The 60,948-nt window shown below is 40.3% G+C and overlaps 1 protein-coding gene across 1 annotated transcript; it reads left to right on the forward strand.

Moving 5' to 3' along the window:
* The first annotated feature begins 6,185 nt into the window (after positions 1–6,185).
* On the forward strand, positions 6,186–60,470 carry CDC42 (cell division cycle 42). Its single transcript, XM_005905185.2, has 6 exons — positions 6,186–6,322; positions 39,530–39,684; positions 42,153–42,225; positions 53,856–53,965; positions 54,098–54,295; positions 58,949–60,470. The coding sequence occupies exons 2-6, from the start codon at positions 39,580–39,582 to the stop codon at positions 59,036–59,038; spliced, it is 576 nt and encodes a 191-aa protein (XP_005905247.1). The 5' UTR covers positions 6,186–6,322; positions 39,530–39,579; the 3' UTR covers positions 59,039–60,470.
* The last annotated feature ends 478 nt before the right edge of the window (positions 60,471–60,948 follow it).

The raw sequence follows: 60,948 nt of genomic DNA on the forward strand, positions 1-60,948 counted from the left end.
GCCCAGCACACCCCGATCCTTTCCAGATTACTATCTCAGTTAGAGGCAGCCAGTAGCTGGATTTTTGCAATAATCACTTCCTTGATTTTCCTAATAGTTTTATAACCTATGAATCACACGGAGAGTCTTAAATTAGGACTTTCTCACGTAAATCCTAAGGCTGAGGAATGCAAAGGAGAGCCTCTTTAATATAGATCCTTCTCCAGTGAATCTTGACAGGCTCTGGGGAGATGGTAGCGGATTGGAGGCTTCGGTATTTGTCAGGGAAAGTGGTGTTGAGGCTTCTCTCATTCAACCAGTGTTTGAGTGCTCACCACATCTGAAGCTCCTGAAGAGCACTCTCAGGGGCATAAGATGCACCCCAAACTGATCCTGCACCTGGGAGCTTACAGTCAGGCAGGGAAAGTGTGGATAAGCACGACAGAACAGGGTGAGGCCTGGGGAAATCCTCAGATAAGAGCTGCGGGAATTTAGAAGAGGCAGGGACCACTTTGGGTAGCAGGGGCCAGAGCAAGCCTCATGGAAGAGGTGGATGACGCTCATTCATGCATTGTTTATCAAACATTTCTGAAGGTCGGCAGAGTGCCAGGAAATTAGGTAAAAGGAAACAAAAATGAATACGTTAAGGTCCCTGCCTGCTCATGGCCGAATGGCATTTTAGCAGATACAAATATGGCATGCTTTAAATAGAGCATAATAGGAATAATTGGTTGTGTGGAGTTGTCAGGGAAGCATTCACAGCTGAGATCTAGGTTAGTCCTTGAAGAAAAGAACAAGAGTTTGCCAGACTAAGAAGGGAACCACTGAATCTGCCTAGTTACAGAAGTGGGAAAGGACACAAGGTCCATGTTGGCAAAAGGAGCAGTTCAGAATGGGAAGGAGAGTGGGACTTGAGAGGTAGGAGAGATGAACAGGATGGGTGTTGTTGGTAAGTGGAACAGCATTAGCAGGACATAGAGACCAGAAATCATGGTACCTGCGTGCACAGTACTAAGTAACTTACTCTAACTGCAGCATAAGGGGGTGGAATGAAAGCTGTGATGGTTAATTTTATATGTCAACTTGACTGGGCCGTGCGGTGCTGAGATATTTGGTCAAACATTATTTTGGATGTGTCTGTGAGAGTTTCTGGATGATATTAACATTTGAGTAAAGCAGATTGCCCTCCCTGATGTGGTGGGCCTCATCCAACCAGTTGAAGGTCTGAGCAAAAAGGCTAACCCTCCCTTGAGTAAGGAAGAAGTAAGTCCTGGCTTTGGACTCAAACTGAAATGTTGACTTTTCTTGGGTCTTGAGAGGCTGGCTATTGGACTGCAATGGAAACATTGGCTCTTCTGGTTCTCAGGCCATCAGACTTGGATGGGAACTGTACCAGTTCCTGCATCTCTACTTGCCAACTCACCTTGCAGATCTTGGGGCGTACCAGCCTCCATAATCGTGTGAATCAATTCCTTATAATAAATCTCTTTAGGTAGAATTGGAAATATAGATACATACAAATATATTAATAAATAGATGTAGATCCATCTATCCATCCATCAAATCTCCTATTGGTTCTGTTCCTCTGTAGAACTAATACAGAAGGGAAGGGGAAATAACTTTGGAAAGGCAAGTTGGTGCCTGATTATGGGGGACAGAGAATACCTGGCTAAAGGACTTAGAATTTTATTTTGAAGACAGAGAAGAAAGCACTGGGATTTCCTGAACTGGGCAGTGTCTTAATCAGAACTAACACCTAGGAAGATGAAGGCTGTGCTGTATAAAATGAATTCAAACAGAGCTTCTTTTTGATTTCTTAAATTTTTTAGCTGCACCACATGGCATGTGGGATCTTAGTTTCTTGACCAAGGATTGATCCAGCGCCCTTTGCAGTGGAAGCACAGAATCTTAACCACTGAACCATCAGGGAAGTCCTAAAAGAGAGATTCTTAAAGGAAACCTCTAGAAGCTGGGTATTAATTTGTGGGCATAGGATCTACAATGCAAAAAAGTTTGGGATCCCTGGATGTATGAAGGTTCAGGGACCCGAAGCCGATCTAGGCACTGCAGAACCTGAAGCACGGGGGAACTGGAAGATGATTTCTGTGGTGCTGATGAGATTTGTGAGTAGCTGGAAATTTGGAAAAGGGGGTGAGAAGGGGTTAGAGAGGGTAGAGATTTGGGAATCATCTACATAGAGGGTGGTGGCAAGTACCACAAGGGGCAGACACCGGGGTCAGGAGTGTCAGAGTGATGGTGCATCAAGAGCCTTGAAGTTGCAAGTAACAGAAACCTACTCCACCTGGCCCAGGCAGCAGAGGGAATTTATTGGCTAATGTGATTGCAAATTGAAGCAAGACTGGATCCAAGGGCTCAGTCATGCTCCTGAGACTTGGTTTCACTGTCCTGTCTCTCTGCTCTGTTCTCCCCTCTGTCTGGGTCTCATTCTCAGGCCGTCGCTCGCCTGACGGTGAGAAGAGGGCTGCCAGCAGTGCCGTGATTCCATGCTGCTCTCAGAAGATGGATTCATTCAACTGGAAAGTTCTGACCAAAGGCCCGGAATCAGCTCTCCTGGCTCTCATTGTGTCACGTGCCCACTGCTGGCATGCTGTGGCCAGAGGGCCCTCTAAAATGCTCTGATAGGCCAAGCATGGGCCACGTGTCTAGCCCTGCAACTTGAGGAGAGACTCATTTCCTCTCAAGCCACAGGGGTTGAGAACTGGGGGAAGAGCTGCCCAGGAGAAATGGAAATGCTGTTACTAGAGGAAGAAGGAATAGACACTGGGCTGGTAATCACAGGGGAAGGAGAAGTGGAAACCCACAGGCTGGCCCTCCTGCAAAGGTGAAGCAGCTGCCGCCAGTGAGGCAGTGGGGAGGGGCCACCAGGAGGTGGAGGTCTGGGCTGATAGCAAGGGAAGGGCTAGACTGGGTCAAATAGTAACACTGTTGCCTTTGCTGCTCCTGCTGCTAAATCGCTTCAGTCCTGTCCGACTCTGTGCCACCCCATAGATGGCAGCCCACCAGGCTCCCCCGTCCCTGGGATTCTCCAGGCTAGAACACTGGAGTGGGTTGCCATTTCCTTCTCCAATGCAGGAAAGTGATAAGTGAAGTCACTCAGTCTTGTCCGACTTAGTGACCCCATGGGCTGCAGCCCACCAGGCTCCTCCGTCCATGGGATTTTCCAGGCAAGAGTACTGGAGTGGGGTGCCATTGCCTTCTCCACTGTTGCCTTTGGGGCGATGTAAATGTTGGGAAGGTTCTTCTGACAAAGCCCTGACAACATAACAGACAAAGTGCTAAGTGAGTTCTTGTCCTCAGGATAAAGGCAGGAAAAATCGAGTGGGCTGGGTGACACCCCATCAGGATTTTGCTGCTGATGGAAAGGGCAGACATTGTCTGGGGACACTGATGGGAACTGTGAGACGGGATGGAGGAAAAGTCACTGCCAACTGGTCTTGGCGGAGGGAGAAAACAACCAGTTTTCCTTCCAGTTTAAGAAACTAAGCTCATGCATTTTTCCAACAGTCAAAAATTTACAGTAACCAAAAATAACCTAAATTCCAACAGTAGGCGATTGATTGGATAAATATAGAAATGCCTGAATAATGAAATGCAGCCTTTAAAAATGACGCGTGGGGACTTCCCTGGTTGTCTAGACCTCGGCCTTCCAGTGCAGGGGGTGTGGATTTGATCCCTGGTTGGGGGGTTGGTTTCCCTGGTGGCTCAGAGGGTAAAGCGTCTGCCTGCAATGAGGGAGACCCGGGTTCGATCACTGGGTCAGGAAGATCCCCTGGAGAAGGAAATGGCAACCCACTTCAGTATTTTTGCCTGGAAAATCCCATGGACTGAGGAGCCTGGTAGGCTACAGACCATTCGTTCGCAGAGTCGGACACAACTGAGCGACTTCATTTTCACTTTGGGGAGTTAAGATCCTACATACCTTGAGGCAGAAAAAAAAAATAAAACAAAACATAAAACAAGCAATATGGTAACCAACTCAATAAAGACTTTAAAAACGGTCCACATTAAAAAAATACTTTATATTTTTTAGTATATGATGCTTTACTTGACATGGAAAGATGTTTGCAATGTAGTTTTGAGAGAGAAATGCGGAGTACAATCTGTTTTTGTGCAATAAATGTGTATACAATATATTCATAGATATACATCAGATCAGATCAGATCAGATCAGTCGCTCAGTCGTGTCCGACTCTTTGCGACCCCATGAATCGCAGCACGCCAGGCCTCCCTGTCCATCACCAACTCCTGGAGTTCACTCAGACTCACGTCCATCGAGTCAATGATGCCATCCAGCCATCTCATCCTCTGTCGTCCTCTTCTCCTCTTGCCTCCAATCCCTCCCAGCATCAGAGTCTTTTCCAATGAGTCAACTCTTCGCATGAGGTAGCCAAAGTAATACACACATATATCTATGAATATCTGGAAAGGTGTACACCAAAATGTTAATAGTTGGTATCACTAGGGGTAGGACTAACAGCTAAAGCTTATCTTCTGATTTCATTTTAATAAATCTGCTAGGTAGTATGTAGGTACTACCTACTACCAACATACTACCTACAACTACCTATATACTATCTACAATTAGGTAGTATGTAGGTCAACTGGCCTCTTGGGTTTAAGTGCTAGTTCTGCCACTGCCTGGCTTGGTGACCTTGGGTAAGTCCCTTAACACATCTGAGCCTCTGTTCATGCATCAGTAAGTGGGGGTAAACTTTGTGCAGTGGCAGTATCCTAGCCTATGAAGTTTATCCCAGATGTGATTATGGCTGATTGAAAAAAAAAATAAGTGGGGGTAGTAGTTCTTAACTTCTAGGGTGGTTGTGAATTTTACATTAGCTACTATTACATGCAAACCTGTCCAGTTCAGTTCAGTCGCTTAATCGTGTCCAACTTTGCAACCCCATGAACCGCAGCACGCCAGGCCTCCTGTCCATCACCAACTCCCAGAGTTTACTCAAACTCAGGTCCATTGAGTCGGTGATGCCATCCAACCATCTCATCCTCTATTGTCCCCTTCTCCTCCTGCCACCTATAGTAAACACTCAAAAATGTATTTTTCTTGTGTAATTAAAAAGTCCAAAAGAAACTCTTAACTATTAAATATATTGGAAACAAATGTTTTTCTTGGCCAACTAACTGGTGGTCATCAACAAAGGAGCTATTACTAAGATAAGCTATTTTCCTGGAACACTGGGAAACATCTGAACAAGACGGAAGGTTCCTATTCTCCTGAAGTTTGCACACTAGCCAGGAAGACAGATGATAAACGGGTGCTGTGAGGATAGCAAGATCAGGAAGTCGGTGACATTGAAAGGCTGAGAGCCAGCAGAAGGGCTGAAGAGGAGGCAGTGAGCGCGGGTGGTGGGGAGGAAGTCTCTAAACCAAGAGATGTGGTTTGAGCGAGGGACAGAAGGGTCTAAACAGAGATGAGAAGCGACCTCAGCCCTTAAGCCAGTTCAGTTCAGTCACTCAGTCGTGTCCGACTCTTTGCGACCCCATGGACTGCAGCATGCCAGGCCTCTCTGTCCATCACCAACTCCCAGAGTTTACTCAAACTCATGTCCATTGAGTCAGTGATGCCATTCAACCTTCTCATCTTCTGTCGTCCCCTTCTCCTCCCGCCTTCAATCTATGGTCTTTTCCAGTGAGTCAGTTCTTCGCATCAGGTGGCCAAAGTATTGGAGTTTCAGCTTCAGCATCAGTCTTTCCAATGAATATTCAGGACTGATTTCAGGACTGGCATGGACTGGTTGGATCTCCTTGCAGTCCAAGGGACTCTCAAGAGTCTTCTCCAACACCACAGTTCAAAAGCATCAATTCTTAGGCGCTCAGTTTAAGGCGGACTGAACACAGGCCAGGGGGAGTCAGGAGGCCGTCCCACTTGTAGTGTGGTCTTGGGCAAGTCACTGTCCATTTGAGTAACCACTGTCTTCTCTCTGCAAAATCGGGATGCTAACGCTTTGTAAGGATGCAAGGATCAAAAGACATGTTAGGGGTAGCGCTTTGCAAGCGATCGTTTGTGGCATAAATTACAAATCCAGGAAAAGAACTGCAGAAAGAAGTGCAGAGAGCAGCCACCAACTAGCGACCGCGGTGACGCGCGTGCGCGTTAGGCGGCCCGAACCAGGGGCCTGGCGGGAGGCGGGGGAGGAGTTCAGGCCCCGCCCGGAACCGCTCGGCCTCTTTTCGCCTCCCGTCCCCTCCCATTTCCGCGGATAACCCAACCGTGCGTCGCCTGCGTGCTGACGTCAGGCGCGTGCCCCTGTCCGGCAGCCGAGGAGACCCCGCGCAGTGCTGCCAACGCCCCGGCGGAGGAGCTGAGGTGAGTGTGGGGCCCGAGGTTGCCCCGCGGGAGCGGCTCCCCCCTCACACTGTCCCCTTGCCCCCGCCGCGCCGCCCCTGGCGTCTCCCCGTCCGCGGGGACCTCCCGCTCTGGGACCCCCGGGGGGCGGGCGCGGGGCGCCGCGGGGGGAGGGGTGCCGGGCTCGCGCGTCGCGGGTCCGGGTTCTGTCAGGGGGCCTGAGGGGAGGGGGTCGCGGAGGGCCCGGCGGCCGCGGCGGCGGGGGGCGCGGGTTCGCCCCGGAGCGCGCGGCCGGGGCGTGAGGTGCCGGGGCGAGGGCGCGGCCAGGCTGTCACCGGGCAGCGGCGGAAGGAAAGGGTCACACCCATCCCGGCCGCCCGGCTCCCCTCCCCCGCGGCCCCGCGGACGCCCACCCCCCCATTCGCCGGGGCGGGCGGCTGGGCCGGGGCGGCGAGGGCCGCAGACCCTCTCCCAGACGCCCGCGGGCTGGCGGGGCCGGGGCTCCCCGGCTGGCCGGCAGGCCCCCAGCGCGCGCCCCGGCTTCGACTTCCTGCTTCGCCGCGGACATTTTGCGGCCGGCGGCGGGGGAGGGGAGCGGATCGCGAGCGCGGTCGGGGAAGCGGGCGGCCCGCAGGGGCTCGGCCCTGCCGCGCGCCTCCCTCGCTCTGCGGCGCGGCCGCCCGACGCCTCGTCCCGGGCCGGGAGGGTGGGCTGGGGGGCGGCTCGGTCGCCGCTTCTCTGGTCTCCTTGATTCCTGCCTTAGGTCGAGTTCCTCCCAATACCGTTTCCGTTTGGCTTCTCCCAACTCTTCTCCCTCCCCGCCTCTTCAGTTGAAGCTTCCCTTGCTGGGAGTTAACCTAAACACCTCCCGAAACTGTCGTTCTGCTTTTTGCCTGATTCCTCTCTTGAGGGGGAAATTTTTCTTTGTTCATTTGCTTCCCACCCTCCCCCCCTTTCCCTTTAAGTCCTAGAGAAATGCAGTGGGGAAGATTACGTCATTGCAATATAAGGGGTGAGAGTTTTTAACTCCTGCAAGTCAGGGCCTCGCTAAATTAAGACAGCATTTGGTAGCCTCTGTTGGGTCCACCCAGTGGCATATCCTGCCTGTTTCCCAACTACTGGTATTCAGAGATGATCTTTTGAAATCCTGGCTGTCTCATACACGTCTGAAAGCCAGGAGGTTTAAAATCTCAAGATGATCTTAATGCCAGGGGAATAAAACGTAAGACAACACTTTTCTTTAGCCACTTGGCGTGGGCAGTAACTTTAAAGATCCCTTTGACTGTATTGGAATGAAGTTAATTTATTTGTGGAAGCCTTTCTTTGTTCCAAAATAACATTCTTAGATTATTTAACTTTAATAAGTGTGTCTTATTGATTCAGAGTAGGTACCTGAGTCGACTCACGTGCTCTTTTGTGGCAAGGGTATGGTGAAAAGAGAATCAGGTCATTTTACACCTGTTCTTTGCTTACTGGTTAGTTTTGTTAAAATGAGTTTTGGATTTTTAACCAAAAAAAAAAAAAACCACCTTACGTGAATAACATTTTCAGACTTTGGAGATCACAGTATTCATTCTTCAGAATCTTAGGCACATCTTGAATTGTATATCCTTCACTGACTACAGGGTACAGTAGCACAGAAAAATATTAGCATTGTAAAGCGAATGAGACCCAATTGTGTAATGCATTGTTATAAGGGTAGTTCCTGTTGGAACAAGTACTTTCTCATTGTTTCTCGTTTCTATAGAGAGAACAGATTGCTTGTTAAACACTTAATAGAAGTGGTCGATTTAAAGCAGCTTTTGGGAGTTTGTAGGTGTTGGTAGATGATTATATAGGTGTGGAGCTTGGATCTTCTGAAATACATTTGCCATAATGTATCTCTTTTTAAGAATATAAAATTGAAGTACTTACCTGCCATATTTCTCGACTCTTCTGTACATAAGAGCTTTAAATACACACATATCAATTGTCTTCCCTTTTAAAAGTATGGCAGAATAGTTTGGATTTACAGCTTTTATGGGTCAGGAAGATCCCCTGGAGAAGGAAATGGCAACTCACTCCAGTATTCTTGCCTGGAGAATCCCATGGACCGAGGAGCCTGGTGTGGGCTACAGTCCACGGGGTGGCAAAGAGTCTGACACGACTGAGCGACTTCACTTTCATTTTCACAGCTTTTATACTGAGGCAAGGAGATTGGTGATTGAGTATTAAAAATGAGCTCTTTCTCAGTAATTTTTTCAAGACTCCAAAGGTATCACAACCTCTTAAAATGTTTGTATATAATAACACCTGTACTCAGTTGAACTTAATTTTGGGGGCACCCAAGGCAGGTATTACAGCCTAGGGTGGTGGTGGTTCAGTTGCTAAGTTGTGTCCCACTCTTTGTAACCCTGTGGCCAGGCTCCCCTGTCCTCCACTGTCTCCTAAGGTAGTCAGGGGCTGAAATGAAACATCAGTGAGATTCTTTTAAAGCCCACCAAACCCACATCTTGACTTTTTTGTAACTTAAAGATTTTTTTTATTCGGGTACTTTTTCCACTTTTAATTTTATGATTTATTAGAGAAGCATTTCTAGTTACTTTAAAAATGGTTCACTTACTGTGCCTGTCTGGGAGTAGTATTTATAGCCATTCTTGGAAATAAAAGTCAAATTGTACTTTTTATTTTAAATGCATTTATCGTTTTAGGGTCTGTTTTGAGAGGACAAGGAATGCTTAATGAGAAACACTTAAGGCCACAGAGCTTCCTCTGCTGGGGGAAGGGGGGTTGATATTTTGTTAACTTCTGTCCCATAAAGACCTATATATTTTCTATTAAAGGTTGCATTCTAGGTTTTCAATATTTGGTAGTCTCTTCCAAGTCTATTAATTTCACCCACTAGAATGTAAGTCTGTGAAGGCAGGACTTTTGACCTAGTATGGTCACCCTGATCCCTGGCACCTAGAATAGTAGCAAACCATGATGTATCTCAAGAAATGTTTGTCAAATGAATGAATGTGATGTCGGAGGGTTAACATTTTCTCTTTCTGCATATTCTACAGGCGTATGTACTTTGTTTCCTGAGATGACTTTTGTGCTTGGTCAACCATATGCATATTTGGGCTCATTGAAGTGATGATTACTAATCTTTTGCTTGAACATATTCATCTGTTTACTCCTATATTTGCTGCAGGTGTACTATCTGAACAATTAATAGTTGCTTAGAAAATCTTTCCTGATGACTGGTTTTTATTCTCCTAAAAATTATTCAGACTTTAATGTGTTTCCTTCCCCAGTTTCTTTTTTGAAATAGCTTAATTATGCGACTTCTTTCCCTCAATTTAATGGCATAAAATTGTTGGTCATGTTATGTTTTTTCCCTTACGTTTCTACTTTTAGTTACTCATCCCTTCAGTCCAAAATATTTTTGCTAAAGCAAATCAATTTTCATTACTTGTTTTGGCCTTCACTTCTGTTATAAGTCCTGGATGTCAGAACTCTTCACTAGTTGCCCATGGGACATTGGTCTCAAATTGCTCATTCCATGAAGTGAAACCCCAGTTTTGCTACTAAAATGGTGTCCTATTAAAAAAATTAGAAACATTTTTTTGTTAAAGTATTTAGCTATTATGCTGAAATCCAGAACAGTTTCTAACAGCAAAAATCTACATATTAAGTTATAGTGTTTACCAAGCGTCAGTGGTCAGTCACCTGAAGAGAACCTCGGTTGCTCACTCTGTTCTTTAACACTTGACACTTGCATCATTTTCTGTAAGAGTGAGCCATTTTGATTTGCTATTGCTGTGTGTTTTGAGAGAGACACTGTGAGTATAGTGATTAATAGTGTAGACTCTGGGATCAGACTGCTTGGATTCAAATCCTGGCTTTGGCATTTATTAGCTCCATGAGCCCGAGTAACGTCTATGTGACTGGATTAACCTTCCATAGCAAAGGACTAGCAATAGTCTCTACCTCACAGTGGTGGTGGTGGTTGGTCGCTAAGTGGTGTCCAACTCTTGCGACCCCATGGTATGCTCCTCTGTCCATAGGATTTCCCAGTCAGAAATACTGGAGTGGGTTGCCATTTCCTTCTCCAGGGAATCTTCCCAATTCAGGACCCAGGAATTGAACCTGTTTCCCGGGCTCTGCTGGTGGATTCTTCACTGCTGAGCCGTTAGGGAAGCCCCACAGTGTTGTTAGGAGTATTCTAAATGAAATACTTAAAGCAATTAACTGGGGCACAGCAGTGCTTTGTAGGTGTTTGCTCTTGCTATTATTACAGCCTTGCTTAATGCCCCTATTTTTGAGAAGTTATATGCATTTCTTTCAAACATCAACAGTTTAATAACAATCCCTCCCTCAGATTAATCTCATGAAATCATAAAAATTAAATGAAGTGAGAATTGGTGTCTGCTTTAAGTTTATATTCATTATCTTAAGCAGTGTCATAGAGCTAAGGGTGTAAGTTCTCAAGTGTGAAGTATGTAGTCCTGTGGACTAGCAGCATAAGCCTCACCTTGGAGCTCCTTAGGTATCTCAGGCTCCATTCCAGTCCTACTGAATCAGTATCTGCATTTTAATGCGATCTCCAAGTGATTTTCATGCACATTGAAGTTTGAAGCACCCTCTGAGTTATAGTTTCCTGCCTATTGTGTAGAATCACCTCATGTCTGTGCTCATCATCAGGAACTAATATGTTTAGTTTCTAAAGAGTCATTTCCCACTTAGTAATAACTAATCTTAAATTCTAGTTTTAGAACTGCTTGAACTTGAGTTCGGTTACACATTTGAACTCAGTGACTTTTTATGGAAAACTAATTGCTGTTATGAAGAGCATATGATTAGGATCATTCACATAATTGTTGGTTATGAAAACAGGTTAAATACAAAGTTGGCATTTAGCTGATCAGATGTAAAAAATGTTTTATGCTTTTTTGGTACTAAACCATATCTCCAGTCTCAGGGGAAAATGTTAATAACTAAAATCTAGTTTTATTTAACTACCATCGTGAAAAAATTATTGCTATTTTTAAAGGACTTGATTAAATATTCTCTGGTTTTTCTTAATACTGATTGATGTAGAAGAGATTCACCAGTAATATCCCTGTGCAGTGTGTGCTCTGGAGCAGTGTTGCGTGACCTTTTTCAAATCAATGGAGACATAAAAAAAGTATGGTATCCCCCCCACTGGAGTAAAAGGATAAAACTACTCTTGGCTGGCTGGAGGTGCTGCAGCCCTAGGAGAGCTGGGAATCAATGTCTCAGGCAAACCTGTGTCCGTTCTGTGTGTCCCAAGGGGCATTTTGAAGCCATCTGCTGTTAGATATTAAGCCACAGCCATCATTTTCAGCTAAAAAGATTATCACTTTTTGTTACTCCTTGTGTAAACAGAAGAGATTGAAGATAACAGGTCAAATGAGGAGTAGGTGAAACCAGGGGGAGAAATGAAGGTGGAATTAAAGAATATTGTAATTAGTGTTAAAGACTGTGAGATGATAAGTTTTGTAGAAGAAAGCATAAGCAAGATTTGAGCTACAATCCATTTACTTTGTTGGTAGGCAATTTTAGGATATTTGTAATTTTTTTGTTTTCATTGGGTTTACTTTAAATCTGTCTAAAAGCAGATGAAGAGGAGTAGAATGCGAGAGTCAAGTTTCTTAAGAAAGATATCTTTGTTATATGTGATTTCAAGGATTTTCATCCTAATACAGCTTCATGGTAGCTTCTAGTGTTTGTAAAACAGCTGAAGGCTATTTGAGAGGAGCTCAATTTTAGAATCTTTTGAAGTGGAGTTAAACCATCTATATTATTTATTACTTTGCCAGAAAACCATATTTTTATTGTGAGGTTTAAGAATAACAGTACAACTTACTTAGATTTTAAATATAAAATTTTCATTTTTCAGTTAACTAGGAATGAATGGATAGTTCCTGTGAATATTGAGTGCTGGGGCTTTAAATGTGAGTGCTAGGGCTTTAAATCAGTATCTAATACTCTAATTTGTTTCAGAAAGTGTATAAATAGTATACATAGTATAAAATATAAGCTATGAAAATGTTTGAATCATTTTAGGTTGTATGATTTATTTGTTTAAAGGGCCAAAGGAAATGTTAGTTCATCCTGCTGCTGCTGCTAAGTCGCTTCAGTTGTGTCCAACTCTGTGCAACCCCATAGACGGCAGCCCACCAGGCCCCGCCGTCCCTGGGATCCTCCAGGCAAGAATACTGGAGTGCGTTGCCATTTCCTTCTCCAATGCATGAAAGTGAAAAGTGAAAGTGAAGTCGCTCAGTCGTGTCCGACTCTTGGTGACCCCATGGACTGCAGCCCACCAGGCTCCTCCGTCCATGGGATTTTCCAGGCAAGAGTATTGGAGTGGGGTGCCATTGTCTTCTCCCTAAGCATTTATAAATCAGTGGAAATGGGGATAAGGGATACTTAAAATTTTTTTTTTTTAAATTTTATTTTATTTTTAAACTTTACAATATTGTATTAGTTTTGCCAAATATCGAAATGAATCCGCCACAGGTATACCCGCGCTCCCCATCCTGAACCCTCCTCCCTCCTCCCTCCTCCCTCCGGGTCGTCCCAGTGCACCAGCCCCAAGCATCCAGTACCTTGCATCGAACCTGGACTGGCGACTCGTTTCATACATGATATTATACATGTTTCACTGCTATTCTGCCAAATCTTCCCACCCTCTCCCTCTCCCACAGAGTCCATAAGACTGATCTATACATCGGTGTCTCTTTTGCAGTCTCATACACAGGGTTATTGTTACCATCTTTCTAAATTCCATATATATGTGTTAGTATACTGTATTGGTGTTTTTCTTTCTGGCTTACTTCAAAGAGGGATACTTTAAATTTTTAAGAGTGGGAATTTTTCTGGTGGTCCAGTGGTTAGAACTCTGCCCTTAGAATACTGGGGGCATGGGTTCAATCCTTGGTTAGGGAGCTAAGATTTCCCCGTGGCATGCTGTGTAGCCAATAAATAAATTAAAAAATATATTTTTTTAAGAGTAATGCCTATGTTAATTCTCTAGTGTGTTTCAGAATAGCTGGAAGAGGTTTCCATGGGGATGGGTTGGAACCCCTACTTAATATATCCCCAGTTTGGAAATTTATGATATGTAAGTTTGTTAAGGGTTCATAGAAGTTTTTTACATTTGATCACAGATTGTCAGAATCTGTTTAATTCAGTGTTGTTTAAACTTGTTTGGTGATGGCCCTATCTCCCCAACCCATGGAACACCCAGTTCCACCTTTGAGATAGTAGACTGGGAGATTGTGGTGGTTGGTGGCTCCATTAGGTTCAGGGGCTGTTGGTGTGGCTTTGCTATGGGTAGAAAAATGGAAAAAACTTTAAGTTCCTGAGGCAAGTGAAAGGTAGAGGCTTTAGCAGAGGTCACAGATTATCTATTCTTGCTGTAGCCTAACGCTGCTCAAGATCTTTGTACAGAAATTGCTAATATGCACTTCCTTAGGATGGAACTTGGCATGTTATGTATAAAACACATCTTTGGGGTATCGATGGGGCAGTTAAGTATTCATTGGAAGGACTGATGCTGAAGCTCCAATACTTGGGCCATCTGATGTGAAGAGCTGACTCACTGGAAAAGACCTTAATGCTGGGAAAGATTGAAGCCAAAAGGAGAAGGGGACAGCAGAGGATGAGATAGTTAGATAGCATCACCCACTCAATGGACATGAGTTTGAGCAAACTCGGAGAGAGATTGGAGGACAGAGGAACCTGGTGTGTTGCAGTCCGGGGTTGCAAAGAGTTGGACACAACTTGGCAGCTTAACAGTAACAACATGGGGGTGTAGCTCCATCTCAATTTAAAAATCAGGCAAGGTATTGGAAGGGTTGCAATCCATTATTAGGGACTGGGAAAGTGATTCTCTAGTGGCTGCAAAGGGAATCTCTGAAATGGAGTCTCTGTCTCCAGTTTTCTTTGTTCTTGGATCAGTGATCCTAGTTTGAGTATTATTTTCCAATATTCTGAAAAGCTTGCAGCAATTTAAAAGCCATTTTTTAAAAACTCTGAAAGTCATGTAATTTTAAAAACTACTTTATTTGAGATCCAAAGAAGTTTTATGTTTAAAAAATAATTGTAAACTTACACAAATTTTTTAGGAGTTTGTGGCAGTAATCTGTAAGTTCTTCATATTTTATAATTTGACATCTTTCTTTTGCTTTTTCTTGTCATACATACTGCCCAATCCACTTCTCCTTTCTCACAAAAACAAAAACCCGGCCCAGATACCATCTTTTACGTTGATTTTTTTTTCCCCCTAGTTTCATATATTACATGGAAATGAAGATATATTCTCCTAAAAAATTGTCCTTGGTTCTAGTTCAGAGCCAGGAATAGAAAAAATCATTTTACTTACTGTTGGATAGTTGACCAAGAGAGGTGGGCTCTTTTAGTTTTTTTTAAAAAATTACTATTTTTTGGTAGTGGGGTAATTTTTCTTTAGGATCACAATTCATGTCTTGGATGTGATATATGTTGAAGATAACAAAAGTTATTTTCTGTTGACATCAGATTTTTTACCTCTGCTACTTTCAGTTTGAGAAATTGGTATCATTTCTGCTTTTATAAAACATAGATCTCTCATGCTCTTTTTTAACAATACAAAGATGAGGTGATTCTTTGCAAATATTAACACACACTCTAAAAGAAACGTAAGACTTAGAAACGGCTTTTAAAATAGAGCCAATCAATAGCAAAGATTTTTGTGAAAACCTAGATTCTGGAAATAATTTTTTGGCAGTTCTGTGTTTCCTTAAGTATACTATTTTAATTGATGTTAAATCTGAGTGAATTGTTCGAAAATTAGAAGCACATTTTAATTATAAAGCTAAGGAGTGTAAGATTGGCTACATAAACTATTTCACTGTGATACAGTTAGAAACATCATGTGGTATGCATTCTTTATAGGGATCTTGTTTTTTTATAGAAAAGTATCCTTTTTTGCTAGTTTAAAACTCAGTAGAGTTTCCCTGCTGGTCCAGTGTTTAAGACTCCGGGCTTCCAATGCAAGGTGGGGGGATCCCTGGCCAGGGAATTAAGATCCCCCATGCCACATGCCACAAAAAGAAAAAAAGCAGAATTGTGCATTCCTAGACTACAGTTGCTCATGATGATTCAGGGTGTTTATTCCCCAAAATGATACTGGGTGGCTTTTAAACACTTAGATGTTAACTACTATAGCTAGTTTGGGCTGTGGCCTTGACTTAAGCTTTAGGAATAGGATTCTTGTCTTTCAGAGGGAGTTAAAAAAAATTTTTTTTTTCTTCCTCCCTCCCTTCTTTTCTCCAGATAGTAATAGATGAGGGTTAAGAGCTTAGAGGATCGACTAATGGGTATATTCTGAGTTCAGAGAACAAGTGTTTTTTGTTTTTGTTTTTTTTTTGACTCGCTTCATCTCTAATGCATACTGTTTTATTAATTAGTGATTTCAGCAATCCTTTGTGTGCTCTCTGGAAATGACAGTTCTAGGTGTTGGCGATAGAAGTGAATGCAATAGACCAAAACAGATCTCTGGCCCCATGAAATTGACACACTAGTGTGTGGGTTGGAGATAAGTGGCTAAAAATGAAGAAGGGGAGGTAGGGTACAGTGGAGTGTTTCAGGGTTTGTAGAACTTGTGGTGCAGTTTAAGATAAGGTAATCAGAGGAGTTCTCACTCCAGAATGACATTTGAGCAAAGACCTGTAGGGGATATGACTGAATGAGTCATCCAGGCCAGAGCATTCTAAGTAGAGGGAACTACTATAGTCAGTCTTAAATCAGTGACCAGTGCTGTTGCACCTAATTTTATATGAAGTGTTTAAAAATAGACATTAAACAAATTAATTTTTTTCTTTATTTAAAAGTTTATTTTTTAATAGAAGGATAATTGCTTTAAAAGAAGTGTATTATTAATGCATCTTGAATACTATTATAGGAGCTTAGCTTCTCAAAATGTGGTATGTGTATATAATTTCCATAGAAGGAATTCATAATCAGAGTAGGAGTTTGTGCTTTGATGGTGTTATCTTTGGTTGCAAAGTGTGCTCTAAAAGGCATATTTGTTGCCGGCACATACTGGTTGTTTTTCAGTCTTTGTAACTCTTATTTTTGTCGTTTTTGTTTCTCTTGATCTCTTAGTGGATAGAACTATACTGTTACCTCTGTGCAGCCAGGCTGAAACATCTGCAGTCAAGCCAGCTGTACTGCCTTGACATAGAATTTAGTGCAAGTGTTACAACGTCTTTATTCTTTGTTGAATTATTTCTTCAAGTGCATAGCTGAGTGCTTCTGTAGAAGTTCACCCTGTTAATTTTACATCAAAATTGGTAGACTGCTTTGATTCAGAATCTTGGTAATGTTATTAAAAAAAAAAAAAGGCTTGTAGTTTGTAAAATAGATTGTTGAGTATCTGCATGTAGGTACCTCTGCCTCATTAGCTGTAACAAAATTTAAATGATCATGGTTGGCTTCGTAACCATGGTGGCCTCTCACCTGATAACCTGTTCAGAGAAAGGCTTTCAGTTTGTCGCTCATTTTATGGTGTGTGTTTAGGTTATATAGTAACATTTCTTTTCTTTTTTTTTTTTGCTTCAGACTTTTTTGCTGCAAATGTATGCTTGTATGTGGGACTTCTGATACAGACTGGCACATGATTTCATCCTTGATGGACTTAGGACCAAATTATTGTGTTCTGATTCTGAAAAGGCTATTCTTTTGCGTGTTTTCTTAAAAATGAACATAATAGCTTGACCTTAAGATTTCTTTTCCAACTTCTCCATTTGTCTGTGTTACACATCTCTCCTGTAATTTCCCGAACTAAAAAATTTCCTCATAATTTACCATCTCCTTAAATAAACCCATCCTCCACCCCCAAACTGGTCAGCTGTTTCTTTACTGGCATACAGCCACTTCCCTAGTTCAGGCCCTTGGATTATTAAAGTACTTTCTTAGCTGAGTTCCTGTATTTTATCTGGTTACCTTTGACAGTTCACCTTGGAGTACAGATACAAGATTAATATGCCTAAAAAAAAAACACAAAACCTGGTTCATGGATCAGAAAGAAATGGCACCCATGTTAAATGAAAGTTCCTGTCCTTAGCTTTCAGAGTCTTTGTGACATGAACTCAGCTGTGTGTGTGTGTTTCTTTCACTTGATAGGCTAGCGCTTCTTGTGCCCTTTCTCCTGACATCGATTCTCATTCTTGACCACTCCCATGTTTTATTACTTTTGAAAGTCTTTGGAAGTTGTAGTAGACTATTGCAATTGTATTAGTCTCTTCTGCTTATAACCAGTAAAGTATACAAGGTGATGTATGTCAAGCTCTCTAGCATAGTGTTTGACACAGAGCAGGCATTGAGGAAATTACTAAATTTGTTTTGAAGTCAGGATTTCTGCCTTACCCAATGTAGTGCTATAATAAGCACTTAAATATCTTGCTGACTTTTACAATATGTAGAGTTGTTTCTTGGAAGAACGGAAGTGTAACATGTTCTAGATTCTAACTTGTGTCCCGATGCAGTGAAGATTGAAGAAGCTCTGTTAGGCACTTGGTTCTTGTTCATTAAGTAATATACACACACACTCACTCACTCTAGCATAGCTGTTATTTTCTTCATTGTTTGCTCTGTTGGTATTCTTCATAACTATTTTTAATATGTATTGCATGTCATTCTCTGGTGTGTTGTTACTTAATCGTTTTTTTCTGTTGTAACGTTAAGGTATTTCATTGTTTCTTAATAAAGTATTTTCTTTATTTTGGATAAATTATCTGAAGTGGAATTATTTTTTTAAAAACAAGAATAAAAGTATTTTAATTGTTGAAATACATTGGTACATTTTAGTGCTAAGTGGATGAAGGGGGTTATTGAGGCAAATGAGTGAATATTTATTGGCTCTTAGAATACAGTACGTTAAAAAAATGCCTATGCTCATGAAGTAGATCACAGATTTTTATGGGTTTGGTTTATTGGTACTTGATATCTTGTAGACCAGGTTTGCTCATAATGTTTTCCTTACTTGTTGAATGTCTTATGGAGATCTTTTCATTTTAATAGATAGTTTTGTTTTTAAAATACTATGCACATGATGAGAGCTTCAGTAGAAAAGAGAGTATGATGAAAAATATGTCTGCCCATTGCAGACACACCTGTATCCTCTTCCCAGAAGCAGTCACTTGTCCAGCAGATGCATTTTTGTAGAGAGTCTCTGGGCCTGTCAGTATATATATAGCCTCTCCATTAAAAAAATTTTTTTTTTTTTTTAAATTTTTTTAGCCCCAAAAAATAAAGTCTGACACTGTTTCCACTGTTTCCCCATCTATTTCCCATGAAGTGATGGGACCAGATGCCATGATCTTCGTTTTCTGAATGTTGAGCTTTTTTTTTTTTTTTTTAATTTTTTATTCCTTTATTTCTCATGTGTTCCCCATCCTGAACCCTCCTCCCTCCTCCCTCCCCCTACCATCCCTCTGGGTCGTCCCAGTGCACCAGCCCCAAGCATCCAGCATCGTGCATTGAACCTGGACTGGCATCTCGTTTTATACATGACATTTCACATGTTTCAATGCCATTCTCCCAAATCTTCCCACCCTCTCCATTAAAAAATTCACTTGCGTCAATTGCTATATTATGCACACTCTCTGCACTTTTCTTTTCAAAAACAATAAATTTTGGAGATCTTCCACATGCACTGTATTGGTAGTGTTTGCTATGGTTACTGTAACAAAGTACCATACTCTGGGTGATTTAAACAGCAGAAGTTTATTTCCTTACAGTCCCTGAAGGCTGGGAGTTTAAAATCAGGGTCTGGGCAGGGTTGGTTTCTTCCGAGGGCCTCTCTTAGTTTATAGACGGCCGACTTCTAGTGTCTGCACTTGGCCTTCCCTCTAAGTGTCCCAGTCTTGCTATAAGGACACCACGTTAGATTAGGGCCCACCAATATGATCTCATTTTACCTTCATTATTTCTTTAAAAGCTCTGTCTCTAAATATAGTTGTATTATTTAAAAAATTTTTAATTTAAATTTTTAATTGGGGTATAATTGCTTTACAATGTTGTGTTAGTTTCTGCTGTACAACAGTGTAAATCAGCTATAAAGTAAAGTAAAAAATCACTCAGTCGTGTCCGACTCTTTGCGACCCGTGGACTGTAGCCTATCAGGCTCCCCCGTCCCTGGGATTCTCCAGGCAAGAACACTGGAGTGGGTTGCCATTTCCTTCTCCAATGCATGAAAGTGAAAAGTGAAAGTGAAGTTGCTCAGTTGTGTCTGACTCTTAGCGACCCCATGGACTGCAGCCTACTAGGCTCCTCCATCCATGGGATTTTCCAGGCAAGAGTACTGGAGTGGGGTGCCATTGCCTTCTCCAGTAAATCAGCTATATGTATACATATATCCCCTCCCTCTTGAGCCTCCCTCCCAACCCCCTCCATCCCCCTCCAGGTCATCATAGAGCACCGAGTGCATCTCCCTGTGCTCTACAGCAGCTTCCCGACAGCTGTCTGTTTTACAAGTGGTGTATATACATGTCAGTGCTACGCTCTCAATTCACCCCAGCTTCCCCTTGTGTCCAGAAGTCCATTCTCTACATCTGTCTCTTTTCCTGCCCTACAGATAGATTCATCAGTACCATTTTTCTAGATCCCATATGTATGCATTAATAGACAATATTTCTTTTTCTGACTTCACTCTGTATGACAGACTCTAGGTCCATCCACATCAACAGATGACCCAATTGCGTTCCTTTTTATGGATGAGTAATACTCCACATATGTTCAGTTCAGTTCGGTTCAGTTCAGTGTCTCGGTCGTGTCTGACGCTTTGCAACCCCATGAACTGCAGCACGCCAGGCCTCCCTGTCCATCACCAACTCCCGGAGTTTACTCAAATTCATGTCCATCGAGTCAGTGATGCCATCCAACCATCTCATCCTCTGTCGTCCTCTTCTCCTCCTGCCCTCAATCTTTCCCAGCATCAGGGTCTTTTCAAATGAGTCAGCTCTTTGCATCAGGTGGCGAAAGTATTGGAGTTTCAGCTTCAACATCAGCCCTTCCAATGAACACCCAGGGCTGATCTCCTTTAGGATGGACTGGTTGGATCTCCTTGCAGTCCAAGAGACTCTCAGGAGTCTTCTCCAACACCACAGCTCAAAAGCATCAATTCTTTGGCACTCAGTTTTCTTTATAGTCCAACTCTCACATCCATACATGACCACTAGAAAAAACATAGTCTTGACTAGTAGCCTTGACCTTTGGTGACAGAGTAATGTCAAATCAGCCACTGTTTCCCCATCTATTTGCCATGAAGTGATGGGACCGGATGCCATGATCGTAGTTATCTGAATGTTGAGCTTTAAGCCAACTTTCTCACTCTTTCACTTTCACCAAGAGGCTTTTTAGTTCCTCTTCACTTTCTGCCATAAGGGTGGTGTCATCTGCATATCTGAGGTTATTGATATTTCTCCCAACAGTCTTGGTTCCAGCTTGTGCTGCTTCTAGTCCAGCCTTTCTCATGATGTACTCTGCATATAAATTAAATAAGCAGGGTGACAATATACAGCCTTGACGTACTCCTTTTCCTATTTGGAACCAGTCTGTTGTTCCATGTCCACTTCTAACTGTTGCTTCCTGACCTGCATACAGGTTTTTCAAGAGGCAGGTCAAGTGTTCTGGTATTCCCATTTCTTTCAGAATTTTCCACAGTTTATTGTGATCCACACAGTCAAAGGCTTTGGCATAGTCAATAAAGCAGAAATAGATGTTTTTCTGGAACTCTCTTGCTTTTTTGATGATCCAGCATATGTACCACATCTTTTATTCGTTCATTTGTCAATGGATGTTTAGGTTGCTTCCATATCATGGCTTTTGTAAATAGTGCTGTAGTGAACACTGGAGTATACATGTTGATTGTGTCAATTTACATTCCCACCAACAGTGCAAGAGAGTTCCCTTGTCTCCATGTCTGGTGCAGCATTTATTGTTTGTACAGTTTTTGACGATGGCCTTTCTGACCAGTGTGAGGTGATACTTCCTTGTAGTTTTGATTTGTATTTTTCTAATAATGAGTGACATTGAGCATCTTTTCTTGTGCCTCTTGGCCATCTGTATATATTCTTTGGAAAAATGTCTGTTTAGGTCTTCTGCTATTTTTGATTGGATTATTTGTTTTTTGATGTTGAGTTGTGTGAGCTGCTTGTATATTTTGGAGATTAATCCTTTGTCAGTTGCTTCATTTGCAGATATTTTTTCCCATTCTGAGGGTTGCCTTTCATCTTGTTGACAGTTATATTCTGAGTTACTGGTGTTTATGATTTCAGCATATCAGTTTGTGGGGTGGGCACAATTTAGTCCATAACATTCACTATAGGTCATTCTTTTTAAATAGTTGCATGATATTCCCTTGTAATATAACCTGTTTTACCATTTCCCTGTTGGTGTGCATTTTGCTCCTGCAAGCAAGGCTGTGGTAAATATGTTTGTGCCTTCCTCTTTGCATACGTGGAGAACGTTTTAGAAATGGAACTGCCAGATCAAAGAATGTATATATTAAATTTTGGTAGGTACTGGCCTAGATGTGGGAGTCTTGTTCCTTATTGTTACTGATATTTTTTGAAAACAAAAATTTGCTTTGTGTATTATGTCCTAATGTAAAAACCACATTTTATTTTCAAGGGTATATCATTGACTTTCACTTTACATTTTGATGGGGTATAAACACAACCCCCTATAGAAGACTGCTTAATCAGATTCTGAATTAACTGCTTATCTGGGTCATTTCAGGGCTTCCCAGGTGGTGCTAATGGTAAAGAACCTGCCTGCCAATGTAGGAGACAAGAGATGTGGTCGATCCCTGGGTTGGGAAGATCCCCTGGAGGAGGGCATGGCAACCCACTCCAGTATTCTTGCCTGGAGAATCCCCATGGACAGAGGAGCCAGGTGGGCTACAGCCCATGGGGTCACAAAGAACTAGACACCACTGTAGCGACTTTTGCATACAGCACACTGGGTCACTTCACAATGATAAAAAACATTCATATAAGTGCTGTACAGAGGAGTAACTCAGTTAATTATTACAACCTGTGGTGTAAGTACTATTTCTGTTTTTAATGGAGAAACAAGATCTTGAAAAGAGGTTAAGCTTGCCCAAAGTCACACAGGAAGGGAAATGTAAAATTCAGACTGAAAGTGAAAGTGTTAGTCACTCAGTTGTGTCCACTCTTTGCAACCCCATGGACTGTAGTCTACCAGACTCGTTTGTCCATGGAGTTTCCAAGGTAATAATACTGAAGTGGGTTGCCATTCCCTTCTCGGGGGGAATTTTCCTGACCCAGGTATGACACTCAGGTCTCCTGCATTGCAGGCGATTTCTTTACCAGCTGAACCACCAGGGAAGCCCCCCAGATCCCTAGTGGGCTGCTTGACTTGAAAGATTTTGTGCCTGCCTCCTCTGTATTGCTTTCCTGGCTATGTTAGAGTCTTGCTAAATATTTGCTGCATGATTAATTGTTACTTTGCCAACAAAGGTTCGTCTAGTCAAGGCTATGGTTTTTCCTGTAGTCATGTATGGATGTGAGAGTTGGACTGTGAAGAAGGCTGAGCGCCGAAGAATTGATGCTTTTGAACTGTGGTGTTGGAGAAGACTCTTGAGAGTCCCTTGGACTGCAAGGAGATCCAACCAGTCCATTCTAAAGGAGATCAGCCCTGGGATTTCTTTGGAAGGACTGATGCTACAGCTGAAACTCCAGTGCTTTGGCCACCTCATGCGAAGAGTTGACTCATTGGAAAAGACTCTGATGCTGGGAGGGATTGGGGGCAGGAGGAGAAGGGGACGACAGAGGATGAGATGACTGGATGGCATCACTGACTCGATGGACGTGAGTCTTGAGTGAACTCAGGGAGTTGGTGATGGACAGGGAGGCCTGGCGTGCTGCGATTCATGGGGTCGCAAAGAGTCGGACAGGACTGAGCGACTGATCTGATCTGATCTGATCTGATCTGTCTCTTCTTTAAGAAAAGGCTGATTGCAGCCCTTTCTGTAACATTCAAAAGCTCTTGCTACAAATGTGACATTGGAATTTAAGGTACAAATGTGGCATTTAGTTTAAGATGTTCTTTGAGATCAGAGTGAGGGGATTTCAGAAAGGAAATCCTAACCTTGTCAAGTAGAAGCAAGGATTTTTCTTATATATAGTATTTAGATGGTTTCATTTCACAACAGTCATTTCGATCTTTTTCATATGGCCATTTTGGTTTTTGCAGATTATAATTGGGGATAAAAGTAAGGTGCCAGATTAGGTGTTTACTCTGTACCAGGTGATAATCAATAGTTTTATACACATTGCTTTGTTTCTCTTGGTGGCAGTTTTATGAGTTAGATGTTATTGTAGAGAAAAGATATAGAAGTGAAGTAACTTGCTGGCATTACGTGAAGTAACTTGCTGGGATTACATACATTAAAATTTTGAATTCTAGCTCAGTACTGTATTAAGTGCCTTGGGAAGGAGATAAAAAAGTATAAGCCTAGGTTTTCCTCTCAGAGAGCTTAAGCTCTTTTAGAATAAACGCAAACTTATGTGAATAAAAACAACATAATTAAGTGCTCAGTTGTGTTTTACATTTGTTCAGTGAGTATCTACTGTGTCCAGTATTGATCTATGTTCTGGGAATACAGCAGAGTCCCTGCCTTCACAGAGATTTCCTTATTTTTTACCTGTCTTCCTTTACTGCAATATAACATAAACAAGATAATGATAGATTATGACTATACTATAATGGAAATAAACAGGATAATACAATAGAGGGAGAGGGCTGGATAGTACTCTACATAGTGTATTTAGGGGAGAATTTTCTGAAGAGATGATTTGAGCTGAGATGTGAAGGATGAGAAGTCAAATGGTGTTGTGAACAGGGGAAGGACTATTTGGCAAGTATAAAGGCCTGTAGGCAGGACAGGACTTGACATGTTTGAGGAATATAGTGAGACATGTATAGCTAGAGCATGAAGAGTGAAAGGGATAGAGTATGAGATAGGAAACTTAAGAGCTAAGAAGGGCCTTGCCATGGAAGTTCAGAGACTTCGGGCAGTTTCTGATAGCTGCAATAGTTAGGGACTGTGTTTCAGATAAGGTGGGAATTGGGGATGGGAAATTAGGATAGAAACAGGATGAGTTGTAAGGCTAGACATCCAAGATTTGGAGAGATTTTATGGATAAAAACATAGACATTGAAATAAGCACCAAACTGTATTAGATGATTTAAATAATATCAGGCAACACGCAATTGATTAGATGGGCCGAGTAAGACGCAAACTTAGGTGAACAATTTCAGTCCTGTTTTGCTTAGGTTGCCAGACCTCAGAGCTGTAGCAAATTTAGACTTGAGATTTGGGATCTGTGAAATGCTGTCTTTTGTTATCTGATCTTTTGCAGGAAACTGAGGGGAGATTTGAGTGTGTTTTAATATCTCCTTAATTAAGAGGAACAGAATGCTGCTGCTGCTGCTAAGTCTCTTCAGTCGTGTCCGAGTCTGTGCGGCCCCATAGACGGCAGCCCACCAGGCCCTGCCGTCCCTGGGATCCTCCAGGCAAGAACACTGGAGTGGGTTGCCATTTCCTTCTCCAATGCATGAAAGTGAAAAGTGAAAGTGAAGTCGCTCAGTCGTGTCTGACTCTTAGTCACCCCATGGACTGCAGCCCACCAGGCTCCTCCGTCCATGGGATTTTCCAGGCAAGAGTGCTGGAGTGGGGTGCCATTATAGGAAACTGCATTTAAGGGTGTCCGTACTAGTAATATTGTGAGGGAGGCTGTGCAGTGTCGGTGCTGATTTCCTTACTGTCTGTGTGTGCCACTAGGGTTATTGTCCCAAGCGGATGTGAACTTCGTTCCAGGCATGGGGGGCATGGCTATGTATAGGACAGTGCTCAGCACTTATTAAGTGTTTGTTGAATGAGTGAATAAATCTACAAGTCTTGAATATTTTGAGGGAAAATCTTACTGTAATTTCCCTTCTTTTCTAATCAGATTGTTAGTACTCTTATACATTTTTGCATACTCTTCAAATTTTCCGAAGTGTTTTGAAATATATTACACTCAGAAATTATATAGCTTAGTAGATACTTACTAATTGGACTACATTTTTTTTTTTTTTTGAGTCACAAAGACAGTAAAAAATGATTACTTTGGCTAGCATCCCTTAATTTTTGGTAGTTTGAGGAAGGAAAACTCAGCAAGGTTCTAAAAATAAGGACTCCTGTTCTTACTGGATCAGACATTTCTGAATGAAGTCATTTTCAGAAACGAAGCTGACACAGCAGACTTGGAGCCCTGCTGAAAACATCCTTTTACCACACAGGATCATCATCTTTCATTGTATGAGTGCTGCTGTCAGCACTTTCCCCTGACAGTTGGTTTATTTGTTTGTTGTCTCAAGGACCCAGAGAACCTTAATTTGGCACCCGCTTCTCTACTGTCTCATGTAGGTTGTAGTTTCACAATATATATCAATTTCTTTCACAACTGGTAGAGAATGGAAGAATTGAGTAAATGCCTTAATGAATGCCTAATGTTTGCTTTTCAATACTTTGCATATGCTAATGCATCTAATTGTCAGCTGGAGAGATTAGAAATTTTGCAGCCATTTTGTGGGGGAGAGATACATGAAGAATTTGAGATGTTTTTGCCCAAAGATTCTGTTTTATGTAACATCTGGAAAGTACATTTAGGAGAGGGGAGAAAAACCCATTATCTTTTCCAGCAATCAAAGGCTTTTGTAGTGTTACCACATTCTGTCCAAGTCTGTTTCCCTGATTTCTTTGACTAATTTTGGTGCGAATTTTACATATATCTGCCAATATCAAGTTAAACATTTGAGAGGAAAAAAGCAACAACAGGGCTCTCAGACATGTACAGGAGACTTCATCCTTTAATTTATGGACTTAATTTTAGAGGTGAATAAGTAGAATTTTGGGGGAAAATAAGCGTACTCACAGCTATTTAGGGGCTTACTTGGTGGTTCAGACTGTAAAGAATCTGCCTGCAATGTAGGATACCTGGGTTTAATCCCTGGGTCGGAAGATCTTCTGGAGAAGGGAATGGCAATCCACTCCAGTATTCTTGCCTGGAGAACTCCATAGACAGAGGAGCCTGGCGGACTACAATCCATAGGGTTGCACAGAGTCCGACATGACTGAGTGACTAATACTTTGACTTTCACAGCTATTTAAGGATAGGAGAACAAAATAAAGTTTGGTTTTTGCAAAAATAGCAGATTTATTAGCTTTATTTAAAGCAAAACAAATACGTTCTTATTTTTATTTTACCACCTTTCTTGATAAAGGATTCTGGCCTTCACTCATTTCTTCCTATTAGAACAGACACCTGGAAGATGGAACATAAACAATTGAAACAACCAGTCAGCTTTTAGGGAACATGTACTGGCTTGAGTGAGGAGATCAAGGTGTAAAAAATTTTGATTATTTCAGGAGGGTTTTCTGTAAAGAAAACTTTTGGATACTGCATAAGATATGAGACCTGGTAACCTAGCCTCTACTCTGTTAATTATTCTAAAAAATCATCTAATTGCTCTGTTATTTACTTCCACAACTTAAGTGCACAACAAAATCATTCTCATAGAGCTCAGTCAATTAAGTAAACAGGGTTGGGGATTTTATTTTACTCCCCTTAAAAGCTAACATGTTAGCCTTTTATTGTTTTACAGACGCTGGCAGAAAACATGGGTCAGAGACAACGAATATAATTAAGCCATAGCCAGCAGCAGGAGATGAGAGTGTTGTGTGCCACATCGTTTACCCCTAAGACTTACAGATGGGCTGTGCAGTGGGTTTGAGTCATAGCTGAGGAGCACCGAGCTTGGGGAACGTACTATCCAGTAGCATGCAGAAGGCCACCTTGCTCTTTGTCCCCGAGGGAGACTTTTCTGTACCCTTCAAGGTTGTTGGCTGCAAACATAACCCTGTGACATGGTCTGGATAGAGTGATCAGGGCCTTGCATCCTTAGCATACCTAGAAGATGCTTCGGACCACAAGAGACCTGTGAGGACTGTCTCTCCCTACACAGGGTTGTCTGCTTTTTACTAACAGAAAGTTACTTTATAGAATTCTGGTTTTAATTTATTGTTCAAATTGGAATGCACACATTTATTATTGAAAACTGAAGCAAACCATGTGATCATATTAAGCTTCTTTTGGATTTTATTAGAGCAGATAAGTTTGAGCAGTAGTTGAATCATTTTGACCTTTTGAATGAGCACCAACGTTTTCTAAGATGATTCCTTGTTTACTTAGGACACTGAAAACAGATTATCAAGTTCAAAAAGAACTGTATTTATGTGACTTGTTATGTATTTGCCTGAATTCTGAAGAGTTGGGAAAGACAATCAGGCTACATGAGTGTTAACTGTCTGGCACTGGGGCAAGTCCTTTGCGTTTAGGCCAGAATTATCTGCAAAATGATGGGAGATTCAGTTCATTAAGGAATATTCCAATTTTGAAGGAAAATCATATTCTTTATTTGGGTTCTTTTAAGTAATATTGGATGAATTCCTAAATTTAGTTTGAAACTAAGTGTCCCTTTCAAGGTCTTACAGTATATTGCTTGTTTTGGGGGAGAAAGGCATCTAGGGCGGAGGTGCAGTAGAGTTTCTGGGCAGATCTGCGAAAGGCTGTATGCACCATATTCTCCAAAAGCGACTGGATGTGACAGGAGAGACAAGTGGCACCAATTTATTTATTCTGTCTAATCCTGTAACCAGAGCAGCTGTGTCATCAGATATGTAAGGAAGGCTTGTTATTCAGGATTCTTATTCTCTTGATTCTTGATGCCTCTTTCCTGTATCTTAAGTATGAAAATGGGTTGCTTCAGAGAGAACTGTATTTCAGATGAAGAGTATTACTTTGGGTGTATTTTGTGTTAGTGTGAATGTAGTATTTTTTTCTGATATCACTTCTCTCAATTCCATTCTAACACTTAACTCCCAGAATTAGTGTAGACCCCACAGCTTAAGGGCTCAGCCCCACAAGACTGCCTCAGCTTCAGGCAGCAGCTGCAGATGGGGTGCCGAGGCTATCCACCCTGCTGCCTGGCTGATGGCAAATTTGGGATATGGGATACAGGTCCTCTCCAGACAGGCACTCTCCAGCACAATGTGGTGACTAACTTGGAAGCTCTCTTAAATCTTCTTGTTCAACAGTTTTCACAGATCTCAGTTTCTAGTGCCCTCCTCCCCATCCCCTATTGCTGAGGTTGACAGGTAGGGCTGAAAATTCTAACCCTCTCATTGCATGGCCTTTCTGATGAGCAGTCCCATCCCAAGGCTATCCAGGGGCCCCTTCCTAGTCAGTATTAGGAAGGAGCTTATTATGAATGACAAAAGATAGTGCCATCATTTAGGGGAACTTCAAGGGTTTAGGAGTTCTGTGACAGGAATCCTGCACAAAGACTATTTTTACCACAGTGAATAGCAAAAATTAGACGTGGGTTTTATTCACACTGTTTACTGTTAATATTTCACATCGTTTTATAAGGGATATAATAATCTGATTGAGAATACGTATTTTTTGCAAAGCATGCTTATTAGCAAATGCTCTTTGTGCCTTATGCCTTATGCCTAGAATGAACGATGGTGCATGGGAAGACAAGGCATCTGTGGCTCGGAGCTTTGTTCCCTTCCCCTGTGTGAATTCTTTTCCTCCGGGATTGCATTGTCTGGTGGAGTTTAGTTGGCATCTAGCTAATAATGGGAGAAGGCAATGGCACCCCACTCCAGTGTTCTTGCCTGGAGAATCCCAGGGACGGAGGAGCCTGGTGGGCTGCTGTCTATGGGGTCACACAGAGTCGGACACGACTGAAGTGACTTAGCAGCAGCAGCAGCTAATAATGATGCTAAAGAGAGAGTTCCAAAGTCTCTTTATTTTTATTTAAATATTTATTGATTTGGCTGTGCTGGGTCTTAGTTGCAGCATGTGGGATCTAGTTCCCTGACCAGGCATCAAACCCAGAATCCCTGCACTGGGAGCTCAGAGTCTTAGTCACTGGACCACCAGGGAAGTCCCCCATTGTCTCTTTAAGTCTAGATAGAGCCCAGGAATCCCAGAAAACTAAAGGGACTTTAGTTTAGAGATTCTTGAAGGGTAATTTGAACTGCCAAAGCATTTAAGAACCTAAGAGAAGGGTTTTGGTGTGGCTGTCAGGAAGAGTGATAGATACTGGGAAGGAATGTAGATCACCTTATTTCACAATTTTTCTTCCTTAGGATTGGCAGTCATTTTTTGTGCCTAAGGTTGCTCAGCGCCAACCAATTCCAAGTTATGGTACAAATGAACTTCATTATTAAAAAGAAAATAGTATTTAGCTGTTGGTGCAAAATGACTTCTAGCCACTCTGGATAGCAGAATGATAAATTGGTACTACATAGCCTCTTTGGTGTTACAGTGATTTGACATGGCTTAAATAGAGAGTTAGCATAAGATCTACCAACATGTCTGGCCGAGTTTGCTCCATGTTGTTGAAGCTGCCATTATGTATGTTGCAAAAACAGTCTCTCCCCTGGTCCCTTACTTCCTTCCCATCTGTGGGTCATCTGGTGACATTTTAATACATGATAATATTAATATTACATGTCAAATGCTTTGCAGAATAGTCCTAATTAAGTTGGAACTTGACTCTGAAATGACCACCTTTGTAATGATAACTCTAAATTTGACTACATTTGTAGTAAAAACTTCACTCATTTAAGACTAGGTGTAAACATTTACTAAGCATTTATTGGAGGCCAGGCACTTTTACTTCTTTACATATATTATCTTCTTCATTCAACTTTATGAGAGTGGTATTATTATCATTTTTTATCATTTTATCATTATTATCATTTTTTAGATAAGTGAAAACAGCAGTTAAATAGCTTGCCTAAGGTAACATAAGCTAGAGTGGTAGAGCCAGTCTGACTTCTCAACCAGTGCTCTTAGCTGGGGTCGCACAACCGGTTTCTGATAGATTGCTGAACTGTCAGGTTAGGAAGCCTAAGAAAAGGAAGATTTGTGAGTATAGAGATAGAAAGGGGAAGAGCGAACTCTATCTTACAAATTCTCGCTTCCTTTCTCCCCAGTAAAGATTGAGTGGTTGTCTGCAGGGTGAAGAAATAGGAAATGAACTTAACCCCGCTTCCTTGCTCCTCCTCTAGCTTCCTCTGCCTAATGCTGGCAACTGTCATATACGTGCCACTTCATTTGTAGTGATCATGTTTGTTTTTATTAATGTCACCTCTCAGGAGAAATTGGTAGAGTGTATAGAGTTTTAGAGCAGAACCTTGACAGGCTGCTTGGGCTTAAATTCCAGTTCTGCCATGTACTCAGAGAAGGCGATGGCACCCCACTCCAGTACTCTTGACTGGAAAATCCCATAGATGGAGGAGCCTGGTAGGCTGCAGTCCATGGGGTCTCGAAGAGTCGGACACGACTGAGCGACTTCACTTTCACTTTTCACTTTCATGCATTGGAGAAGGAAATGGCAACCCACTCCAGTGTTCTTGCCTGGAGGATCCCAGGGACGGGGGAGCCTGGTGGGCTGCCGTCTATGGGGTCGCACAGAGTCGGACACGACTGAAGCGACTTAGCAGCAGCAGCAACCATTTACTGGCTCAGTCATCTTGATCTAGTTACTTAACTTCACTGAACCCTCCTTTTCTTACCTGTGAAACAGTGATGTATAGTACATACCTCAGAGTTGTTGAGAGGATGGCATGTACAGATATGTGTAATATGTTTAGAACAGTATGTGACGCAGAGTAAGTGCTATATAAGTGTTGGCACTGGCACTGTTATTTGAGAACACTTAGGTTGAACCAGTATTAAAGCACCTCTGAAGTATCTTGGTTCATGATCTCTCAGTATCCAACATGAGTTTTGTGTTACTAAATACCTGGTTGATACAGATAATTTACAGTGATTAATTTGGATTCTACTTTTAAGAAACTCACTTCTTGGAGATTTAAATGCCTGTAGTGTTTATTTTAGTTTGCATTCTTTTGTTACTGGTAGTTTTTGTCTGGTTATCATATGTGGTTGTGGTTCTCGGACTTCTCTGTATATGAGAGTTAAATAGGGAGGATTGAGATCTGGTTTATAAGATTTGAGGTGATGGTCCAGGAATCTGAATTGATAACAAATTCATTTCGGGTAATCCTGACTGTGATTGCTTGAGGTAATAGTTTTGGAATTGCTGATTTAGAGGCTGAATTCAAGTATAACAGTAAAAAGAGATTATATAAAACATATTAACAGTGTGAACATTGATAAACAGAAACCTCATTTAAGCTGGAGTCAGGCTTCCCAGGTGGTGCTGAATTGAAGTGGAAGTCACCTCTTTGTGACCCCATGGACTCTACAGTCCATGGAATTCTCCAGGTCAGGATACTGGAGCAGGTGGCCTTTCCCTTCTCCAGGGGATCTTCCCACCCACCCCAGGGATCAAACCCAGGTCTCCCATATTGTAGGGGGATTCTTTACCAACTGAGCTTTCAGGGAAATCCCAGGTGGCACTAGTGATAAAGAATCCACCTGCCAGTGCAGGAGATGCAAGAGACACAAGTTCGAGCCCTGGGTCAGGAAGATTCCCTGGAGTAGGAAATGGCAGTCTACTCCAATATTCTTGCCTGGACAATTCCACGGGTAGAGGAGCCTGGTGGGATACACTCCGTAGGGTCTCAGGCTACAGTCCATGGGATTGCAAAGAGTTGAACACGACAGCACGTACTGCAAGGAGATCCAACCAGTCCATCCTAAAGGAAGTCAGTCCTGAATATTCATTGGAAGGACTGAAGCTGAAGCTGAAACTCCAATACTTTGGCCACCTGACATGAAGAACTAATTCATTTGAAAAAACCCTGATGCTGGGAAAGATTGTAGGCAGGAGGAGAAGGGGACGACAGAGGATGAGATGGTTGGATGGCATCACCGACTCAATCGACATAAGTTTGAGTAAACTCCAGGAGTTGGTGATGGACAGGGAGGCCTGGCGTGCCGCAGTCCATGGGGTCGCAAAGAGTCTGACACGACTGAGTTACTGAACTGAACTGAGCACAGCAGCAGGTGAGCAGAAGGGGGAGCTCTCACACCCTACCACTAGATTTTAATTGTCCACCTGGAAATTACTTTTGTATCTCCAGCAGGGAGAAGGTAAAATAACTGGCTGTTTTATTGTTTTAGATAAACAGTTGTCAGATTTTCATCAGTTTGCATGTGGGCAATGATGGTTTGTAATCCCAGGGGATCTTCCTGACCCAGGGGTGGAACCCAGGTCTGCTGCATTGCAGGCAGATTCTTCACCATCTGAGCCAGGAGGGAAACCTGACTGGGTCTGTTCCCATACCAAAATTATATTGTTTTGTTTTAAAACTCCATTAAAAAAATTATATCTATTTGTGTGACTGTGCCAAGCCTTGCCTGTGGCATGTGGGATTGTGTGATCTTTCATTGTGGCATGCAGGATCTAGTTCCTCGACCAGGGATCAAACCCAGGCCCCCTGCATTTGAAGTATGGAATGTTAGCTGCTGGATCACCAGGGAAGTCCCCTAAAATATATTGTTAACACCTGTTAAGTAACTTGGTTTTAAGGACTGCTCTGTAAATAGAGAAAAGTGCAGGAAATACAGAAAGAAATAATATGGGAGTCTTCAGGAGAAGAAGAAATATTTGGGTGGATTTCCTGTTGTTTTGTGTGTCATTCGCTATTAATAAATAACAGCAAATATAATCAGTTTATTTTAGCCTGTTTTTGATGTGTGTGTTTTGGGTAAAGTGTGAAAAGTTTTGGTTAGGTAAGGCAATGCCAAAAAATGCTCAAACTACCGCACAATTGCACTCATCTCACATGCTAGTAAGTCAGTTCAGTCGCTCAGTCACGTCTGACTCTTTGCGACCCCATGAATCGCAGCACGCCAGGCGTCCCTGTCCATCACCAACTGAGTTCACTCAGACTCACCATCCAGCCATCTCATCCTCTGTCGTCCCCTTCTCCTCCTGCCCCCAATCCCTCCCAGCATCAGAGTCTTTTCCAATGAGTCAACTCTTCGCATGAGGTGGCCAAAGTACTGGAGTTTCAGCTTCAGCATCATTCCTTCCAAAGAAATCCCAGGGCTGATCTCCTTCAGAATGGACTGGTTGGATCTCCTTGCAGTCCAAGGGACTCTCATGCTAGTAAAGTAATGCTCAAAATTCTCCAAGCCAGGCTTTAGCAATATGTGAACCGTGAACTTCCTGATGTTCAAGCTGGTTTTAGAAAAGGCAGAGGAACCAGAGATCAAATTGCCAACATCCGCTGGATCATGGAAAAAGCAAGAGAGTTCCAGAAAAACATCTATTTCTGCTTTATTGACTATGCTAAAGCCTTTGACTGTGTGGATCACAATAAACTGTGGAAAATTCTGAAAGAGATGGGAATACAAGACCACCTGACCTGCCTCTTGAGAAATCTATATGCAGGTCAGGTAGCAACAGTTAGAACTGGACATGGAACAACAGACTGGTTCCAAATAGGAAAAGGAGTACGTCAAGGCTGTATATTGTCACCCTGCTTATTTAACTTATATGCAGAATACATCATGAGAAACGCTGGACTGGAAGAAACACAAGCTGGAATCAAGATTTTCAGGAGAAATGTCAATAACCTCAGATATGCAGATGACACCACCCTTATGGCAGAAAGTGAAGAGGAAGTAAAAAGCCTCTTGATGAAAGTGAAAGAGGAGAGTGAAAAAGTTGGCTTAAAGCTCAACATTGAGAAAACGAAGATCATTGCATCTGGTCCCATCACTTCATGGGAAATAGATGGGGAAACAGTGTCAGACTTTATTTTTTTGGGCTCCAAAATCACTGCAGATGGTGACTTCAGCCATGGAATTAAAAGACGCTTACTCCTTGGAAGGACAGTTATGACCAACCTAGATAGCCTATTCAAAAGCAGAGACATTATTTTGCCAACAAAGGTTCGTCTAGTCAAGGCTATGGTTTTTCCTGTGGTCATGTATGGATGTGAGAGTGGGACTGTGAAGAAGGCTGAGTGCCGAAGAATTGATGCTTTTGAAGTGTGGTGTTGGAAGACTCTTGAGAGTCCCTTGGACTGCAAGGAGATCCAACCAGTCCATTCTGAAGGAGATCAGCCCTGGGATTTCTTTGGAAGGAATGATGCTAAAGCTGAAACTCCAGTACTCCAGTACTTTGCAAAGAGTTGACTCATTGGAAAAGACTCTGACGCTGGGAGGGATTGAGGGCAGGAGGAGAAGGGGACGACAGAGGATGACATGGCTGGATGGCATTACTGACTCAATGGACATGAGTCTAAGTGAACTCAGGGAGTTGGTGATGGACAGGGAGGCCTGGCGTGCTGCGATTCATGGGGTCGCAAAGAGTCGGACACGACTGAGCAACTGAACTGAATTGAACAGTCTACTAAAAAGAGAAGAAAGTGCAGTGCTAGTTTTGCGCCTTTGGATGAAAACAGGTGTGATGGGATTGATTTAACTGGCATACTTGGTAGAGGAATTCATATATATTGAGTATGTGCTAGGAGCCAGGTTCTTTAATATTACTTAATCTTTATAACTTTGCAAGGTGTTGGTTTAAATTATAATTAGTTCTGTTTTTAAATGTGAAAATTGAGGCAAAAAGAGATTTAAGAAATTTGCCCAGGTCACTAGTAAGTGCTGAGCAGAGATTAAAACCGAAGGTTTTTCTGATTTCAGAGTTAGGAAAATTATTGTCATTCTATGTATTAAGTTTATGTAGCTTGGAAATTCTTTCTAGCTTACTAAGCAGGACACGAAAGAAGGGCCTGATTGGTTTGGGGGCTGTTTTTCCTGCTCAAAAAAGATCCAGACTTCTACAAGTTCTCAAAGCAGTAATGTTTAGTGATCTGGCCAAACTATTTGTGATCCCATTTCTCTCACATGAATTCCAGTCTCCATTATCTTTTAGTGGAAAAGCTTAAAGATCTTTCTCAGATAGTGATTTTGTTCTTAACAATGCAGAGGTATTTTTAAAAATTATATTCAGAGGATAAGCCTAATTAGCCAATTTGAAATGTTGTTACCTTGTTTCTAAACTTACACTGTAGACTTACTCTAATACAACTTGTGTTGTATGTTTTGCTCAACACTTACGTTTCCTGGTGGGCATTTTTAGCATTTTCTTACACTTAATGGTATCAGAGACAGCGGTACCACAATTTAGGTTTTCACCATACAAAGAAGGCTTCCCAGATGGTGCTTGTGGTAAAGAAGCTGCCTGTCAGTGCAGGAGACATAAGAGACACCGGTTTGATCCCTGGGTTGGGAAGATCCCCTGGAGTAGGAAGTGGCAACCCTCTCCAGTATCCTTGCCTGGAGAATCCCATGGACAGAGGAGCCTGACGGGCTAAAGTCCATAGGGTTGTAAAGAGTCAGACACAACTGAAATGACTTAGCATGCATGCAGTATATAAGAACCAGTATCCTAAATCTGTTATTTGTGAAATGTCTGTCCTGAAGACAGTTCATTTTGATAAATTTCCTAATATACCTATAATAAAAAAAGAGGAATTCATCTTGAATTAGATTTAAATGTTTCTCTTTTAATACATTTATTAATGATAGCTTCTTTTTTCTTTGAAATGTTGTAGGCCAGCTTTAACCTTCTCCGTCATAGCTTGTGATAGTTTGTGACTTAGCAATGTGGCAGTGGTATTTGTGTCTTTAGTCATGGAAACTTTTTGTTTTAAACTTTTTCTTTATTTCTAGAGAATTTTAGTGAAAATTTTAAGAAATGTTAGCTCTTCCTTTACGAGAAGTTTCAAGTTTAGAAATGGCCTGATGATTTTGTATTTGCTAGGTTGTATGAGTTATAAGTCTTAAAAGTGAATACCATAGGTAGACTGAAGATAAGGATCATCATATTTAAGGATGACAGTTTTAACCACAGTTAAAATTTAACAGTAACATTTATATTAACAATAGTATTTATCTTAGCTGTTTTTAAGACAAAGTTCAAAAGTGGTCAAGTTTACTATAAAGTTACTTGATAAATCCAAATATTACTATTTTAGTAATTGTAAGACTATATTGTCTACACTTAACATCTCTAATTTAGGATGTATTTTAAAAATTGTTGTCTTAGGGTCTGTGAAATACGGAGTTTAAGATTTCAGTTCTGCTGCTGTAACTGAGAAGTCCAAAATACTAGGGACTTAATGAAGGCAAAGTTTCTTTCTCCTGTAAAAGTCCTGGAAGGTAAAGTCCTGGAAGGTAATGCAGGGCTGGCCTCTCCTATGGTGTTACTTATCCTTAGCTATAATTTCTGTCTTCTGGTTCACTGTGACTGCTTTCACATCTGTTATGATGTATTCTAGCCTACAGGCCAGGTGGGACAGAGAAACTATTTCCCTTGTTTTTAAGGCTGGTCTTGAAAATTACATGCTTTGCTTCCATCCCCATTTGCTTGAACTTTGTCACATCTAACTGCACAAGACTTTAGGAAATGTTGTCTTTACTAGGAGCCATGTGCGCCAGTAAAATTCTTTTACTAGAGAAGAGAAGAGCAGTTGCTAGCAGTCTCTGCCACCTTGCTCAAACCTTACTTTCTGGCCCGTGTTTATGATTAAACTCTATGTAAAATGAAATTACCCATAATGGTCATGAGACATGGAAGATGCAAGAACTGAACTTGAAATTTATTTTTAGGAAGATAATTCTGTAGGATGATCAGAAGTCTCTGCTTACCTTTGTTTCCTTCACTCTGAATTGGAAATAAATTTTACAGAAGACCTTGTGTTTTAGCAGTCCCTGGTAGCTCAGCTGGTAAAGAATCTGCTTGCCATGCAGGTAGACCCCAGTGTGATCCCTGGGTTGGAAAGATCCCCTGGAGGAGAGCATGGCAACTCACTCCAGTGTTCTTGCCTGGAGAATCCGCATGGACAGAGGAGCTTGGTGGGCTACAGTCCATGGGGTTGCAAAAGAGTCAGACACGACTGAGCAACTAAGCACAGCACATCCTGTTTTTCAGAGGCGGATTGAGGAACCATGAGAAGACAGCTATTCCTGTTTTCTCCTCTTGCTTTTATTAATCAGTAGAAGACATTCTTCTAGAATAATTCTCTAGAATTAATTTAGTACTTGGTGTAGTGTGATTATTTCGATAAATAATTTGATTTAGTTTAGGAGTCAAGATCCTTAACCTAGTATGAGTATGCTAGTGCATTGTTCTCTAGTGCATTACAGGGAAAAGAGAAAGATAAAAAAGGAGGTTAAATACAGAGAAGTGCAGTCAAGATGATTTTGGTGAAGAAAGGAAGAAGGTATATTTCCTGTATGTTACCCATTCCTCATATATATACAGAGATACTAACAGGCAGAAAGGGAAGAGGAACTAAAAAGCCTCTTGATGAAAGTGAAAGAGGAGAGTGAAGAAGTTGGCTTAAAGCTCAACATTGAGAAAAACGAAGATCATGGCATCCGGTCCCATCACTTCATGGAAAATAGATGGGGAAACAGTGGAAACAGTGTCAGACTTTATTTTTCTGGGCTCCAAAATCACTGCAGATGGTGACTGCAGCCATGAAATTAAAAGACGCTTACTCCTTGGAAGGACAGTTATGACCAACCTAGATAGCCTATTCAAAAGCAGAGACATTATTTTGCCAACAAAGGTCTGTCTAGTCAAGGCTATGGTTTTTCCTGTGGTCATGTATGGATGTGAGAGTGGGACTGTGAAGAAGGCTGAGCGCCGAAGAATTGATGCTTTTGAACTGTGGTGTTGGAGAAGACTCTTGAGAGTCCCTTGGACTGCAAGGAGATCCATTCTGAAGGAGGTCAGCCCTGGGATTTCTTTGGAAGGAATGATGCTAAAGCTGAAACTCCAGTACTTTGGCCACTTCATGCGAAGACTTGACTCATTGGAAAAGACTCTGATGCTGGGAGGGATTGGGGGCAGGAGGAGAAGGGGACGACAGAGGATGAGATGGCTGGATGGCATCACTGACTCGATGGACGTGAGTCTGAGTGAACTCAGGGAGTTGGTGATGGACAGGGAGGCCTGGCGTGCTGCGATTCATAGGGTCACAGAGAGTCGGACACGACTGAGCGACTGAACTGAACTGAACTGAAAGTCATGCTTAAGAGTTGTGGAGGTTACTATAGGAGCATATAGGCCTGGCATCTAATTCTTTTGACATTTTTATGTTAATAAGGTGGCATCTCTAGCTAACAAGAAATTGTAATCCCTTCAGATTTATAAGAAAAAGAATTTAATCTTAAAAATAGATATATAGGTAGTGCTGTTCTTTATTCTTTCAGAAAAACTTAAGATTTTCACTAAGATGTCATATATCCCAGTTTCATAGATGTCAACATGTTGGGGTAAAATGGCTGGTAACAAGTGTAAGGAACCTTTGGTAAAGATATGTTCTGATTTTAGAAATGCTTAAGTTTAAAAACAAGCATCTCAGAATTGATAAAATTAATAAATCTTGGTGTATTTGTAATTAATAGTGTCTTAGAATGGAGGACTATAGTAAAAGAAGCTATAGTAATTCTATCTGTTTATAAGTTAGAATGCTTTAGAGTGATCATTTTAAAAGTCTAGATTTTGATCTCTTTATGCCATAAATATTGAATTAGTAGCTTGACAGCTTGGTGCTGAAACAGCCACTGAGACCAGGGATCACCCTGATCTTTGTCCAGTTCTTCATGCCTATTTATCATGTGGGGCAGGTGATGGTGCTCTGCTGCTTATTGGTTATGCCTGAGTAACCATCTTAGATGGGGTAAAGGGACCATTCTTTGAAGCAATGGCCTTTTTTTTGCAGTCTAGTACACATATATGTGTATTCACGCATGTGGGGGCACATACAACTGAAGGAAAAGTTGCACAAAATAACACTTGACATATTAAGTGGGATTCATTCTGAAATAGCATCTTCTCTTTCATTATAAAAAGAACTGTGCTGCTGTTTATATTCTTTTTGTTTTTTTAAGAAAAACACTTAAGTCAAAACAACCAAGGATCAGAAACTTAAGAAAATTGACTCCTATTTGCAAAATCACTGTTTCTCTTCTTTGGTTCTCCTAACGCTGGTAGTTGAGGTGCTGATTCTGTTATTGCTCTGAATGTGTGAGTCTGTTGCTAATTGAAGTAAAACAGTATATATGTAAGTACAAATAATTGAGAGAAGTATTTTTAATCTTTTTGTAGGTCATCATCAAATTTGAAATATTTAAAGTGGATACAAAACTGTTTCAGTGATGCAGACAATTAAGTGCGTTGTTGTGGGTGATGGTGCCGTTGGTAAAACATGTCTCCTGATATCCTACACAACAAACAAATTTCCATCTGAGTATGTACCAACTGTAAGTATAAGGCTTCCATCTGTTAGTGAAATGTATTATAATTTGATATCCTTTTGAAAACTTTCTCTGTGTGTACTGAAATTTTTCTGTTGTCTGCCTTTGTTTCCTGTTTTTAAAGATCTTGACTTCTCATGGGTAAATTATGTACACTTTAAAATTAAACAGCTGAAAAATCAGTGGAAAGTCAGAAGGGGTGACAGAAGGGTTTGCAAGAAGTGCTGGGAGGCAAAACTCCAGTAGACAAGCTTCTAAAGAGTGGTGGTCTCAGTTTGGAGAAGTATGCACTACATCTTGGAATGAGGTGACTTTTTTTTTTTGATATCTTGGCCAATGATTAATCAGTGCTTGGAGTTCTTCGGGATGATTTTGTGGGGGGGGGCTTGTGACTTCAGGGAAAGTAGTATGTGTCTATGTATTCTCCTTAGGGAATAGAAGGAAAGCTTATGGAGCTGTTGTCCTTGCAGTAATGGTGCTCTAGATTGGCTTTTAGAGGTAGAGAAGACCTGTTTTTCTTATGAGAACATCAACAGAAGCCTATGGAGGTTCTCTCGCACATAATGCTTTTTATCAGCTCCTTAGAAGAGTAGAAGGAAAATGGGGATAACAAAGATCATGAAGTTGGAGAGAGTGAGTTGTTTAGAGTAACACTCATTGTGAATATGTTTGGGGATCCAGTTTTATCCCAGGTTGGTTGACCAATCTAGTTGTATAATTATGTTAAAGATAGATGTCCATTCTGTGATGAGAGAGGAGCTAGTGTTGGTTTGGCCTGGCAGCAACCACCTCTGTTAAGTGAGCTATTTTAGAGGTTATAGAGCACCTATGTATGATTAATATGGGATTAGTATTGTTTGGAAGTGAAAAGGAAGAAAATGTACGATTACTTCAGATTAATCTTCGGAGATGAGAGTATTTTTAAGAGGGTGGTGACAGGTTAAAGGTTTGGTAATTATATTTGATTGTAATTGGCAGTCTGTAATGTCCCAGGGCAGATAGTGATTGAAGTAGGCCCAGGTTATAGGAGGAAAAACTAGGGTTTCTTGAAGCGGGAGAAATCATATTTATAAACATGAATATTTTTGAGTTGGCCCATGTGGAGATATCTCGAAGTAAAAGAAGTTCTGAGGCTGAAAGGGACTCTTAGGGACCTTTAGAGATAGATCAATTTTGTGGATCTTGAGTGAAGGCTATCAGAATGTTTGTGTTCCAGTTTCCATTTAAAGTTATTTTCATACAAACGTGATTTCTGAGTCTAAGTGTTTAAGGAGAGCTTGTGGGTGTTTTATGTATGTGTTTGTGTGTAGATCTCTGGAAAAGGATTAGGTATGACTTAACCTAAATGAGAGCTTAACCATATTCTTTTTACTTCCTTGTTCTTGTTGTCAAGAACTGAGTTTCCTTTTAACTGCTACCTCTCCCAAGCCCTTTTTTCCAGTCTATTCTTTTTTTTTTTTTAACATTTAAACAAGCTCCCAACAATCCAGTCCGCTAAAACGTGAATCAGAGAATTGGTGTTAAGCAGAGCTGATATTAAAATGTACCATCCTTCTCTTGGCTGGAAAGCCTTGCTTTTCAATCGTAAATTATTAATAATTCAGAGGAGTCCATGAATTAGTGTTGGGTCTTTTTTCATTTCATTCATTTTTTCATTTTTCATTTGTTGGAACTTTCATTTAGTTACCTCTCATTTTTACAAATTACTTAGTACAGCCTATATATATATATTTGTATATACTGAGTTTGTTTGTTATGGGTTTTGCAGTCTATTTACAAGAGGTATACCCTGTTCAGTTTCCTTAAGTGTATACACACACACACACACACACACCTGTATACTATCCTTAAGTATACTCAGTTCAGAGAAGGTATCTCAGGTCATGTGGTGTGTACCCAGTAATGTGAGTTTTATTCGTGAAGTCCCAACAAAAGACCTGCCAGCCTTTTTGGACACTTTCCTTGAGTAACTTGAGGGGACCTATATTTTTCTCTAACTGGGCATATTTGCAACAAGGCTGCTCTTGTCTTGAACCCTGAAAGGAAAAAGATTATCATGGATCTAGGAGATTTTAATTCTATATTAAAAGGAAATGGCCTGTGAAGAATAATTTCTTAGAAATTAGATTGAAAATTTAGGTAAACTTTAAATTACTGTCTGGAAAGTTTCAAACTTGAATTGTATCATTTCGTATAGCCAGGGGACTCCACTCCTGTCATACCGCTAACCCTTTTGTGGCTTTTTATCTGGGCAGTTGGGGTAGAGCAGACATACCAGAATGCATCTTCTGTCACTTTTTTTTTGAAGAAATGTTAGGTCATGCAAGGGCTTAGTTGGCACGATTGGTCATAGAAGAAACATGGACTGAGAGAGGATTGAGTCTTGGGAAGGAAACTTTGTTTTAGCTTGAGTTGTCTTGTCATGTTTTGACCATCCCCTTGCACACTAACAATGTCATATTTTTCTGTTTTAGGTTTTTGACAACTATGCTGTCACAGTTATGATTGGTGGGGAGCCATATACTCTTGGACTTTTTGATACTGCAGGTGAAAAATTGATGTCTTTTATAATGTTTTTGTCTGTAACTGTAACACTTGGTGGTTGTCTTTTTTCAGACATTTTGGGAAACTAGAGTATTAGCAAACCATTTCCTTTTGTTGATAGCAGGATTGAATATTATGGTGGTCAATGCTTGTCCAAGAAGCAGTCCCAGACCTGGAATGGGAAATAGGTGTCTGGAGTACCCTGACTGGATGGTGTGGAAGGAGGCCAAGTGGGATGAGAGCAGAGTCCATTAGACGGACTCTGCTATCACTCTCATATTTGAAGACTTACTTAGTCTTTAGTATATGTGTCTGTATATTATATATATAGGTAGCTTCTATATTATCATATTATAGCTTGTTTTATATTACATTTGAAAAATTTTTGGGGGCAAACCGGTGTCTAGCTCACAATGTTGATATTTGCAGTCAGCTTTTCAAATTTAAGGAATAAATTTCTTCTTTATTTACAGTTTCTCAGTGTTTTTTCCTTATTTTAACAGTAACTGCACATCTAAATCTCTGACTTGTATTATTTCTGTTATCAGTTCAGTTAGGCGAAAGTAACATTCAGAAATTTGTTTTGGTATGTAGGAATTCTAGCCTCTTGGCTTTTTATGAGTTATCCTCTCACTGCCTGCTAGATGACATATTGCTCTTACAGAGTATATCATACTGCCCACTTTCAGGAACTGTCTAGATTTAATTGGGAGGGTGAAATGGAGAGACAGTAGTAAACAGTTAAGTTTAGAGACTTTCTAATGGTGTGTTAGACCTTGAAAATTTTTATGAATTAAAAATTTGAAGAGTAATGGTATATTAGAGGAAACTTGGAAGATGGACAGAGTAAGATAATGACCTACATCTCATGGTTGGTGAAGGATTTTTTTGTTTTTGTGTGCTTTCGGAGGCAATCTGTATACAGAGAAAAGACAATTTATGGCTATCTGAGGTTGAAAATTAATTTTAAACTTCATTTTCAAATTTCAAAACTTATTTTTTATAAACCTTCATGTCTTAATCATTTTTTAAAAATCTTTTTTGAGGTACAGTACAATAGAATTCACTCATTTTAAGTGTTCAGTTTGGTTATTTTTGCTGACTATAGTTGTGGTGGTGGTGTTTTTGCTCAGTCTTGCCCGACTCTCTTGCAACCCTATGCACTGTGGCCTGCCAGCCTCCTCTGCCCATGAGATTTTTCCAGGCAAGAATACTGAAGTGGGTTGCCATTTCCTTCTCCAGAGGATTTTCCTGACCCAAGGATTGAACCTGCCCACGACTCCTGCATTGGGAGGCAGACTCCTCACTGCTGAGCCACCTGGGAAGCCCATCTAGTTGTGTAACTGCCACAATAATGAAGATATGTCATTCTAGGGTTTCCTGTGCCTTTACAGGCAGTCCCTCCCTTTGACCTGGCCCCAGGCAACTGCAGATCTGCCTTCTGTCAGTGTGGTTTCTCTTTTCTAGAATTTCATATCATTGGAACCATATGATCCGTAGCCTTTTGTGTTTTACTTCTTTCACGTAGCATAATTTTTTGGAGATTCATCTGTTATGTTTATCAATAGTTTGTTTCTTTTGTATTCAGTTTATAAATATAACAGTTTGTTTTATCCATTTATCCACCAATAACAAGTTGATGGTTTGGGTTCCGTTTTTAAGCTATGATGGATAATGGTGCTGTGAACATTTATATATATATGTCTTTGTATGGTCACAGCTTGGAAGTGAGTAAGCCTTTACATTTATTAATAGTTGCACAACTTATTACTTCTTTTTATTAAAACATCTATTTTAACAAATCATTCTCACAGTTGCCCAGGGTCCTTTGATTAATATTGGTTTATTTAACTTGGGTTGGTCAGACTTTAATCCTAGTCAGCCTCATTTACAACTGTTAAGTTTCTTCTAGCACTTTAGATTGCATGTATAAACTTAAAATACTCAGCTTTTATTTTAAGTGATTCAGTTTGCTTGACATGACAAGTGAAACATTCCCAAGTGTTTATGTATATAACTTGAATAAACCTGATAACTTATGATTTTCTGTATTTGTTTTAATTTATCTTTTAAACAGTATTATTTACAACTTTCATAAAGTTCTTAACATTTTCAACGAAAACTCAAGATCACTTACGCTGTAACACATTTTAAATTGGAACCAGAAAACTAATCTATCATGTTCTTTAACGTGGTGATTATTTTAAATATTATAGACACTGAGTGTTAAGTAAGAATAGGTTATTCCCAAATGTAATTGAAAATTAACAATAATAATGTTTGATTTATTTCATTTCTATATTAGATTCTGAATCTTTATACGGGTTGAAAGACATTTATTAAGGAAATTATTTTACTGTACTGGGCAAGTTGCAGAGTCTTCACCTCAACTGGTTAAGGTCACTGTAAGCCTAAGATATTTTTTGACAGGTGCTGGAGACCTGGGATATTTGGCATCCAGACTGAGTCTCCTGTCTTTGATACACTTAAGAGGAGACTCTGTATCCTTCTCCAGAGGCCTTAATCTCAGAATCCTGGTTGGAGTCACTCATTAACTCAGTGTTCTTTCTGCTAAAGCTTTCCTTCATGCCCAGATAGCCTCTGATTTCGTTTATTTGTTTGGTTACTTTTAACCTGTCGACTATGTTATTTTGTTTTGAATTCTTTAATTCATTTATTCTTTTTTTTTAGACTTTTTAGAATTGAAGTATAATTAATTTTTAATTATTATTGTTAATCATTGCACCCCACTCCAGTACTCTTGCCTGGAAAATCCCATGGATGGAGGAGCCTGGTAGGCTGCAGTCCATGGGGTTGCTAAGAGTCGGACACGACTGAGCGACTTCACTTTCACTTTTCACTTTCATGCATTGGAGAAGGAAATGGCAACCCACTCCAGTATTCTTGCCTGGAGGATCCCAGGGACGGGGGAGCCTGGTGGGCTCCTGTCTATGGGGTCGCACAGAGTCGGACACGACTGAAGCGACTTAGCAGCAGCAGCAGCATGTTAAGTGTCAGGTGTACTACAGAGTGATTCAGTTATTTTCATATATATATATATATATATATATATATATATTTCCTTTCAGATTCTTTCCCATTTTAAGTATTACAAGGTATTGAATATAGTTGTTTTGAATTCTTCTTATACTATTCCTATCTTTGGCTACATCTCTTACAGCTGTTTTAAAATAATACTGTTTAAGACCAGAGATAGGGCTCTTCCTCTGTCTCATAGCTTTATTTCTGCTTCGGTGGTCACAACACCAAATTCTTGTTTAATGAGTTTCCAGTTATTTTGTTCTTTCTTTTTTTTTTTTTTTTTTGCTTTTTACTCTTGTGTTTATAGTTCTATTTTAGCTTTTTTCACTTAACATATTTTATCATAGTCTGTTTTCCATATTAAATAATTCCAATTCCACCACCAATTCTTTTCTATGTCAGAATTTAAAATGTTATTCTTTATTTAGAGATACAGGTTTTTCCTCATTACAGGAAAAACAGAATATAGATAAGCAAAAGGAGAATATGAAAAACCATCTATATATGGAGACAATCACATCTTAGTGCATGTTCAAAACAGAGCTCTTCCTGTACCTTCATTGTATTTATACATAGGGAAAAGAGAAGGGTGCTCTCCCCTCTACCCCTTTCTCTGTACCTGCCTTTATCTCTTTGTAGAGAAGTGTGATGATCTCTCTCAGGGTTGTGTTTGTGTGTCACAGTCTTCTTGGTTACTCAGTAGTCTGTTGTATGGCAGCTCACACCACAGTGTAACATCTTCTGTTAACATAGGAGTCCGTTTGTAGTTTTATGTTTCCTATAGAAACACTTTAGTATTTGGATGCACATTGTCTTTTATCACTTTCTATCCTGATTTAACTTCAGGTTTATAGATAAGTTACTAGTACAAAGAACTCCTGACCAGATTCACCAGTTATTAACCTTTTGGGACATTCTCCAGCTCTGTGTGCATATTGCTTTTATTTCTAAGCCGTTAGTAGAGTAGGTTGCATACCTCATGCCCTTTTGTTTCTAATGTTTCAGTATGCAATTCTGAAGAGCAAGGGTATTCTCTTACAGTGCACTTACCAAATTTAGGAAATTTAGCATTGTGTGTGTGTATAATATTTTAAACTTTGACCTGTTGTCAACTTTCTGATTTTGTCAGTTGTCTTAATATTGTTCCTTATAGCAATTTTTCTTCTACAAGTTCTGACCTAGGGTCACACATTGCATGTAGTTGTCACTCTCTTTGGTTAATATCTTTTAGTATAGAGTCTCAGTCTTTAATACCATCGCCATTTTTTTTTTTTTTTTTTTTTAAGAAAACTGGCCATTTATTTTATGGAATGTTTCTCAGTTTGAGTTTGTCCATTTCCTCATGAGTAGATTCAAGATATGCGTATTTGGTTAGTAAACCAGGTTGGTAAGTATGTCCATCTCAGGGTATCACCATTTGGTAAAAGTAATTTTGATCACTGGATTATGGTGTTGTCCAGTTTTCCTACTATATATTTAGAATATTTCCTTTTATAATTGTCAGTTTGTGAGGAGATACTTTAAAATGGTATAAACATTCTCTTGTCTTTAGCACTCCATCTATTTCTGCTTTATTGACTATGCCAAAGCCTTTGACTGTGTGGATCACAATAAACTGTGGAAAATTCTGAAAGAGATGGGAATACAAGACCACCTGACCTGCCTCTTGAGAAACCTGTATGCAGGTCAGGAAGCAACAGTTAGAACTGGACATGGAACAACAGACTTGTTCCAAATAGGAAAAGGAGTACGTCAAGGCTGTATATTGTCACCCTGCTTATTTAACTTATATGCAGAATACAAAATGAGAAACGCTGGGCTGGAATAAGCACAAGCTGGAATCAAGATTGCCGGGAGAAATCTCAATAACCTCAGATAATGCAGATGACACCACCCTTATGGCAGAAAGTGAAGAGGAAGTAAAAAGCCTCTTGATGAAAGTGAAAGAGGAGAGTGAAAAAGTTGGCGTAAAGCTCAACATTGAGAAAACTAAGATCATGGCATCTGGTCCCATCACTTCATGGAAAATAGATGGGGAAACAGTGGAAACAGTGTCAGACTTTATTTTTTTGGGCTCCAAAATCACTGCAGATGGTGACTGCAGCCATGAAATTAAAAGACGCTTACTCCTTGGAAGGACAGTTATGACCAACCTAGATAGCTTATTCAAAAGCAGAGACATTACTTTGCCAACAAAGGTTTGTCTAGTCAAGGCTATGGTTTTTCCAGTGATCATGTATGAATGTGAGAGTTGGACTATGAAGAAGGCTGAGCGCCAAAGAATTGATGCTTTTGAACTGTGGTGTTGGAGAAGACTCTTGAGAGTCCCTTGGACTGCAAGGAGGTCCAACCAGTCCATTCTAAAGGAGATCAGCCCTGGGATTTCTTTGGAAGGAATGATGCTAAAGCTGAAACTCCAGTACTTTGGCCACCTCATGCGAAGACTTGACTCATTGGAAAAGACTGATGCTGGGAGGGATTGGGGGCAGGAGGAGAAGGGGACGACAGAGGATGAGATGGCTGGATGGCATCACCGACTCGATGGACGTGAGTCTGGGTGAACTCTGGGAGTTGGTGATGGACAGGGAGGCCTGGCGTGCTGCGATTCATGGGGTCGCAAAGAGTCGGACACGACTGAGTGACTGAACTGAACTAGATTTAATAATCACTGTTAATTTTTGCCTGAATCAATTTTTCCTACAATGTTGCAAAATGGGAATCTAAGTCCTAGATGTACTTATTGTTATAGAGCTCTGGACATAGATAAGAAAGCAGAACAGCTATAACATGGTAGCAACTTGTTTTGCACCACAATGACTTGTCCTGAACCACAATGACTTGTCTTGAATATCATTCTTCCAGCTAGGGAGGGAAACATTAGCATGTTTAATTTGGATAGTGAGTTTTTGTTGATAACTCCAAATTCAGTCCAATTCAAGCTGTTGTCTTTGCCTTCACCAATTCCATATTTTCATCTCCATGTCTTCTATAGGTAGATGCTAAGTCCCCAAAAGATGAGTAAAATGTTTTCATTTTCACTTCTGCAACACACATAAAACAATTTCAGAATTTTATACCATACCACTGTGAAAAGCAAATATGTAATAAGAGTTCAAGATTGGTTTGCAGTACCTTTTTCCTTTGGTCTAATAGCATACAAAATTCCTTGGATTTTGTCCCCCCCGCCCCCGTGTGGCTATGTTATTTGGAAGACAGTTCAGTTCACTTATGTTCACATTAAATTTGTTTCCCTCCATTCTCATTTGTTTTATTTATGTATTCTTTATTTATGCATTCTCAATTTTCAGAAGATAGCTTCATTTTTGAATTCTAATAATTGTAATTAGTCATTTCAGGCACTACCATAGCAATAAACAAGAGAAAGATTGGACTTTGATGCTAGATAGACCAGTTAGCTAGATAGTTGGGAAGTTACTTAACTATGTGGAGCTTAATTACCTTGGTGTGTAAAATGTTTAAAATATTTTCCTCAGAGGTGGTGTGAAGATTCAGTGATAGTTTAATGAATACATGTGTAAAAACTGAGGAGCTGTGCATTTATGGTTCATTGTTGTTTATCACTAAGTCCTGTATGACTCTTTGTGACCCTGTGGACTGCAGCTCGCCAGGCTTCCTGTAACTTCACTGTCTCCTGGAATTTGCTCAAATTTATGCCCAAATTTGGTGGTTCAGCCATCTCAGCCTCTGTTGCCCCTTTCTCCTCCTGCGTTCAGTCTTTCTCAGCATCAGGGTCTTTTCCAATGAATTGGTTCTTCATATCAGGTGGCCAAAGTATTGGAGCTTCAGCTTCAACATTAGTACTTCCAATGAATATTCAGGGTTGTTTTCCTTTAGGATTGACTGGTTTGATCTCCTTGTAGTCCAAGGGACATAAGAGTCTTCTCTAGCACCACAATTCAAAAGCATCAGTTCTTCTGCACTCAGCCTTCTTTATGGTTTAACTCTCACATCCCTACATGACTCACTTTACTATTAAAAAAAACCCAGCACAATGACTGGAATGTGTTTGGTGCACAGCTAATATTATTCTCTTTCTTAGCAAAAGAATAATATTCAGAACAAGCCATAGTGATGTACTTTGACCTGGTTTAGCTGTTGGTGTTCTTGATTCATGTTGTTGTACAGCAGAAGCTAACACAACATTATGAAGCAATTATATTCCAATTAAAAAAAAACTTTCATTGAGGTGTTTTCTAGTATCTGGCTGTCTTCTGTAGTTATCGATCAATTACTTTGTCAGGAATGGCAATAGTGTCCACAGAGATATTTATAGCCACTTTGGTCTCTGGTGTTACTGTAGAATCTTTCTTTGAGTCTTCAGTAAGTTCTGCATTAGCATGCAATGTTATATATAAGCTGGTAGGAATCTCAGGTTCCAGTGTCCCCATTTATTTTTGGATTTGTTTTATCTCATGATGTAAAAGTTATGAAATTATTTAGGAATAATCTCCGTAACAGGCTTCCCAGGTGGGGCACAGTGGTAAAGAATGTAATGCAGGAGATGTGGATTTGATCCCTGGGTTGGGAAGATCCCCTAGAGGAGGAAATGGCAGCCTGCTCAGAGGAGCCTAGTGGGCTCCAGTCCATAGGGTTGCAGAGAGTCGGACATGATTGAGTGACTGCACACTACACACACACACACACACGCTCCACAGCATAGATCGAGCAGGGATCACTAAATGCTGTTGAATTTTGAGAAATTGTGTGTAGAAAAAATGTTTAAGTTTTAATTTGTAGTTGTATATTCTCTGAAATGTTTGTCTTTATTTGTAATGTCTTCCTGGAATTCTCTGAAAATTGTTTTTTAGCCATATTCTTATTTTTCATACCATGAGAACATTTCAGATTTTTCATGTGGACCAGAGTCCTCAGTTCAAGCTGACTTAATTCCACTTGAATTCAAATTTTGAATATGAGATTGTGAGCAAGGAACAAAACCAGCAACCCATGAGATGTACCCTAGCTTTTTGTCAAGTGTTAAAAATTAAGTGGTAAGCTGGTGTGCTGCTAAATATAATTTTAAGACTTGTAGTCAAAACCTGTCTTATACAGTAGAGGGAAATTTTGATTATGTTGTGTACCTTAAAGGATGTTAAATGATACTGCTACCTCTATCTTGAGTGAATAATGGCTGTTTGTGACAAACTCAGAAAATAGATTTTAGCTGGATAAATTATGCTTGGATATTGAAGAGACTTGCTCATCTAAGGGATCATACTCACTCTTTTTCCTTAAATGTAGCACTTGAAGCAAATGTAGATGTAAGGTAGCCTATATTTTGTTTATTGAACAATTTTACTTTTGAATTTTTTTTCTCCTTAGCAAAGGAAAAGAAAGATTTATAGCTTTGAGGGCTTGTTATTACAAGTAAATGGACAGACCAATACCTCTTTGGGTCTTGTGTTAAAAAACAGTGACTGTTACTTGTTTTCTGCGTCCAGTCCATCTGAATTGAAGGTTGGTTGCATGTAAAACATTGGGCATTTATTTAGATGCTCCCAGTGGTGCTTTGGAGTCTCTTTTTGATGCAGGGGCTGGATGACTAAAAATGTAGCCTTTTCTAGTCTGTGTCAGCCTTAATTTTCATGAAATATATTCCATTTGAATAGGGACTAGGGCTAAGAAAAGGTGTGTGAACATCTGTACTTTTTATACAGTTTGGTTAACTGTATCATCCTCTTATTTTCTAAATTTAGTTTTTGTTTTATTGTTCTTTTGGAGCTTTGGTTGTGATGCCTCAGAGCTCCAGCTAGTGTAGAGCTCAGGCAGTTAAGATTGAGAGAATTAAAGAGTTTGGCTGATATTTTTTCCCCCCATTCTTGCCTTTTTAATCCCTTCTGTGTCTACAATTGTATTATATAGTTACACACCTTAGTGCATACCTTTGAATTGTTTTGATTCTAATCCTAGCATATTGCTCTAGTAAGTATTTAAGTTACATAGTAGCTTGCTATAGTATTTAAGTATTAGGTTAAACACTTTAGTGCATACCTTTGACTTTCTTTGATTCTAAACGTCAGTAATTGCTAGAGGTACTGAAAGTGATTTTATTGTTTTGTAATTGTTGTTTTGTAATCTTTATTTTGACTTCTTAAACCTTATTCACTTGCTTGCTGTATTCTCCTGACAATACATTTATTGTCTACTTATGTATTATTTCAGTTCAGTTCAGTCTCTCAGTCATGTCCGACTTTGTGAACCCATAGACTGCAGCATGCCAGGCTTATTACCATGTTTTGATAGCTACCCTAAATTCTTATATGCTTTCTCATTGGTGGCAAAAAAAAAAAAAAAATTTCACTGGCATAGAAAATATTTAGGGTTCCCAGGTGGCAGGACACGACTGAGCAACTGAACAACAACAACAAAATATTTAACTTCTCCTTTTTTTCCCCTAAAATATTTTTTATTGTGGTAAAATGCATATAACATAAAATTTACCATTTTAACCATTTTTAGCATCCAGTTTAGTGTCATTAAGTACTTTCCTATTCTTTTTTTGGTTTGTTTGTTTTGTGGCTGCATGATATGTGGGATCCTAGTCTCCCCTCCACTGGGATTGAACCCTTGCCCTCCACAGTGAAAGTGTGGAGACCCAACCTGGACCGCCAGGGATTCCCTTTTGTTTTTTGTTTGTGAACTGTTCTTGTTAATACATAGGATTGTTGTAGTTCAGTTTTGAAATTGGATTATTAAATCCTTCCTCTGTGACTCTTCCCTTTCCTTCACAGTTTTGGAAATGTGTATGGGTATTTTAAGATCACTTTTTATCTGGAAATAATTTCAAGCTTAAAGAACAGTTGCAGAAATAGTGCCAGCAACCCACATATATCCTTAACAAAATTTACCAGTTGTTAATGTTTTATCTGCTTTTTACCTCTTTCAACATATTTGTACATACTTTTTTTCCCCCCTGAACTGTTTGAGAGTAAGTCATCATTATCCTCGAATTAGGGCTTTCCTGGTGACTCAGATGGTAAAGAATCTGCCTGCAATGCAGGAGACCCAGAATCAGTCCCTGGGTGGGGAAGATACCCTGGAGAAAGGAATCACTACCTCTCCAGTATTCTTGCCTGGAGAACTCCATGGACAGAAGAGCTTGGTGGGCTACAGTCCATGGGGTCTCAAAGAGTTGGACACAACTGAGCGACTAACACACACAGCCTTGAATAAGTGAATTTCCTAAGGATAGAGATATTTTTGTATAATAGTAATCAACTTCAGGAAATTTAGCATTGATACTGTACTCTAACATCTATATTCCAGTTTGTCAATTGATCCAAGTCCAGTTTTTTTCTGCTTTTAGTACAGGACCATGTATTGCATTTAATTGTTATGTCTCTTTAGTTTCTTGTAATTTGGATCAGTTCTTCTGCCCCCAACCCCTTTTTTGGTGTTTCATGACATTATAATATACTACAGACCCAGGAATCCTCACCCTCCTCCCCTCATTTTGGTTTTGGTCTCTTTTCTCATGATTAGATACAAATTATGCTATTTTGGTTGGAATATTACCTTAGTGATTAGGCATATGACATTCATCTGCCACTCACTGGTGATGGTAATCTTGATCACTCAGTTAAGGTGATGTCATTTCTTCACAGTGTGGTTATATTTTTTCCCCCTTGTGATTTGTAAATAATCTTTAAGACCATATAAATATTCTCCTTTTCACCAGAGTTTCCTCCATATTAATTTAGCATTGCAGATTCTTGTTGAGTTCTTTTTTTTCTATGTGTTTTCAGCTTCAAGTACTGGTGTCTTACACGTACCCATTAACTAAACATGTGAGCCTGATTTGGTAGTCATGAGCAGTGGATTTTGTCAGCTGGGTTTTACTGAGGTTTTTGTTTGCTTAGGTCAGCAGTCCCTAGCCTTTTTGGCACCAGGGAAGATTTTTCCATGGATTGGGGGTAGGGGGGTGGTTTCAGGATAATTCAAGTGCCTTACATTTATTGTGCACTTCATTTCTAATCTAATGCTGCTGCTGATCTGACAGGAGGTTCTGGCTCATGGCTTGGAGGTTGGGGACCCCTGCCTTACACAGTTTCACTGTCATTGTTTCTTAGATCTGAGTAGACCTTATTTTTAATCATTTTTGGCAGCAGTTTGTTGAAAACTGTAAATTGATAACAAGGGAAATAATACATAACAAATTCATTGCTGTTCTAAAGCAGTGAAAACAGTTTTTCCATTTTTTTTCTTTATTGATGTATAGTTGACTCACAATATTATATTAGTTTTAGGTGTACAACGTAGTAATTTGATATTTTTATACACATCATGCAAAGTTACTAAAATGTTACTGACAATATTCCCTGTACTGAGCACTACATTCCTGTGACTTACTTATTTTATCACAGATAGTTTGTACCTCTTAACTAGAATTAGCTGAGTTGAGAGTATTGCTCAAATATTCTATTACAAAGCCATGCATTTTATTAGATAAGTTACGTTCTCATTAGTAAGTGTGCTGTTAACTACATGCTTAATTTGTTGACTGCTTGTGATTTTAATGCTATTAGGCACCAAGATTCACTTGTTGATTTCTCTGATTTTCTTCCCCTTAGGGCAAGAGGATTATGACAGATTACGACCGCTGAGTTATCCACAAACAGATGTATTTCTAGTCTGCTTTTCAGTGGTCTCTCCATCCTCATTCGAAAATGTGAAAGAAAAGGTAAGTTAGTCAGATATTCTGTCCCTGAAAAAAAGGTTATCGTAGAACTTCTGTTAACCTGTAAATAGCTTTGGAGGCTTGTAGATTAATGCAGGTGTACTTTTTTCTTTTTTTAAAATATCTTTTCTCTAGTGGGTGCCTGAGATAACTCACCACTGTCCAAAGACTCCTTTCTTGCTTGTTGGGACCCAAATTGATCTCAGAGATGACCCCTCTACTATTGAGAAGCTTGCTAAGAATAAGCAGAAGCCTATCACTCCAGAGACTGCTGAAAAACTGGCCCGTGACCTGAAGGCTGTCAAGTATGTGGAGTGCTCTGCACTCACACAGGTGAGGACTGTGCGGAGCCCCATGTCTATTAACAGTGGAACGGTTTGAGTAGCATTTAGGACACGGGTTGTTTCTACAGTGGTCTGTAGCGCTCAAGAAAGCTGCCCAGGAAGACTGTTAGAAGTCTTGTTAGAGGTCTCCGTTTTTATGAAGAAAATTATTCATCTCTAAATAAAGTGCTTGTGTTGGCGAGCTCCCTGTTTTATGTATCATTTGTAGTGGTCAGGGATTGTGTTTATTTTTTTTTATAATTAATGGTAAGGTCCAGATTAGCACATATTTATAAGAGTATGTGAATGATTCCCCTCTTCCCCCTGCCCCCAACTTAAAGTTTCATCTAAGTAAATCTCATCTTTTATCAGTACTGACAGCTGATGCTATAGTCTCCTGGGGTAATTCATCTGAAATTGGGAATTGGTCGTAATCATTGAGACTTTCAGAGAAAGCTGCCTTGGCCATTTCTCAAGTTTGCCTTTATATATAGTGTCTCTATTCCTAGATTTTGGGAGGCATTCCTTCCTTACACTGTTCACTTTTCTTTATGAATGATTTAATTGGAACTCTCTTCATAGTTTGATGGGAAAATTCAGATTCTGAGGATAACAAGCAGTGTTAAGAGTATTTTGGGTGAGAGTTACAACTGACTTGTGTGATTTCACCTTCTTTACCTTCATGGTATCGCCAACCTATTCTCCCGTTTGAGAATTGTTCTGTTGGGGGTTGGAAGGAAGGAAGGATTATGGAAATAATTAGCCCAGAACTTTTTTATTCTTTTTTTTTGACGTTTGAACAGTGAACATACGTGCCTAATTAAAATAAGGCAGGACTGAAGGGTAGAGATTTCTTACAGTTATGTGAAATTCACTTATATTTTTCACACTGCTTTTTCAGATAGGTTTTTTTTTTTTAATTAAAAAAGTCAGATTCTTGATTAAATGTATATACTAAGGTAAATGGCATATATAGTTACATATTATACATGTACTAGGTATTTAGTATGTAGGGTGTAGACATAATTTAGTAATCTCCAATTCAGCCCTGGGCTGGATATGTAAAGACAAAATTTTTGTTGGAAGCTGGATATTTCACAGGATAGCTTCAAGGCCTAATTTTATTCTTCCAAGCCCAGTTTTTCTTGGCAGTTCAGTTCTGTTGTATTGATATTGTAGATATTTAAAAGTTGAGATGATTTTATATTTTCTTACATGTACAGCAGAGATTTTAAAAAATGCTTAATTGTACAGCTGGCTGAGATTTTAAAAAATGCCTAATGGTTCTGTGTTTTGCTAGCATCCCCAGAAAAATGTGTGTGTGTACTGAAGAAGGATGTGTATGGAACATTTGAGTCAGATAACTGTTGCATATCCACATTCTCTGAATATGGGTTGCCTGTGGGGGAAATGGAGGCAAGTAAGCCGTGTGGACCCACTTTTAGGTCACTAGAGATGCTCATTTTAGAGAACTGGATGCTTCCGTGTAAGATGTTCTCTGTTATGAACAGATTTACTCAGGAAGTCCCTTTTCAGAGAACAGAAATTTGAAAGTCTTAGCAAATATATTTTTCTTATCAGATTTTGAAGTTTGGAGAAATCAAAAGAAGACAGAAAATGGGGTCCCTGGTACAGTTTGGAAGCCGAAGTTTTTAGGACTCCAGAATTTGTTCATTCCTCTAAAACTGAACTCTTTATATAATCAGATAGTGTGATTAAAGCAAAGATTAGGTTTGTCTTGTAGGGGATTAGTTGATCTTTGTTAATAAGCGGGAACATATTTGCTTCTTATTAAGGGATGCCCTAGTTTCTAATTGTTGTCCTCTTTTTTCCCCTTATAAAATTTATTTCTCCTTCATAGCTTCCCTCCTTTCTTTTATGTTTGACAACCAGAATTTGCTCCTAGATATGTAGAAAGAATTTCAGAGGAACCTTTGACTTGTTTAGCGTTTCTAGTTTGTGAAAGACACAGAAGGAAGAAAACTTTTTTTAACCTTTGTTTCTTTTCAAGCGCTTATTGTTATTTATTTTGTACCTAATGGAATATGTGGTGCCAGTCCTCTAAGATAGTAGGTGGGGGCGGTGAGCAAAGTGGGGCCCGCGGGGGCGTCTGGGGCTCGCACATTTGCTACCGGAGCTGTGCTCTGGGGCTTTGGGGGGCATGTTTACTTGGGATCCAACTGACCTAAAGGACATGTGAAACTTGTTTGGGTGGTAAATCTGTGGCTTCAGATTTAGGTTGAGTTTAGGTTGAGTCTATAGACCTGGTACCAGTACTGCTGAGTCATACTGTCACGCTGGAGTTCTGGCTGAGGTGTAAGTGTGTTTCTGCATCTTACTCCTTATAGAGCTGAGAATATTCTTTGTTTTCACTCCATGCTTTATGCTCTGATACCCCATGCGGACATTAAAAGCATTGATCTGCTTGCTAAAACTCATTCTAGGACCCCATTCTTTGTTTTCCTATTGGGTGGTGGTTACTTGCTCTAACACATTACTGAATAACTGAAGTGTATGCTGTTTCTAGAGTCTTTTCTTTCAACTTCTCCCAGTTGGTACTGCTGAACAATTAACACTTTTTCTAAATGCCTGAACCTGTTGTTCTGGAAAACTTGTTTAATCTGAAATCCTGATTAATCCTATCTAGATAGTCATTGAATCTAGAAACATGTAGCATGCTTGTTAGTCTGCTATTTGTGTCCTTCAGTTATTCAGGGGATGAATTCACAGAAGCCTGAAATTGTAATAGGTTTAGTTCCAAACTGTGTGTGCCATTCTTGTCATTAGATGTACTTGGGTATTTTACAAGTACTAATCCTAATTATTTAATGCATGTATCTTGTGTTTATATATCCATTTTATTCCTCTGGCACTGTTTTCATTAATATGTTGTAATGTTAGATTTCAAAGTGTGATTGTTCTAGAAATCAACATGGCATTGTCACAAAAATTGTTTTCTTGCTCAGTTAACCTTTTTTGAGGTAAGACGTTTGTTCAGTTATTTACTCTCTTGATAATGGACTTAAGATCCAGCTTTCTGGCAGTTACTTTTCTAAAGGTGCATTGCTTCTGTGAATTCAACCCATTTAATCCGGACTGCTGTTGTATCTGCTAGTCTTTCTAATCCTCTAACCTGGCTGCTATTCTCTCTCCTCCCCTCTGTCTTGTAGAGAGGTCTGAAGAATGTGTTTGATGAGGCTATCCTAGCTGCCCTCGAGCCTCCGGAAACTCAACCCAAAAGGAAGTGCTGTATATTCTAAACTGTTTTCTCCTTCCCCTCTTTGCTGCTGCTTCCTGTCCCACTACTGTAGAAAGATCGTTTAAAAACAAAGGAATAAAACCATCCTGTTTGAAAGCCTCTGCGTCTTTTTACTCACTACCTTAGAGCAACCTCTGTATTAGTTTTTGATCAAGAATGCAATATCTTATAGAATATTTTTTGTGATCAGTAGTCAAGTTGGACTTGTTTAACTTTCTGCTGCTTGAGTTGCCTGATGCTGAGAGCTTTTTGGTTTGGATTACTATTGCAAAAGGGAACTTGGTCTGGCATTAAGAATGTCCTCTTGGAGAAAATTAAGAGTTTTTAACACTTCTAGATCTTAGTTCTTGATGGAGAAAATAACACAAACATCGTTTTACGCTTGTGACCCATTGTTAATTGTAATTGCATGACAAAATTGATGGGGAGAGGGTGACCTGCTGGTGGAGTGTACTGGGGAAGGGAGGGTTCTTTCCTGGTTTTCCTTTGTGCAGTGAAACTTTGTGTTGCAGTTGCTGTGGCTGTCTGTGCTGTAGTGGAGAGTTTGTCAGTCTGGGTGGGAAAGATACTGATGTACCTGCTACTGCTTTATGAGATCATTTGTTACACTCTTTTAAGAATAGCATCCATTTTAACAGTTGACTGAAGGTTTGTTAATGTTGAGATGTAAAGCTGCCACCTTTATATTTTCCTGCTTCTGATTTTATTGTTGTGAGGGGAAACATACAATTGTGGTTACCTTCAAATTTTGAAATTAAAAATATACAATTGTTTGTATAAATGCCTGATGAAGCTTTTTATTCCTGTTGCACTGACTGGCTCTAGTTTCTCATATGTATAAGGTACCCACATTTCTGCTTCCTTGAACCCCCCTGGCTCTTAATTGGTGGGAAAAAGGGAGTTCAGAGTGAATACCTTTGATGCAGCCACTGTAATCGCTGTCTCCATCTTTGCCTGCGCCTTCCATGTGATAAGGATGCCTCTGCCCAGTGCCCGACCTCTCACCCCTGTTCCATATTCAGCTGTTTCATTTGAATGCAGAGCTGCTTAGTTGTTTTTATGGAAAATGTTTCAGCAGCACATTGTACAAAACTCATATTGAATGAGCAAATGACACGTGTGTTTGTTTGCTTCTTGTGACATACATTGGTCTGCAGAAAGCTTTCTCAAAGAACCACTGTCTCACTCATGAATATCTGCTCCTCTACTCCTGAATTGCTGGATCCTTCCAGTGCCCTGCCTGGACAGAACTTGGTGAAGTGAGATAATTGTGTGTAGATTCAGGGTTTTTCAGTGACTCGTTCTTTGCCAACTCTTGGGGGTTTTGAATGTTTTAAATTTGATCTTCAATTTTATTATACTGAATATCAGACTGCAAATTTTTTTCTTTCTACCCCTTTTCAGAAAGGCCTAAAGAATGTATTTGATGAAGCAATATTGGCTGCCCTGGAGCCTCCAGAACCGAAGAAGAGCCGCAGGTGTGTGCTGCTATGAACGTCTCTCCAGAGCCCTTTCTGCACAGCTGGTGTCGGCATCATACTAAAAGCAATGTTTAAATCAAACTAAAGATTAAAAATTAAAATTCGTTTTTGCAATAATGACAAATGCCCTGCACCTACCCACATGCACTTGTGTGAGACAAGGCCCATAGGTATGGCCCCCTTCCCCCTTCAATACTAGTTAATTTTGAGTAATTGTGTATTGTCAGAAAAGTGATCAGTACTAGTTTTTGTTTTGTCGTTTCAAAAAAACTATTATTATTTTTGTTTGTTTAAAAGCAAGGCATGCTTGTGATGACTCTGTAACAGACTAATTTGGGCTGTTGAAGCTGTTCCCGGGTTCCACTCTGGCGAGTAATCTGGGATATCTAGTGTTTTTTTTTTCCTTTCTTTTTTTTTTTTTCGTTTGGGCGGGGGAGTGTGTGTGGGATTTGTTTATATTTAGTCTTTTTTTTTTTAAATCCATTAACCATTGGACAGCCCTTAGGGGAGGAGGACGGATTGATTCCATGTTCCACTTCCTAGATCTAGTTTAGAGAACATGTTCCCCACCTGGTGCTCTTAGGAAGGAGTATAGTAAACGCCTCATTTAATAATATACTCCTTTTTGAAAGTTGCCTTTTCTCTCCACCCTTGAGTAGGTCCAGTATTTGATGAAACTCATGAAAGTGGGTGGAACCTGTCTCGCCCCTCCTCTTTTCTAGGATGCACTATATATGTGACTGTGACTCTCAAGGAAATTTGTTTGCCATTTGCTGATTTTTTTTTTTGAAGTTAATTTCTAACTTCTTTCACTGATAAATGAAGAAAAGTATTGCACCTTTTGAAATACACCAAATGGATTGAGTACATAATTAAAAAAATTTTTTTTTCCCCTGTCAGTCATTGTCTTAATATGCTTAGGATAGACATGCAGCTTAATAGTGTATGATATGGTGTTCCTAGAACACAGCTGAAGACCTGGTATATAGAGGAAATCCAAGGGGTGGTGCTAGAAGACAGATGCCTGTGGGATGATTCACATCCTCTTCCAAGTCTGAGGATGGAGACCTGCTTCATTAAGAAGCTGAGGGTGGGGTGGGGGTGGGGAGAACCTTTAACAACATGGGGACCAGTCAGGGGAATCCCCTTGTTTCTGTTTTGCATACAAGGAACCCTAGAGCAGCCAGGTGAGGCTCTCTAGTTCAGTAAAAATCCTAGGGAGAGTCTTATGAAGACTCTTCGTAAGTGTTAATAAGGATTTTATCAGCTTATTTTGGTTGCAGTTTTCAAGTTTTAAAAATGTTAGGTTATCTTCCCCACCTTCCCCAAATCCTAATTCTTGTAGATTTCATTAGTGTTGAACCAATGCTTTCTCATGTCTCAATTCTTTGTATATGCATTCTTTTCAGATGTATTAAACAAACAAAAAAACCCTTCACAAGTCAGCCTGGGGGTTGTTATTTTCCCTCCGCCTCTTAATCTTTAGACATTTAGGAGTGGGAACTTGACTCTCATTGACATCAATTTCTAACAGATTTCAGGATAAAAATTTAGAACATAAAGATTTAATGTACTTTGTTTTTTGGAATTCAGGTTGAGATATTTTTTCCTCTCGTCATATTCAGGTTTCTGTCTTCTCCCCTAAGTTTGACAGGTAGCCTACAAACTCCTTTTCTTTAGTATCAAGTGGGTTCCATAGAGAAGTGCTCTGGCAGCTCACTGCTCATGTTGTTGAAATGACAGCGTACCTCCAATCCATGGATTAGTGGGAAAGCAGCCATTTTTTCTCCCAAGTTTTCTGTATCAGTGGTTTTCAAACTTTGCTGCTTTGTAGAGTGCAGCTTGAGCAGGGGATTATTTAGAAGCTTTCTAGGTACTTCCATTACGCAGCCAAGTTTGAGAACCACTGCTCTGAAGGTGTTA

This window comes from Bos mutus, chromosome 2 (assembly GCF_027580195.1).
Source record: "Bos mutus isolate GX-2022 chromosome 2, NWIPB_WYAK_1.1, whole genome shotgun sequence".
In the NCBI taxonomy this organism is placed as follows: Eukaryota; Metazoa; Chordata; class Mammalia; order Artiodactyla; family Bovidae; genus Bos; species Bos mutus.

What these genes read in the sequence shown, in the direction of transcription:
- CDC42 (XM_005905185.2), top strand. Translation starts at nt 39,580, where the DNA reads ATGCAGACAATTAAGTGCGTTGTTGTGGGTGATGGTGCCGTTGGTAAA. An exon ending in TCGAAAATGTGAAAGAAAAG is followed by an intron (nt 53,966 to 54,097) that starts GTAAGTTAGTCA and finishes TCTTTTCTCTAG; the next exon opens with TGGGTGCCTGAGATAACTCA. An exon ending in AGTGCTCTGCACTCACACAG is followed by an intron (nt 54,296 to 58,948) that starts GTGAGGACTGTG and finishes ACCCCTTTTCAG; the next exon opens with AAAGGCCTAAAGAATGTATT.